This window comes from Aotus nancymaae, unplaced genomic scaffold (genome assembly GCF_030222135.1).
Source record: "Aotus nancymaae isolate 86718 unplaced genomic scaffold, 86718_ANA_hifiasm-v0.15.2.pri h1tg000025l, whole genome shotgun sequence".
In the NCBI taxonomy this organism is placed as follows: Eukaryota; Metazoa; Chordata; class Mammalia; order Primates; family Aotidae; genus Aotus; species Aotus nancymaae.
The window spans coordinates 16,430,901-16,502,989 of NW_026988438.1; the positions used below are offsets into that span (position 1 = coordinate 16,430,901).

Consider the following 72,089-nt stretch of genomic DNA (forward strand, 5'->3'; position numbering starts at 1 on the left):
AAGCTCCATCCAGTATAAGTACTAATTATCCCACTTACTCATTCACTGAACTTACAAAATGTACTCAGCCTTTTAATCTTAGCCCTGGTTTCTTACGAAAAACAAAGGCAAAATGCATCATTGATTTGGCCAGAGCCATGCTGATAGCTTGATTTGCTGGGACATTTTCAGAGAAGTCATATCTCATTCTAATACTCTCTCTCTAAACAACCTATCCATAGAATAAGGGAGAGAAATCTTCTTAGCCCCATTTCCCATTGGTAAAGGCTGATACTCACCAACTGCTGCACAAATACAAGACCCATCAGTTTCTTAGACAACTCATGCCTCAGAAGCTACAGGGAAGACTCAGGGAAGAATTAATAAAGTAAGGTTAGGACGTGAGGCAAAGCACTATCATACTGTGTCCATAAGCCATAGAATGAACTTGGAGTGACCACTCTATAATTAATCCTTCACCTGTAATGGTGGCAGGTAGCAGTAACAGCATCAGTCAGCTATTATCACAACAGTGCTGCCTAATAAGTCATCCTCAAACTCAATGGCTTATAATAATAAGCAGTTTAGTTTACACGGGTTGGGCTCAGCTGGTCAGCTTTGTTTTAGAATGCAATTCAGCTGCATTTGGCTCTAAGCTATGGGGTCATGCCTTGGCTTTAGGCTGAAGTGGTAAAGCTTTTTAGGATATGTTCTTTTCATGGGAGATCATCAGAGCACCAAAGTACCAGTCTTACCCATGAACACAATTCAGGTGTCTGCTTGCTTTGCATCTGTTAACATTCTACTGGTCAAATCAAATTACAAGTCTCAGGCTAAAATCAAATGATGAAAAGATAATGCTCCAACCACCATGAAGTCATGGCAAGGGTGTGGAATAATCATTTTTTAATAACAGAGTGGAAAATTAGGACCAATTATTCAATCTACCACAAAAAGAGACCTATCTTCATAATTATAAGAGCAAATTGTTTAGGGGGCAACTCAGACAAGCTATGAAGGCAAATGCTCAGATCTCAGTAAAATATTAAGTACTTCCAGTACTCAATAGTCCTACCTTTTCCATCTGTAAAATAGGAATAAAAATAATCCTAAACTCATAGGGTTTACTTTTAGAAATTTCCATAAAATGCCTTGCATAAATCAACTTTGAACGCAATATCTGGCACAGTGTTTAAGAAATGTTACATGCTTCCCAGACAAAACATACAGTTATCTGTATTTCAGATCTATACCACTGGGTATGAGAATGAGTAAACCACAGGATGCATGTGTTTAGTTTATATCAATTTGTTATTGTAAGAAAATAGCTCCACACTTTTATTCATCATCATGTTGGGTTAATATTATAGCACAATTTTTATGAATGCAAGATAGCATTTTTTAAATGAGGAAACATGGCAGGGAATTCCTTAGCTATTCCTTGTCACCTTCATGAGTTCTGCATTACCCTTTGATTGAGTTAATTTCAGCTAATTGAATTAATTGCATTACCCTTTGATTGAATTAATTTCAGTTGTGAAGCAAGACTACTTTTGGTATAAGCATCTGGTCTTCGCAATCTCTAAAATAGAGGGAATTTAAGTCGATCCAAAAAATTGTAAGTACTAGAGAATCATAATTTCAAATTCAGTAGTAATTAACGAAAAATAATTCTAAAATGTCAGTGTGGCAAAGTCACTTTGGATGATCAAAATGTAATCTGTGATACATCTTGGGGCGCTACTTCAGTCTTTGACAAAACACCATTCTGTAATGTCTCCAATGCACCTCTGAAGTTCAGGATATTTTCTATGACTTCTAGTTACTTTTCAGAGAAACTTGACTGTTCCATTAGAAGTGGCTTAAACTTTGGTAAAGAGGTTGCAATCACTGTCGTGTTTTCTTGTGTTTCCTTTCCCTCTAACTTGTAACATTATACTTTTATTTATTGCCTACTTTTAACCAAATTTTCCTTAGTTGTCATTACATATTAGATTTTTCTGTCACTTTTTCTAATACAAATGGCTATTAGAGTTCTAGTTTTGTATCTGACTGCCATTTGGTTTTGTATTATTCCTGCTCTTCTTTGAACAAAATCGTGATTTAACCTAATTATTCTCAGCATCATTCTGTTTCATTCCCTTCTTGTCCCTGGAAATTTTATTAAGAGAGGTATTTCTGATCAGTCACTTACATTTTAATGATCAGGTGACTCAGCATGTGCCATCTTCTAAGACATTAGACATCTAAAGCCTTAGCTCTATAAAAATAAACCTACTGAGGCAAAGTTTTGCTACGTCTGTGAATATTTTGTTTGGAACAGTAATTTTCTTAAATGCAACTAAAATTACATCCTGTAAACACTTCTCATTTTGTCCAGTTCCCTTGGTTATTGTATATAAACATCTTGTCTCCAAAACAAAATTACGCGTTCTTTAAGCTTAGGTGATTATTTGAAGATACTTCTTTGGAGCCTTCATCAAGTCCTAGAACTTAGAATGCTCTCACGTACTTATTCATGACATCAGATTCAGAAATTAATGTAATAATATACCACTATTTGGAGTTATTATATATAACTGAATAAATGTGATTTCAAAAGCAGATTAATTGTCTACATTCTATTTGTGGGGAGATCATGGTATATTGTGGAAACCAGGAAATCCTGGTCACACCACTTGTTGTTAACATCATTTGAAATTTCTGGGTAAGTTTCCAGTTCTGAGATGAGTCATTAAGAACCTCTTCATGAGCACATTTTTAAATTATCTGTCTAAATTCATATTTTAGGGTCCTACAATGTACACAATACTGTGGTAAACCTTTTCATAAATATCATGTCATTTAGCTTTCTCCCTTGTTCTGATGTGGAAATATTGGCTCTCGCTGGAAAGGAAAAATGAAGTTCTAGGGCAAGACATATTTTCAAGATAATATATATAAGAACAACATAGTACAATGAGGAAATTTATTTTAAATTCTAATAGCTGTATCTGAATTAATCAGGTACTTTTCTATTGCAAAAGACAGAAATCTAAGTCCACTAGATTAATTAAAATAATAGAATTTATTGAGTGATGTCATTGGAAAGTTCAAGAGCCTTTAGACACGGTTGGATCCAGATTTACATGATGGCATTAAGAGTCTATCTAAGTATCTTTACTCTGCTTGCTGCATTTTTGGCTTCCATCGCAGGCAAGGGTAATCACAGGAAGCCCAAGGCTTGCATTGTCCTTACAACTTGTGGTCCCATAAGAGACAGGTCACTGTGTCTGCACCAACATTCATATCAATTTCTGAGAAGAACTCTGATGAGCTCTTGCTTGGGCTACACATACACTCTTTCATGAGTGAGTTGGGGCTATGAGATTTACTGCCTCAAAAGAATCACATAGAGTGGAGGAGAGACACTTTTGAAAAGGAAAGTACTTTAGAAAACCAAGTAGAAATAGAAGTCTATTACATCACTGAAGTTTTTATATATTTAAGTTTTATGGGATTGCATAAAATCAATAATTTAGACTAATTATAAATAATATGCCTATGCTAAGAAAAATTTCTGAGTACTGAGAAGTTTCTCAGCATGTCAACTTGTAAGCCATAAAACACTGTTATAGAGAAAGCAATATTATAACAGAACCTTATAAATTAGGTACTCTTGGACTTAATGCATGGCAAAGCTGCTGTATGTTAAAATTTTTATACGCTGTACAACTTTATCTGCAATATACCAAATTTATATGTTTTGATAATGGTTTTATAATTTACTCTATTTCAGGATGAGTTCAGGATATAATAAAATATTTAATATATAACATTATCTAATTCAGTTCCAGGCAGCATATTTTTTGTGAAGGGCTAACTAGTAAATATTTTAGTTTTGAGTCATAAGGATTCTGTTGCAACTACCAACTCTGCCATTGGAGTCTAAGAGAAGTCATAGATACATAAATAAATGAATGTCACTGTGTTTCAATAAGACTTTATTTAGAAAAACAGGCAATAGACTACATATGACCTATGGCCTATAGTTTGCAAACTTAGTGAACTTGGTGAATACTCAATATTTGCCACACAGTTAGTCACAATACACATGGAGAGAATCATGACCTCCCTTGAACATCTATGTTAATCACAAACAATTCTAATTTAAAGAAAGTCAATTTATTTACCCCTCATTTGTGTCAAGTAAATTGACAGTTTTCCTACAAAGTAATTTTAACAATTACTAACATTTTTATTTTAGCTTGTAATACTCTTGTCTTAATCTGTTGCTGCTATAACAGAATAAATAAGACCAGGTAATTTATAAAGGACAGAAATTTATTTTCTCACAGTTATGAAGTCTGGGAAGTCTAAGATCAAGACATGGTGTCTTGTGAACGCTGCACTCTACTTCCAAGATGGTCCTCCCGAGGGGAGAAGCCTGTATTCTGACATGACAGATAAGAACAGAAGAAAGCAAACCCACTCACAAAAGCCCGTTTTTATGACAGCATTTATCTATCTATGAGGGCATTCTCATGGCCTAAACACCCCCCAAAAGGCTCTATCTCCCAATGCTACTGCAGTGGGGATCAAGTTCCTAACACATCATTTCTCGGGAACACATTCAGATCATAGTGACTGTTATGAGAAAATGCATTACTTCCGCAGAACAAACCTGGGTGACACTCTCTACTCTGTGTCTTTCCCAACATCTCTCCACACTTGGCAGGATGTAAAATAGACTATTCACCTTAAGGAGTTTAGTTATAATCACTCTGGGAACATCAACATGAAACAACAAAAAACATAAAGGTGAAAATTTTTCTGACCTCTTGTATTCATAAATCCTAATATATTTTCCATAAATGTAAAATTCTTCCATTTTCTTTTAAAATAGAAAAAAATTACAAAGCATCCATAGTTCCTTGACAAAGCCCATCTAATTTGTCAAGTATTCCAAAACATTAACATATTACATAAAAATACTGTAAGTATCACTGAATAATAGAAAGCATCTAAAAAGTTTAACTGCTTAATACTAATGAGTTGATTGATAGGCATTTGTGTTCAACATGCAATTATAAAGCATAGCATTGTATACACATCACTTTTTTCTTTTCTGTCACAAACAGAAAATGTATTATTAATAAAAATATGAACAAACACATAATAAATGCAAATAACACTTGGAAACATTAAATAAGCAGACAAGGCAATAGTTAATTAATGATTACTTCATATAAAAGCATTGCCTGGGTGAAGGTTGGTGATAAGAAGAGAAAATGGGAGTAACAGACTTTCTTGCTTAATGTTGGATGAATGGAGCAAGAGTGAGATGGGGAGGTGAGTGAAGTGGTAACACCCGAATGTGTTCAAATCCAACAAATTGGTGAATTATCTTTTCTTTTGGTATTAGAGTCTCTGAATATGGAAGGTTGTCAAACATTCTCTGAAGGCATAAAAAAAAGCAATGAGATTGAAAACAAATAAAAATTCAAAACAGATATATTGGGACTCTTTGCTTAAGATTATACAGCTCCTAATAATGAGACAGCATTTTTTTAATGTGATGTGACTGTTTGTGCTATAATTATTCTCTTATGCAATAGCAATTATTTGAATTCATCATCTCAAATTTATTTTAAAAACTTGGCATTAAATATTTTTGGCTACTCTTTTTTCCTGTCTAGCAAACAATAAGCGTCAAATTGAGAAATCTGCTCGTTACTGGTTTTTTGCAAAGTGGTCCTCAACTTCAATATTTTCATTATCTACTATAGAAATTCCAGTTTCCTGAGTGAGATGTAATTTGCTTTGTGTTGATTAATCCTTGCCTTGAAATCTTGAATGTCACTGTGAGACAGAGGAATACATTTGTTCCAAATTTTGTTCTTAGCCTGTTACCATATTTTTTGTTTTCAAAACTGACTGGTGAATTTGATTTCTTTATGTCAAATCTCTTACATTAATTTACCACTGAAGCAGTGTCATTGGCATCAGCCTTAGTATGAGATACATTGTCATCAATGCATATAAAATGCTTGAGATTTGCCATAAATATTTGATTGATTGGCTGCAATTAAGCAGTTTTGCAACTATCAACCAATAGAGATATTTTCTCCACAATTGATAGCACTGTGAAGTTTTCTGGCTACATTACCTGTTATTCAAAAGGCTTCATTTGTAAGGTATTTCTTCTTATTTGTATGTTCTTTGATGAATAGCAGGAAATACTTCCTTGCATAATTATTGAACATGTTCTCTATTACACATAGAAAGCCATTACACATTTGAAAGCCATACACTGTAACATTCCCTTAATCTCTCTATGGGTTGTTCAAATAATATATAATAACAAATTGAGCTTAATATCCTAATTTCTGTTAAAAATAAGCCTTCTTTGAAGATTTATGTTCTCACACTTTTTCTTGTTACCTGAGATAAAGATGAGATGGCATTTGTGTCCAACAAAATAAAAGGTCCAGTAAAATCAAGATTGAGAACTTGCTTGACTTTATAATCACTATCATTGATGACTTTCTGCAATTCAGTTTTGGAGGACTGCTGCAATACTATCGGCAAAAGCTGCTTCACACATTATACTCAAATCCTTCTCAAACTCTTTTGAAACATAGAAGAAAGTTACTACAAGAAAAGAAACTGTAGACTAACATCCCTGATGAATATTGGTGCAAAAATCTTTGACAAAATACTAGATTATTGAATGAACAGAACATTGAAAAGATTATACACTATGACCAAGTTGGACTTATTCCTGGGTTGCAAGGATGTTTCAATATACAAAAGTCAATCAATGTAATACACCACAATAACAAAATGAAAGACAAAAATCACATGAACATCTCAATGTAAAAAAGTATTTCACAAAATTCAACACTCTTTTGTGATATAAAGCCTCAGCAAATTAGGTAAAAAAGGAATGTACTTCAATGTAATAAAGGCCATATATTACAAATCCATAGTTAACATAATACTCAATGGTTGAACAGAAGTGGCAAGAATGAGCGTTCTGCCTTCCTCCTGATCTTCACCACTTCTATTCAATGTAATACTGAATGTCTCAGCTAGAGCAATTAGGCAAAAAAAAAAGAGAGAGAGAGAGAGAGAAATAAAAACCCATTTATAATAGCATCAAACAGAAAAAAAAATACTTAGGAACAAACTTATCCAAGGAGGAGGAAGATTTGTACAGTGAAAATTATAAACATTGTGGAAAGAAATTTCAAAAGTCACAAATAAATGTGAAGACATCCTTTGTTCATCGATCGGAAAGCTTAATATTGTTAAAATGTCCATACTACCCAAAGTAATATAGAGATTCAATGCAATTGCTAACAAAATCCCAGTGGCTTTTCTTTCAGAAATAGATAAACATTCTAAAATTCATATGGAATCTCAAATGATCCCAAATGGCCACAAGAAGCCTTAAAAAGAAGAAAAATATTGGAGATCTCATACTTCCTGACATCAAAATACATAGCAATCCTTCTGTAATCAAAACAATATGGTACTGTCATAAAAATAGACATAGAGACCAATGGAATAGAATAAACAGCCCAGAAGTAACCCTTGCATATATACTCAAATTATCTTTGTCAAGGGCACCAAGAGAACACAATGAGGAAAGAAAGGTCAGTCACTTCTGGAAATAGTGTTAACTAGATATCCACTTGCAAAACAATGAAAATAGAATCTTACCTTAAACTGTGTACAAAAATAAAGCCCTAAATATCAGTCCTGAAACTATAAAACTACTGGAAGAAATGATAGGGGAGTTTTATGACATTGCATTTGGTGATTGCTTACAACATCAAAATCACAAGCAATAAAATCAAAAGTACAAAAATGGGACTACATCAAACAAAAACTTCAGTGTAGCAAAGGAAGCACCCAACACACTGAAAAGGCAACCAATGGAATGAGATAAAACATTTTCAAATCATATATATGATAATATCCAGAATATATAAAGAATACCTACAACTTAGCAACAGCAAAACTATCAAATATTCCAGTTAAAAAAATGGGCAAAGGACTTGTTTGGACATTTATACAAAGAAGATATACAAATGACCAACAAACATGAAAAAATGCTCAACATCATTAATTTTCAGAGAAATGCAAATCAAAACCATATTGAAATATCACCTCATTACTATCATCAAAATAAAAAAATTACAAGTGCTGGTAAGGACGTAAAGAAACTGTAATCTTTGAACTTTGTTGGTGGAAATGTAAAATGGTACAGCCATTATTAAAAACAGTGTGGAATTTCCCCCAAAAATAGAAATAGAATTATATGATCCAGCCACCTCACTTCTGTGTATATATCCAAAAGAATTGAAAACAGAGTCTCAAAGACGTATTTGTACATCCATATTCATTGCAGCATTATTCACAATAGCTAAGAGATGGAAGCAATCTAAATGTCCATCAAGGAATAAATGGATAAAGAAAAAGTGTTACATACATACAATGGAATTTTATTCAGCTTTTAAAAGGAAGGAAATCCTGTCTTATGGTAAAACATGGATGAATCTTGAAAATATTATGCTGTGAGAAATAACTAAGTTTCAAAAATAATACTGCATTATTCTACTTCCATGAGATTTATGAAATAGTCAAACTTATAGGAAGAGAAAGTAGAATGTGGTTAACAGGGCAAGAGGTGAGGAGGAGGAAATAGGAAGTAGTTGTTCAATAAAAATGAGTTTGTTTTGAAGATGAAAAATTTCTAGAGATTTGTTGTACAACAATGCATACAGTTAACACTACTGTACTGTACACTTAAAAATGTTTAAAATGGTAAATATTATGTGTTTTTTCACCACAATAAAAATTACCACAAAATAACTGTATTGTAAAGCGGTCCCAATTCTTGTCATTTCTTTGGAGAGCTGTCATGGAGAGTGCATGAGATAGTCTGTTTGACTTTTTTTTTTTTTTTTTTTTGACACAAGGTCTTGCTCTTGTTGTCCAGCCTGGAGTGCAATGGCATGATTTCAGCTTACTGCAATCTCTGCCTCCTGGGTTCAAGCAATTCTCCTGCCTCAGTCTCCCAAGTAGCTGGGATTACAGGCACCAGCCAGCACACTCGGCTAGTTTTTGTATTTTCAGTAGAGATGGGGTTTCACCATGTTGGCCTGGCTGGTCTAGGACTCTGGATCTCAGGTGATCTGCTCACCTTGGCTTCCCAAAGTGCTGGGATTACAGGCATAAGCCACCGTGCCCAGCCTGATTTTAACAGTTATTCTACATCTTTATCTGTGTGTTGCTTACATATTTATATATGAAATGTTCATTGAGCTGTATCCATTCATGATTTGTGCACTTCACTCTTTTTTTCTCAATTAAAATGAAAACAAACCACTGAAGAAACATAAAAATATATGCCAATTAGAATCCAACAATGTATAAAAATAATTATATACTACAAATATGTGGAATTTATTACAGGTATGCAAGACTGGTTCAGTATTTGAAAATCAGCCACCAATGTTATCTACCACATCAACAGACTTAGGAATCAAAATCATATATGATCATATCAACTGATGCAGAAAAAGCATTTGACAAAATACAATAGTCATTATCGTTAAAACTCTCAGCAAACTAGAAACATGGGGTGATTTGCACAACTTGATAAACAACACTTACAAAAACTTACAGATAATATCATAGTATTATAAAACAACCTCACATAAAGGGGTGGGTCAAAAGGTGCTGACAAGTAACTGAAAAGAAGTATAGTCTGTAAGACTAAAGGCAAAAGAATCTGCACATAAGCACTATATTCTATTTAATAAACTGTCTTGCACAGAGGAGTGGGTGAACAATGCTGAAACTGTTATATACATATTTTGTAACTGAATAAGTAAATGAATGGAGAATGACAGGAGCCAAGTTTCTCACTGGGGCCGTAAGAGGTTATAAACAAGAAAGGAAGAGAAGACTAGAATAAGCCTGTGCTAATAAAGTTGGTGATGTCACTATGATTTTTGTTTAGCTTAATATAGATCCAGATGGAGATAGAAGACACATAAAATTGCATATAAACATATTAGTATACACGCATATATTTTCTTGCTCTGTCAGTTGAGAGGGTCTGAAACAAAGACACCCCAACAGCAGTAAAGACACCTAGCACCCAGATCTTTGTTTCTAACATCATTCTGCAGTAAAAGGGACAAAAACTTTTAGAGAATTGACTGATTCTAGAACAATATAGGACCACATTATAGTGCCAGAAACTGAGAAAGTACTAAACACACACAAAAAATGATGAAGGTATGTCAAAGGACATGGGAACCAACTAAAAAGTTTGCAATGGCCACCTCTAGAACAATTTGAACAATAAAATAAAGTAGTATTGGATTATAATAAAAGTATGAAATAAATATTCATGATTCCATACTAATAGAAATAAATAACCAAACAAATAAATGGGAGAAAAGAGACAAATATGCAGAAGAATTCCAAATAATTTATGTAGATACTCTGCCATCATGAAACTATAGCATAACTGTCCACTTGTTCTTTTTTTTTTTTTGAGACAGAGTTTTACTCTTATTGCCCAGGCTGGAGTGCAATGGTGCGATCTCGGCTCACCGCAACCTCTGCCTCCCAGATTCAAGTGATTCTCCTGCTTTTGCCTCCCAAGTAGCTGGGATTAGAGGTATGCACCACGACGCCCAGCTAATTTTGAAATTTTAGTAGAGATGGGGTTTCACCATGTTGGTCAGGCTGGTCTTGACCTCCCTACTGCAAGTAATTCACCTGCCTTGGCCTCCCAAAGTGCTGGGATTACAGGTGTGAGCCACTGCACCTGGCCAACTGTCCACTTCTTAAATGTCTTAAATCATGACTCCCATCTAAATATATGGAATAAAAAGAGAAACACAGGCACATTACAGTGAAGAAACCTGACAAATGCTACATCTGCCAGGTGATCAACAGTAATATCAACAGTAAGTCCTATTGACAGTGTATACCCTTGATATGATATGTCAAGAATAGCACTTCTGTGAACTTCCTCCCAATAATTCACAACCTTAGTCTGATCCTCAGAAAAAAAAAAAAATAAGATAACTCCCAATGAGAGGCATTCTAGAAAATAGCTTGCCAATACGCCTCAATAATGCCACGACCATCAAAAATAAAGAGAATCCAAGCGACCATTATGATCTAGAGGAGGCTAGGCAAACGTGGTGACTAAATGTATTGTGACAACCTACATAATACATTGGTTGGGATCCTGGAACAGAAGAAAGACATTAGGTAAAAGCTACGGAAGTGTGAATAAAGTATGGACTTTGATTAATAATAGTGTATTGTACTGGTTTATTAATTGTGACAAATGTATCATATTAATGTAACAAGTTAATCACAGTAAATACTGATGTTAAGGTTTATGGACTTTGTATTAACTTTGTAACTTTTCTATAAACCTAAAGTTATTCTAAAATCAAAAATACATTAAAATAGTGTTTAAAAATAAAAAAGCAGTTCAAACTATTTCCATTGAAAAATATCATAAAATTATAGACTTCTTAAAAATTATGGTAGATAAAAAATCAAAACAAAAATTATGTAAGAACAGAAATTCACACTAATGGCTGTATTGACTCCTTTTTTTTCTTATTTTTTCCCTTATTACTCTCATTTCTAATTTTGTAAAATTCTCTACAAAGTGTTTCCTTTACTCTTTTTTATAAAAAGTAATTTTAAATAAAAATGAACAACTGATATACACAATATTATTGATTCTTAAAAATATTTTGTTGATTTTAAAGATCCACATATATACTGGATGATTAAATTTATTTTCAGTTATACATTTAGTGTTTCAAGAGATTCACTTAATTGCCTTTTTGCCTATGTATATTATGTAGTCTATTTCCAACTGCTTTTTAAAAAATGTCATTAAAAGAATAGTTTATGTAGCGAAACATTAGTGGATGTTAATTGTCTCCCCACCTATATTTATGGGTGTTAGCACAACTGCTTTGCTAGTTGCAAAGCTGTATTAACAGAGTAAAAGTGTATTTGTAAACTGTATGGGAACTAAAAATTAGGAATAAAACCATTTTCTTATATGAAAATAAAAGAGAAAGCTTATTTGTGATTAAAACAATCACAATGGTTGAGGCCTTGGAAATCAGAAGTTGACCATAAATAGTCATAAGAAAACTTTCTGGGATGATAGAATATCTTGATAAGATTGTGGGTTACAAGTATAAGTGTATTATCAAAACTCATCAAACTATATACATAAAATTTGAACATTTCACTGTATGTAAAGTGTACCTTAATTTAAAACTGCATGTTATGATATGCCCTATTACAAAGTAAAACTTTCCAGAATTGATAACATTTTTATAGTTTATAGATATTTTCTTACTTGTAGAAAAAACATGATACTATGCATGTAGATAGGAACATGTTCATGGCCTTTGTTTATATTGTATTCACCTGTGTTAACATACTTTGTGACCTTCAACTTTTCTTGTAATTATGAGGGTTTATTTAAAAATTCCCTGAGACTCACCTGTTTCCCTCAGACTCTCCAGTTTATGAGAAGACATTTTCAGTCAGTGATATAGGGAAGGTAATAATATTAATAACCAACATTTTTAGACTATGTGAGCATAAGATATGATTTCTTTGGGAGAATAATTGAAACACAATCATATGTACTTAACATACTTGAATACATGCTGCCAGTTAACTAAACATTTCAATATAGTAGTTTGAGGTTTAGGGTGTGAATTTTGGGTGAAACATCTTTTGTAAGTTACTATAGCAAAAATGTTTTTAGTGAGAATTCAGTTATGGGTAAACACTTGTATTTTGATGGAGCATAAAATCTATACTTGATTGTACAAATGCAGGAAAGTACAGGAAGGAATATCTGAAAAATTTGTTTTGAAATTCTGATCTCATGGGCAGTCAAGTAATGCTGCTAGCTATGGTGATGACAAAGACAAACTGTTGGATAAGAAAGAGTGAAAAGAAACTGATTTTAAATCATATGGTTTTTATCTGGATTCTAGGCCTGGAACAAGGAAGGTTGATTGAAGGTAGAGAGAAATTGGTGTTTAGTTTCATTACTTTAACTTTAGCCTAATTATTCAGATTGATAAACTCCATCTTCGTGTTGGCAAGTGAAATAAGAGAAAGTAAAAAGCTTTTGAATCACGTAAATTTAGACCTTTTCTTAGCTCCAGTTTTTTATTATTAATTTTACATAAGGCAAGTGATAGCCCTTTAATCTCTAAGACCCAGTTTTCTCACCTACAAAACACTAGAATAATACCACAAAAGAGGTTTCTGTGTGTGAGGGAAGTAATGAGACAACGTAGCTCAAGTACCCAAGAGAGTATTTATAATATATGGCAATCATTATAATTCTTTCTCATTTTGGAGAACGCATTAAAAAATAAACCACTCCACAACTAGCTATAAAAAAATGAAAGCTCTCTGTGAAACATTTTAGATTGTTTTTAGCTGAGAATAAACCCTAGGTTTCTTAAGTATAAATACAAAAGCACCAATAATCTCATTCACAGAGTGATGAATATTTATTTAGTAAATATTTGTTGACAGACTTTTAGAATATGAAGTCAGTTAGATTTAATAACAATAGATTGCATAATACATCACTATCTAAAAAGTTTTCTTATGTCTAATCTCATATAATCCTTCCAATAGCCTGACTGGTAAGCAGACAAGAGGACTTGCTCTAGCCAAAGTGGTGGAGTTTGGAAATCATGTCACTGGAACTAGAACCTAGAACCACTGATATACGGTGCAATGCCTCTCATTCCACTATGCAAGCAATTGGTCTACAACCTCAAGGCAAGCAGTATATCAAAATATCATAATCTACTGTTTCATTTGGGATGTATGTAACTGAAAAAACAAACAAACATCTGACTTAACTGGGAATTTAGTGCTTATTAACAAGAGAATCATAGGTAGGGCTAGTTCTAAGTGCAGTACATCAGAACTACACCTCTGCTTTTCCTGTGGTTCTCTTGTTCTTTCCTTCTTCCTATCTTAGCTTCAACCTCAAGCTGGTAGCAGGATGGCTGCACCTAGTCTGGAAAAGACATCCAGAGGCCGAATTGGGATAATCCTTCCTAAGGCCTCTTTCTCAGGTGATCCACTCATGCCTCCTTCACAGCACTGGATCACAGAGTCACACAATTTCCTGGTAACTATAGTCACTGGGAAAAAATTTAGAATAATTGTATTCACCTACCTATTAGAGCAAGGATGGGGTCAGATTCTCTTGAAACACATGCTTCTCTTGAGGAAGGATGTATACCTGAACAAATGCAGCATTTTTACTTTTAGGCAGATGGGAAATAACTTCAGTAATCAGGGTTTATCTAACCTAATACCCAACTTCTCTTTGGATATGCTCCAATTAAATTTTATTTTTTCTACTTTGTCAATGAGGTACTAAACACAGTTGATTTCAGTTATGAAGAGCTGCTGATAAGCATTAGTAGATCAGATTTCTGAGTTAGGATGAAAAAAAAATTACGATCTGAAACCTGCTGCCAAGTAAAACACCACTTATTTGCCTATGGTTTGTAATGATTGATGGTAAGAATGAAGAAGAAAATTCCCTTTAAAAGGAAGAAATGAATAATGATGTTACATGTGGCAGGAGATGGGGCATACAACTGCTTGAATTTTTGTTTCTTTTTTCATCTGAGGCTTTCTACATGTGTTTACAATTAAAGGCTATTTTCTTGGCATGCCAGGGTAACTAATAACATTCTCTAAAAACAGTTAACAATTTTTGGAAATGTGCCTATTACTATTAATGCAGTTTGATATAGGAGGGAATAGGGAAGCTTTATTGCTTTTCCAAAGCTGAAATCAGGCAGAGAACACCCAGCCCCCTCAGTCAACAGCAGGGTCCCATACACATAGTTGTCTGTATTATTAATAGAGTCATTATCCTCAAAGTGAACAGTCTTCTCAGATGAGCCTCAAATCTCACTATCATTTGAAAGGGAGTAGCATTGCATTCAAAAATAAGTTGCTGCTAGTGGCTGTTATTTTTATAGTCCTGTGCTTAAAACCTTGTGAAACAGAAATTGTGGGTTTTTATCCAGATTTTATCATGTTTCAGCTGCAAAGATGAGCAACAAATTTCCACTATCTGACTCATGATATTGAGTAGCACACTGAAAGACAAAAACCAAAATCAAAACAAAAACACTGTTTTTACAGTTTCTATCCCAAGTTGAAGAAGGTTATTATTTTCTTAGGTTCAACGAATGATAAGACCTGTCTTTTGGTCTTATAAATCATCATTAGTTATGGCAGCATTATGACCAAAACTATGTTACTACAGCACAGAACACTGTGTTAGCTACTGACTCCAAATCTACCTTTTAAATTTCATTTATAATTTACTTCCCTCCTGGAAATTTAATTTTGGTATATACCATTCCATAGGTGTTGCTTACCATTTCAAGGATGATCCTAAACCTCTAGTTCTTTCAAGATACCAATTCCTACCCAACCATATACTCTGCATGTTCTGGATTCTTTTTAGGCTTTTATGAAAGGAAGAAGCAACCTTCTCATTTTCATGATTAACCTGGCTTCCCATGCCTTTGTCTGTATTCCTCATGTCTCCTTTTCATTCTGTCCCTTCTGTACCTTCATTCTCTTCTTCTCATTGACTCTGTGCAATCTGTATTCAGATTCACCAACTCATGCAAAGAAAGGAGTGGGGAGGGAAGCAACTCCACCTTCACTTGAAACTACTGCTCTCCCAACTAACTGTATTACCTTTCCTTTTGTAGTCGAAATTTTCCATAAATTTCTTCGCAAGCATTGTCTTTACTTCCTAAAGCCTCCTATTTTCTTATAATTTCAAATTCTGGCTTCTGCATCACTTGAAAATTCTGGAGCATGCAACAAGGCCAAAAGAATATGTCCATGCAATTTTTTTAGTAGAATTTAAAGAAGATGCACTAACAAAGAGAAATGTCTACAGGGAGTCTAAAAAGCCAAGGACCAAGAATTCAACAGCAAGATTCCAACACAATTCGTCAAGTAATCTGTCTCTGTTATTTTCCCAGATAATAGTGTAAAATTACAGGAAGATCAATCAATAGACCTTTAAACTTACCAGTGTCCTGTGAGTTTAAGTAGTATGTAATTTTCCCAAACAACTCAAAAGTGAATGACTACATTTGATTTTCTTGACCAGAAAAACCATCTTCAAAACTCTACCACCCAAAACTTTCTCCCTGCAAGTAGCCAGCCAATTTTTATTTATAAACAAAATTTCTAAATAGATATTTGGTAGTATAGCATAAAAAACATACTGTGTTTTGGATCATGTATGTCTATGTCTTAAAAGGTATAGAACTTAATCAAAACTATGTATCTCATATGAAATTGGAAATTTCACCAAATGTTAGTCTCTCAAAAGACAATGTCTTTGGGTATTCGTATAAAAGGAAACAAATAGAACAGTTGGTCCCTCCTCAAACAGGTTCTCTGGAATACAAATGTAGTGGAAATCAAGGCTTAACTGTTTATTCTAACTGCAAGATTTTCTTCCCAGACTTGAATATACTTCATTGTCTTTTGTTTGTGTTCAATCTCCACCAGCTGGTAATTGTTTTATGTGGTAGTCAAGAGGAAAAAAAAATGGAAAAGAGAAAGTGAAAACAAAATGAAAGAGAAAAGAAATATTTTATTTCCAAACATGCATACAGGTTTTCGTCCAACAAGGATTTTCTAGAATTTAAAGCAACGGCTTCCAGATTAACTGGCTCTGACTTAAGTAGTAGCTGGTTCCACAGTTTCTGCTGCAAATATTCATTTTCTAGAGAATTGGAGAGGCAGCCTGATAAAGAATAAAGTATCAAAACACCTACCAATAAGCTGTGAACCTTTATATTTCTTTGTCTCCATTTTCTATGAAGCAAGATCTGATTCGTTAACATTTCATGGTTTCTAAAGATTGCACTGAAAAGGCTGTACTTTGTATGCATGGTGTACTTGAGGCTACAGCCTTAAAACACTATGATATAGAGTAACTTTTGCAATCACATCTTGGGTCATTTGCTAGCTGCAACTACCAGAACAAGTCACTTAAACTCTCTGAACCTCACTTTCCTCATTTATAATGGGAGACTTCCACTTGTGTTAATTAGAGGTATTATAAGGATTTAATTATACCACAAATGTTATTCCAATGGACAAAATAAATGTTCTGTAAGTGCAGTTTCCTTCACCATTGTCTCACACTATATTCATTCATTCACTTATGATCTAAAAAGAGTTGATTTGGGAAGCATTTACCAGATGCCTAGTTGTATCATGCCATAGATTCTGGTTCTAAGGAAATACATAATTGACAAACTAGAAAACTAGAATTTTGGTCCTGTTTTTGTCCATAGCATTAAACAAATCAACAACAATTAGACAAATAATTCAAAATCTGAGTTTGCCTTTTCATATATAATTTATAGATGATAAGATCCTCACTAATTGTAAGTAAACTGACTATATAATTTTTCATTAAGCTGGAATACTTTTGAAAGTAAAAGTGAACCCCATTTATAGTTAGACCAGAACGTCGTGCTATCACTTTAATTGAAAGGTTATAATAGTGCCAAATGAGAGAATGTATGTTTTCTCCATCGGGTGCAAAAACTCTAGGAATAAATTCTACAATGGCTTGAAATGCAGTCAGTTCAGGAAGTGAAAAAAACATTGGCTAACATTTCTCAAAGTGTGGATTACACCTGTACCAGTCACCTGAGGAGCTTATTAAAATGCTCATTCTTCACTCTTAACCCAGAACTAGTGAATCAGTACCTTCAAGCATGGGTCCTGGGAATATGTCATTTATCAAGCTTTTTGGATAATTCTGAGGCATTCGAAAATCTGAGTCTTTAGAATGTTTAATGTAAAAACAAGCCTCAAGCAAAAATCCACTCATTTGCTTATTTAACGAATATATTCTGAGTGTCTCCTCTCTGTGTTCAACTGTGTAATTGAAGGGTCTGTGGAGATGGGATCCATGTCTCAGATGGTTCTGATAAAATTGGGGCAACTATATACAAGTAAGTTAACAAAAGAATATAGAAGAGGCTTGAGATGGTCTGATGGATGTAATTATAGTTTGGAGAGAGAGACCTGGGGACATAGTTGATTTTTCTTTTCTCATGTCTTGTGCTTGCAAAAATAATCCACATGTGGAAAGCCCTTGAATTTGGATACTATGTGCTGATGTCTGCTTTTACTTAGTGGTCTCAGTTGTACTCTAACAGTGTGATCAATGATGTAAAAACTCTTTCTTATAGTTGCAGGAATTTCAAGGCATTAATGCAAACATCCTCATTTGATTGTCTGTTTATTTGATAAAAGCTATTGAGACCTCCAACATGCAAATGTCCAGAGTCCAGAGGAAGAGACACAAGGTAAATAGATGGGTTTCCTACAATGTGTTAGAGGCATGTATACTATGTTTTAGAAGGACCAGGATGAAGTCACTAACTCTACTTAGGGATCTGGAGGTATTTTTCACACACACAAAAGATGACACTTGGATTAGAACTTAAAGGACGAGTTAGACTTTATACATAAATGGAAAGAGAAGGATGTTCATGGTAGACATAATAGCAGATACAGACCTGGAAATACAAAGCAGTATAATTTTTACTTACACTACGACGACCACCTAGCTTCTTTATTTTCTATAACAAGCTGATAACCATGACCACTGGACAATGAAAGAGTAGTCAAAAAATATTACCAATTAACATAATTAGTTTCTTCTAAATAGTTTCTAAAACTTTAAAGCATCCTCTAGTCAATAAATAATCAAAAGTTACAAGTTCAATTCCATCACTGAGCCATTTCTCTCCTCCCATCCTCCTTCTAGAGATGGTGGCTGAGTGTAGAGGAGGCTTATGAACTGAATGGCAATGGGTGAGAGGCACTTGGGTGGTCTTCATGCTGAATTCTACATCGGGGCAGGTCTGGTCCTTGCAGATTCTCATTCGTTGCTGTTACCAATTGAGGTATGGGGATCTATACCATCACTGTGCCTCCTTTGTGGTAACAGCAGTTGGTTTTATCAGGACCCAGTGGTCCTCCTTAATAACTGTTCTCACTGGCAATGTGGATATCCCTTGATTTCTGACTTTCACTGTTCTTTATTGCTGAACCAGGCAGTCTACACTAAAGCTTTCAGCAAAAAGGGTGCCATTTAGCTCCACTTCAGTGAATTCTTCTGCAAAGAGTTCTAATAGTATATCCCCCTGGAAAATTGCTTAAACTCTACATGCCTCAATTTTATTTGTTAAATGGGCATAATGATAGTACTGTCCTCACATTATAGTTACACAGATAAAATGAGTTAATAAATAGACTGCACTTAGAAGGGCGCCTGGCATATTCCAGTTAATACGCATTTGCTACTGCTATTACTTCCTCATTCTCTCTCATTGCCCCCTTTCTCATTGCCCTCTTTTTCTCCCTGGCATCCTGGGAGCGGAGCATGGCTTCAGGCTCACCTATACCTGCATCTTTCTGCTACAACTACTGTATCTACCACATCAGCATGTAATCGCCCTGAATGGTATTTTTCTGATACTTTTGACTTTCTCCTCAATGTAACAATCCCTCTTTCTTGTGATTTTGCTTTAGAGAAGAGAAGCAAAGTCACATGGAGAGCTGACTGCCTCTCCCTCTCGGTTTCTTCTTCCCATAAAACCCAGGGCCAGAATATATAATCTGTTCTTCCTTTTCATCTTGAAAAGTTATTTCCCTACACCATCACTTGAGACCTCTGCATGGCTTGGAGTAAAATATTCAAAATCTCCAGAACCAGCTCTTGATGTTAACATAAGCTTAAGTAAGTTTTTTTTAAAACAACAACAACATTTTTATCCCAAAACTTGCCTTTCAGAACCATTATCTTACCATAAACTCCCAAATTCTATTTTGAATGTCAAAAGCTGCACACTGATTACATCTCTTTATCTTCTTGAATCCCTTTTAAGACAAATAATGCCACTTGAAGAATAGTGAGAAAATCATACACAATGAAATATAAACCAAAAAAGCACAAGTATATATTTCAAAAATATGATTCCTATGTTCTGCATAAGTATTAAAGGGTTTGATGTGTTCAAAAGCAGGAAAGTGATTAATTGGGTGTTAGAAGTGTATAATTGATATGTTTGTGTGTGAGAATTGAGGAGGGGAGGTGTTAGGGTAGAAGAGAAAGTGAATAAGAAGGAGTTACTGATGAGGAGCAAAATGCCAGTTTCAGCCAAATTGAGAAGAACACTGCCGAGCTAAGAAAATTTTCTTTCAGGGGAAGCAACACTAAGTGTTAAGTAGGTTATACATTTTAAGCATATTTCATGTATTAGGAAACTAAAGCTCTTAGATATTGAGCTTTTCCCCTACATTATCACTGTAATTGTTATAGCTACGATGAAAATTCAGTTCTACTGATTCATAATCTATCTTATCATATTTTTTAAATTCAAGCTTTTCTTTAGAAAAGTTATAAACTGGCATTTTCACTTTTGAGATAAATGGGACAAATCCTATGGACAATTACTTAAATCAAAAACATCTCATTGCCTCTGAAATTCCAATGCCTCTAGCAAAGCAAACCCCCAAGACCGTGTTCAGTAAGATCCTCTGATATATTTATTGCTTGTCTGTTACTTACTGTCTTACTTGTTTTCACAGCTGGTAAAGACTCAGTAATTTTAACTATGATGATCTCAACTTGCACTTGTGTAGAGACTAGATAATTTTTTTTAACCTATATAATTTCTGAAAAGAAAAGTATACTTTTTAAGTTTCTGCTGGATTAACTGCAAATCTTTGGTGGACATCTCTATCAATATATACTTTTACACCATGGTGTCATTTAATCAAGACCTAAGAGATACAACAAGTTGCTCTAGACACATTGTTTTTTTTTTTAGACTAACATGGGTCTGTCTGAAATATTATTTAGAATCATCTTAGAGAAGTCTATTTGCTAATATTGCATTGGAGAAAATAAAGTCTTGTAATTAAATGATTATGTTTGATTCTGCAAACATCCAATACAATAATTCATGATAGAAAGTAAATACCTTATATAAATAATTCTGTCGCTGGTTTCATTGACAGTCCAAATATTTCATTAATTCAAACAGTATTTATTGAGTATCTATTGTTCTTGCCACTGGGGATGCACAGATGAATGGGGCAAACAGTTTTTGTCACCCTGGACCTTACAATTGTAACAAAAGTTAGAAGGAAAAATACAGTACTTAAGAGAACCTCTAATGATTAAATCTTAACTGATATATCAGGGAAGACTTTCACAAAAAAGTGATCTTTAAGCAAAAACTAAGTAGAATTTATCGAGGTGACTAGTTAGAGAGAGAGAGAGATTCCCATAGAGAAAGAGAGAGATATATACCCAGGAAAACAAAATAGCATATGCAAAGGTTCTGCTTGGGGATAAGAGGAATTTAGGGAATTCAAGAAATAAAAATGTTGGAATGGCAGATGCATAGTAAGAAGGAAGACAGAGCCAGATTATGCAGAGATTTATATACTAACTTAAGTATTTTGAACTTTAAGAGGAGGAGAATAAGACTGAGAATTTAAACAGAATGACATCACGGTTGAGTTTTATGTTTAGACTTCAGATTACAGCCATGCTGAATACAGCTTCAGGAAGGCACCATTCACACTCAGCATTCATAAAAGGTCATGTGTCAGATAATATGTGAAGAAAGGATCAGAGGTGATGAGAGTGAAACCAGGACTGTCATAGGAAGAGAATACATTGGTCTAAGCAAGAGATAACAATGGCTTGCATTTAGATGGTAGAGAATTAATGAAGAGAAATGGATACATTTGTAAAATATTAAGGAGGTAGACTTCATAGTACACAATATGTGGTGGGATATGGGAGATGATTTACAGAAAACAACATAGTGATTCATTGCTTCTTGGGTGGTTAGTTGTGGATGCCATTTTGGGAGAAGGAGCAAGCTGAAGGCCGGGGGCGGGGGTTGGTGGTGCGATGGGAGGATCATAACTTCTGCTTGGGGCATGGTAGTCTTGAAGTGCCCGTGAAATATATGGTGGAGATTTATAATAGAAGGCATAATATTTTGTTCTAGAGCTTGGAAGATAAATTTGAGCTAGAGATATAAAGTTGGGAATAAACACTACATAGATGGAATTAAACACATAGAAATGGTAAAAAAAATCAATAAGAACAAGCAAAGAGAGAAGAAAAGAGAGGTATGTGTGACACCATCAGGACTCCTACAGTTACAAAGCCTAACAGAGGAAAAGTAGACAGGGAGGTGGAAACAAGACTATGAGGGTGTAATGGAGTCAAGGAAATCAAATCTTTTAAAGCAAGGTGATTTTGTAGCTTGGTATAAGGCTGCTGAAGGCTAGTAAAAGTGTTCTTTACATCCTATGGTGTGGAAACCCTTTTCCACAGGTATATCCAGGGAAGCAGCCATATTGAACTGAAATGAGGAATGAACAGAGTATGAGGATGCAGGAATGACAAGAAGTTTGACTGTGAATTGAGTATACAGAAGCAAACTAGAAAGGAATATGGGGTCCAAAGATTTAAAAGTGGATGGGAACTATGTAGTACAGAGGAAGGGTTTTCAATATACATGAGTGGTACAAGAATACCCGGAAGTGAGAAATAGGAAGAAAAGAGATTCTGAGCCCACCCAGGAATTTGGTGTTATGAAGAAGAAAAAATAATTCCTCTACTGGGTTAGAAATAAGAGGAGAGAGATCCAAGATGGCTGATCACTAGCAGCTCGGGCTCGTAGTTCCCAGTGGAAGCACAGAGAACGAGAGGACGCCACACTTTTAGATGAATATTTGTTGCTCACGGACCAGGAGATTCCCAGCAGAGGAGCCCCACGTGTCGCCAGGGCGACTCTTGTGGCCGGCGCGGCGGTTTTGCTGGTGCCTTAGCGCGCCAGTTTTTGGTGCAGAGTCTGGAGATTCCTGGGCAGAAAAGCACCATCAATCTTAACACCGCTATTTTGGCCGGCGCAGTGGATTGCTCAGATTTCGGCGCTGGGAATCAACAAGTTGGACGTCTGCTCAGAGACCTAGTTAGAAAGTCGGTAATTACAAAGACAACAGACGGATAAATATATAATGAAGGGAAGAAATCAGCGTAAAAAGGCAGAGAATACTCAAAATCAGAATGCCTCTCCCTCTACAGGGGATCGTAATTCCTCATCAGTAACGGAACAAGGCTTAATAGATTACGAGTGTGTTCCAATAACAGAAGCAGGTTTCAAAACATGGGTGATAAGAAACTTCTGTGAATTAAAAGAACTTGTTCTAACCCAATGCAAAGAAACTAAGAACCTTGAAAAAAGGTTTGATGAAATGTTAAGGAGAATGGACAATTTAGAGAGGAATATAAGTGAATTGATGGAGCTGAAAAACACAACACGAGAACTTCGTGAAGCATGCACAAGTGTAAACAGTCGAATTGATCAAGTAGAAGAAAGGATATCAGAAGTCGAGAACCAGCTCACTGAAATGAAACGAGAAGACAAGATTGGAGAAAAAAGGATGAAAAGGAATGAGCAAAGTCTCCAGGAAATATGGGACTATGTGAAAAGACCTAATTTACGTTTGATAGGTGTACCTGAATGTGATGAAGAGAATGAATCCAAGTTGGAAAATACTCTTCAGGATATCATTCAGGAACACTTTCCCAACCTGGCAAGGCAGGGTAATATTCAACTCCAGGTAATACAGAGAACACCACAAAGATATTCTTCAAGAAGACCAACCCCAAGGCACATAATTGCCAGATTTATTAGGGTTGAAATGAAGGAGAAAATACTAAGGGCAGCCAGAGAGAAATGTCAGGTTACCCATAAAGGGAAGCCTATCAGACTTACAGCAGATCTCTCAGCAGAAACCCTACAAGCCAGAAAAGAGTGGGGACCAATATTTAACATCCTTAAAGAAAAGAACTTTCAACCCAGAATTTCCTATCCAGCCAAACTAAGCTTTATAATCGAAGGAAAAATTAAATCCTTTGTGAACAAACAAGTACTTAGAGAGTTCACCACCACAAGGCCTGCTTTACAAGAGCTTCTGAAAGAAGCACTATATATATAAAGGAACAACCAATATCAGCCTTTCCAAAAATATATCAAAAAGAAAAGAACATTAACACAACGAAAAATTTACACTAACTAATAGGCAAAACAGCCAGCTAGCATCAAATGCCAGTATTAAAGTTATATATATTCTAATCAGATAAAAAGCCAAAACCCATTGGTATGCTGCATCCAGACCCATCTCACATGCAACGATACACAAAGACTCAAAGAGAAGGAGGAAGATTTATTAACCAATCAGAGAGTAAAAATAAACAAATAAATAAAAAGCAGGAGATGCAATTCTCGCCTCTGATAAAGTAGACTTTAAAGCAACAAAGAGCAAAAGAGGCAAAGAAGGACATTACATAATGGCAAAAGGATCAATGTAACAAGAAGAGCTAACGATTTTATAGATCAACGAGACAGAAAATTAACAAGGACATCCAGGACTTGAACTCAGACCCGGAACAAGTAAACTCAATAAACATTTATAGAACTCTCCACTTCAAATACATAAAACATACATTACCATCTCACACCTATTCCATAAGTGACTACATAATTGGAAGTAAATCACTCCTCAGTAATCGCATAGCATTTCATAGGTTTAAATGAAATATTGGTTGGCTGCTCGTTTGTTATTTTCTTCCCTTATTCCTTCCTGTTTACATCAAGTATAATTATTGGTATAAAAGAGGTTTTCAATACCCATTACTAAAATACATTCTAGCCTGGGCAAGAAAGCAATACTCCCATTCTCTCTCTCTCTTTCTCTTCAAGTATGTTTGTGGATTTGGCCATCATAATTTGTATTGGCAGTTGGTGAGGGCCCCCATTAATGGTTTCTGCTTTCTCTGCAAAGTGTAAATTAAAGAGTTAAAGCAGAAAAAAATGGTGTCAGGGATTCAAAGAGAGCAAAGGACAGCTTTGCTTGTAATTGTTTGTAATTGCTTGTAATTTGTTTGTAATTGTGGGAAAAAAATTAATAGCATAGAGTCACTAAAAAATCACCATCTAGTAATGTGGTGAGTGACATGGCAAGTTAAGCTATATGTCACCTTACAGCTCAGAGATAACCCCTATTTTGTGAGTCAATAATTATTTTTCAAAAATGGTAGTGAAGAAGATACTGATGATAATGATGCTCCATAACTCCAAATTCATCAGAATTATTCATTCTTTCCTCTGAATTTACCCAAAGTATTAATTTTAACCTTGTTTAATATATTATTTCATCTGCCCTGTACTGTAATTGGTTATTTGTATGTCTTAGTCTTGCGCTACATTTCTTCCTGGACTTGAATGACAAGTGTGACAAATGACTGTTTCTACTTGGTTTCTAAATAATAAAACATTAAATTATTCATTAAGCAATTATTATTTATTTTCTGCTGTATGCCAGATATTATGCCACACACTGACTAAACAGTGGCGAAGCAAAACAGATACATTTCCTGTTCTCACATAACAGTCTAGTGGGGGAAATAGGTTAAACAAATAGATGCAGAACTGAATACACAATCAAAACTTTAGATGAATTACTGAGGAAAAGAACCACATGCTTTGAAAGAGAAAAAGTGAATTAATTTTATGATGACTGAAAATACTGAAGAAGTAATAAGTAAGCCAGGGTTTCTCAACCCTGGAATTAATGACATTTTGGGCTGGGCAGTTCTTTGCTATAGGCTGGTGTCCCATACGTTATAGATTGCTGAACAGTTTCCTGACCTCTACCTACTAGATCCCAGTAAGTAGCACTATCCCAGTTGTAACAACCAAAAATGTATCTTCACACTCTGCTTTTCTGAGAAGTCCATTCACATATTTTATCTATCTACCTACTGTTGACTTAAGTTTTCAAATATTGTTTCTTCCAAGCTATAGCCTGAGATCAATATAGAATCACACTTAAGAAATTTCTTCTTCTGTGCAGCATGAATAAGTAAGTGTTCTGCTCGATGTTTTGCCTACTTGGAGAATTTTCCTTTCCTGTAGTTTTTTTCAATGTAAAAAAAACATTTAATAGACTATTTTTAGAGAAGTTGTAAGTTTACAGAAAATCTAGGTAGACAGCGCAGAGAATTCCCATATATCCCTGTATTACTCAGCTAGGACTACCACACACACAAAAATACCACAGGCTGGGTGGCTTAAAAAACACAAATTTGTTTTCTGGTGAGGCCTGTTTTCCTGACATACAGATGGCTGCCTTCTCTCTCTGTCTTTTCATGGACTTGCCTCTGTACACTTGAAGGGGAGACAGCAAGCCCTGACAATATATTCCTCTACTTAGAAGGCACCAGTCCTATTGGACTAGGGCTTCATCCTTATGCCCTCTTTAACCTTAATTACCTCCCTAAAGCCTTGGAAGGCGACTTGGTGTTGGTGAGGAGCCCTCCAGAGTGTTGGCCTCCTCTCTCTCTGCTCTTTGTGGTATGAGGACACCTCCAGAGCTGCTGCTGTTCACTGAACTGCACTCACACTTGAGAGTGCAGACTCTGAAGATGGACTGAAACCTTCAGAACAGAATCTCTCATTTAGTGTGTGTTATAAGCATCCTTGAGGAAGAAGGGCACATGTACACACGGGAACTTTTATACCCATTGGGGATAGGCACAGTGAAGACCAATATTTCAATGGTCTGGCACAGGAGCTGATTTTTAAAAAATCTTTGCATTTCCACAGAGCCCCAAAACCCTGCATGTGTCTTAGTGGCTGCCCATGCTCTGGCTGAGTGGGGCAAGCCAAGCCATTTTCTATGCCAGATGCTAGGAGGAAGTCAAAGCTCCTGCAAGAAAGGGAAGATAGATAGCAAGGATCTCTGATAACACCAGGCACTGGTAGGGATTTGTCCTTCCACTGGGTATAGTGTTTCTATCAGACAACTGAAGGTCACCTGGGTTTTGTTCTTAGGGAAGGAAACCAGCAAGCAAACATTCATTCCTGACTAGATGCTAACTTAACTGATTGCACTGAATTCTCCTTTAACCCTGTATTAATCACTGTTAAACTCATTTTACAGAAGAGGAACTTGAAGCTCAGTCTGAAAAGCCTAGGTATTTTCCGGTACAAAGTAATCTAGAACTTGGAAGTCAGGCAGCCTAGACTCCAGAAGATTGGTGATTTTCACCCTACATGCAAGATATAGAAATACGAAGAAGAAAAGAGTTTGGGGGTAAACAGATGTTATTTCAAGTCCTGGCTCTATGGCCTTATCCTCTGTGTGACTTTAGGAATTGAAAGGAACTCTCTGAGATTCAGATAAAAATTGTAATACCAGAAATAGAAATAAGGTATTGATGCCTGCTTCACAGGGATTCATAAGAAATAAACGAGGGAATGCATCAAAAATTCTTACCTCTCAATTAATATGTGACAGGAAGGTATTATTAATACTTTCCATGGATTTTAATAATGAAACAGCATGAGGAAGTGTGGACTAAGTGTCATTAGGAAGGAGATGAAGAAGAAACTGGGTTGAGGATCTATTCTTATTCTAATGTTTTAGGAGAGCAGCACAGAAGGAAGGTGAATTGAAAGCGTATTTATTTATGTATTTATTTATTTAAATAACTGTAAAAGACAGGTGGGAAGAAAGATGTAGATGGGAAAACTATTGTTTCTAGAGATACTAGAGCAAAAAAACACCCCAACTTCACACTTTAGAAATGATGTTATTTAAATTTATTTTGGTTACATACTTAAAAATACCTTTACAAATTAACCTACTATGGTGGCACACACCAGTTGCTGCTGAGGCAGGGGAATCACTTGAGCCCAGGAATTCAAGGCTGCAGTGCATTATAACACTATAATCACACCCTTAAATAGCCACTGCATTCCAACCTAGGCAAAAAAAAAGCTTGCTTGTTGCTTGGTTAGCATAACAAATAGGAAGGTTGTTTGAATGTAAAGAAAACAAATACCTTGAAAAAATATGTCTGGATTGAAATTGCATTGAATGTATGTATCAGTTTAATTGCCATGTTTTAGATGTTGTGTTTTCCCTTCCATAAATATAATACATATTTCATTTTAATCATGTCTTCTTTTATGTTCTTCAACAAAAAGTTTTATAACATGTTATGTAACAAAATTGCAGTTTTTATTAGGTTTATTTCTAGTAATGCTAGTAATTTTTGTTGCTAGTGTGATTGAGATCATTTTTCTTTTCTTTTTTAAAATAATTTTAACTTTTCCTTTAGATTCGGGGGTCCATGTACAGGTTTGTTACCTTGGTGTATTGTGTGAAGCTGAGGTTTGGGTAATGAGCATAGTATTCAACAGTTTTTCAACCGTTGTTCCCAATATCTCCCCAACCCAGCCCCTTATAGCCACCATTCTACTTTCTACTTCTGAGTAGACAGGAGAAATAACTTCAGGAGATTTATTGTATAATCTGATGATTATAGTTAACAACAATGTATTATATTCTTGAAAATTAGTAACATAGTAGATTTTATGTGTTCTCACCACAAAAAAAAAGTATATGAGGTAATACATGTGTTAATTAGCTTAATTTAGCCATTCTACAATGTATACATATTTCCAAACATATTGTGCATGATAAGTATATACATTTTTTTCATAAAGTTAATTAATTATATAAAAATTAATGACATTAAAAATGAAGGAAATCAATGAAACCAAAAGCTGGTTATTTATTAAAACCTGACATGTTTATAGCTAGGGTAATTAAGTATGAAAAAAAGGAGAGAAAGACAAAAATTAACAATATAAAGAATGATAGATACAGACATTAAAAAGTAAGAATATTAAGAACAACTCTATAACTATAAATTCAAAATTGAAAACTGCATACTACCAAAATTCACTCAAGGAGAAATAGATAACCCAATAAATTATTAGTTAATAACTTTTTTTAAAAAAAGCACCAGGCCCAGATGGTTTCACTGGTAGATTTTTCCAAACATTAAAAGACAAAAGGACAACATAATACCAATTCTATGCAATCTCTTTCAAAAATACAAAAAAAAAAAAAAAAAAAAAAAGGGAAATCTTTGCCAATCAGTTTTATCAGATCAGAGTTATCCTAATATCAAAATCAGACTAAAACATTACAACAAAAGAAAACTAAAGACCAATATCACTCATGAACATAGAAGCAAAGATCTTTAACAAAATATTTGAAATAAAATCCTGTAATATACAAACAGGATAATATATCGCAGCAAAATGGGGTTCATCCTAGGAATACAAGGCTACTTCAACATTTATAAATAAATACTCTATTATCATATCAATAAACACAAGAAATTATTTGACAAGCTTCAAAACTCATTCATGAAAATAAAAAAACCCTCAGACTTGAAGTAAAGTGCAATTTTACCTTACCTACATACCTAACAAAGAGTATATATGGAAAACTAATAGCTACTATCATACTTAATGCCAAGAGACTGAATGCTTTATCTTCAAAATCAGACCACAAGGCATGAACATCTTTTCTCACTGCTCATATTCAGCATTATACCGAAGTCCTACCTAGCTCAATAATGTTAAAAAAAAAAAAAAGAATAGTTACACATACTACAAATAAATAAACTCTCTTTGTTGGCAGATGACATGATAATCTATGTTGATTTCACTAAAAAGTAGAAAGACTGGGTTATTGGTTTAAATTTGATAAACAAATAGTATGTCATAGTCTAGTGTTTCTGAATAAACCAGAAGTCAGACATATGCTATTAGTAAAAGAAAAATGTTTGCTTAGTGTGAAAAGAGTGTGTTTACAAAGAATATCTGGAAGAAAAAAATCAAATCCTCACTTCTCAGAATGGATACCAAGATCTGTGGTCTTTAAACAGGTGCTAAACTTCTTTGTACTCTGGGTTTCTCTCCAAAAATATTTTGTAGCACTTTTGATTTATGCATTGTTTAGAGCACTAATATTGTCTGCAATATGCTTGCTGAGAAACAGCTGCTCCTCCAGTAGATGACATCATCCTTAGCTATTGAATGAACATTCATTCCCAGAACATAAATAAGAATGCCTAAACAATAGCAACATCCACACAATCGGCAATAAAAATGAAGGAAAGTAGTGATCATCTTTTTCAAAAGGTAATCTTTTTTGATGAAAATTTCCAGAAAAGCCATTCCACAAGGAAAATCCCAAAACTTTAGCAGAGAAAGGTCCTTTCCAACACCTCACAAAATTGCTTTCCAAAATGTCTTTAATCAAAGCCAAGTACTAAAGTTACGCAAACACAGAGAAAGACACTGGGCTGACTTACACCTACAGTTTCTGCTTCCTCATGAAACTGGAAGTTCTTTCCCCTCTTACAATTTCTAGCTTCTCAAATGAAATGGCACAATACTTGGAGTTTGTATATTTTAGGAAATGTTAAGTGAGCCCAAATGCTAGTAAAATTTTACGAAACCAAAGAGATGGCAGTTTCTCAATTTTAGGTGCTAAGCTAAACACACTAGGGGATAAAACATATCCACATCCTTGCTGAGGAAAAAATGGTCAGAGTGGTCAGACTTACTGCATAAACTGGTCATGTGATGCCCACACAGCTTTTTGGTCTTCTTATTATTGTTACTGGTCTGCAATTGGACATAGGTCAGGAGAGAAGGGTGGGAAAAGACTTGTCTCTCTCACACACAGAACCCTGGGGAAGAGGCAATCAGATTCATATAAAAAAATAAATAGAGAAAAAGGAGAAGGGGTGTGCACTGTTAATTATGGAACCCCTATTGAGATAACTCATTAGTGCTCATCATCCACTAGCACAAAGCCTCACGGCCTTAACCGTCACATACGCACGTGGTAGTTCCTTTGCCTGCCAGGATACGCACTCTAACTCCACACTCTATTCCTTTCTCCCCATATCTAGTCATCCTTAGTGCCTCACTACTCTTGACTCTTCCATTCACTAAAATTCCCAACCTCCTCTCCTTTCCTCAGCTAGATTTGCTTTCTGGCCTAATTTTTAGAATTCTCCTCTCTCAAATGCCTGTTGCTGAGAAAGGAGATAATCTTAGTTTTGGAGGAAGGACAGGTGGAAAAAGTCACTGAAATGTTGCAGTCTCTCGGTGGCAGATTATTATTTTTCTTTCTTTCCTTTTGATAGTTACTTAAATTTTTAAAAAAATATGTATATTGTTAAGACCTTTCTTATGCTCAAATGGTTTATTTTGTTATGTTTTGTTTTTGTTCTAGTGAGGAAGTTTATTATATTGTAACATTAACTTTCGTTATATTATTCCAATTTGGGAAATAATTTGTGTTTGTTTTCCTGGCTTGTTTGTTTGCTGTAATTTGTAGGAAATGTGTCATTCTCTCACATGTCAATTAATTAAATATCCCTGTACATTTGTACATGGTAAAATAATTACTGAATAAAGCAAATGTTGAAATGTCACACCCAATGGAAATAAAGCACTAATAATATGTCATACTGATAATTCTTTTCCATACGTTCACTGGATAATTCAGTTCATGCCAACAGCATTATTTAAGACAATAATTCAACATCAGAAAATTAAAGAAAGAACCAAAGTGATGACAGTAAATGCTTGGTAATGATTAGTGACTCCTTGTCAGCACACAGATTTCCTCATCAGTATAATTCTCGTTTAGCATGGACCCTCTTTCAAGTTATTAGGATTTCTCAGTGATATTCAAATTGAGTAACAAAAGAAATTGGCCCAGTTTATCCTCTGTTTTTATCACTGCAAGCCTAGACACAGTGATTAATCCAGAAATAGCAATTATTTCCTATTTTCTCTAAAAATAACACTTAGAAGCTGGGCAACTCAGCTCCGAGACTCAGATTGTGCAATTTGACATCTGATGATTGTAATGTCTGCTGACCTCAAACTGCATTATATGAATTAAACAATAATCATGCATACAAAAGAAAGCAAAAATCATGAGGAATATTATAGTATAAAAATCATTGATGTTATTTTCTTAGTTTCCACAGAAATACCTATGTACCTTAATTCTGCTTATAATAGTTTTGCCATACAGACTCCACGTTTGGGTCCCCTTCCACGAACACTCCCTTCATGGATGCCGTCTTTCTCTCTCCTGGATTTCCCCTCTGGAGTCCCCTTCCACACTCTCTCGTGGAAGCCTGTCTTCCCCTCCTAAACTCCATCTCTCTCTATTCTCTTCCACTCAGGGTGGAAGCTGCTTTCCTTTCCTGGACTCCATCTTTCTGGATTCTCTCACTCAGTGTAAGAGTTAGCTGTTTCTTTCTCTCTCCTTCTCCGGTTTCTCTCTCCCTCTCTAAATAAATCACTTTCTATAAACAAACAAACAAAAATAATAATAGTTTTGCCATAAGTGAAATTTATTTTCATCCCATACAATACCTCAGTCTTTTCCTTTATAGCTTTCTTGTCATCACTCTTTGGAAGTTATTTTGCCCAAACACTATGTAACATTCATGCATAATTTATCTTAATTTTTTTCAGCCTCTACATTTTAATATTTAATCCAGCTATAATTTTGTTATAAAGTATGTAACTTAGTTATCTAAAACATCTTTCCCTGACAAATAATTACTCAGTTGTCTTTTGAAATGGAATGGCCAAAATTGCTATCGCCATTTTACAGATGAGTGACAGTAACTCAAGGAGCTGAAGTGATCAGCAGTGGTGTGGAAGCCTGCTCAAACTTGCTCTCAAGAGCCAATTGCAGGTAGCAGTTCTGAACTCCACCAACAAATTGGATATAACGGAAATAACCCATGAAGATCAGCAAACACTAAAAACTTTCACCTTTCCTCCCTCCCTCCTTTTCTCTCTCTCCCTCTTTATCTCTCCCTTGCTTCCCCCTTCCTTCCTTTTCTTCCTTCCTTTTTCTTTCTCTTTCTTTCTCTCTCACCCCATTTCTCCCTCTTCCTTCCTTCTCTTTCTCTTTCTTTTGGTTCCCGCCCTCCCTTTCTTTGTTCCTTCCTTCTTTCATTCCTCTCTCCTCATTTCCCTCCTCCCTTCTTTCCTGTTTCCCTCTCTCCCTTCCCTCCTTTTCCTATGTTTAAAGAGCTTTGCAAGTGCTCTTTAGTGCACCCGTGTTGACCTGATTTTGCTGTTCTCTACTACGTGGTTTGGGATGTGGTTTCAAAATCAATACCACCACAACTTATTCAGGCAGGATGATCTCTCCTGTTTCACTTGAGTAATCATTATGACTTCCTGGAGGACTGGGGAGTGCTTCTTTGGGGCCACAGGTGGCAGGTGGGTAATACTTAAGAGGAGGTATTGTCAACTGTTTGTGAGAAGAGAGACTTGCTGTCTGAAACTTAGTAAGTTGTTGCCTACAGGTCAGTAGAGCAAGGCCAGGAATATGACCTTGGATTTAAGATTTTCTGTCTTTTCAATAGAAACAATATGCTGACCATTTCTTTTACTTCCTAATCCTTTATCACATAGTCTCCCTTCAGAAGGTTATCTCAACCACAACTGAAGTTGATTGCAAAAATTTAAAAAATTCTGATCACTTTTTCTCACTGGTCTGACACTAAGGGACTCATTGTTTGGCCTCACTCAGCCTAGCTGAGCTTATATATTGATGTTTATACTCTATTAGACAAGGGAATGGATTAATAGAACAAAACAGTTCTGGTTAGTTAGTTCTGTTAACCAGTCCCCTCGTCCAATAGAATCAAATAATTCTGAATCACTGTTGGCCATTATCACCCTGGTCACTACTCCAGTATGACCAACTTTTGCAAAGCATATATATACATATGTGTGTGTGTGTGTGTGCATGTGTGTATTTATATGTAAATATATATTTAAAAGAATATATATATATATATATGTATGAATGTATTTGAGACAGCGTCTTTCTCAGTTGCCTAGGAGTTTTTTTCGGTTGCCCAGGAGTATACTGGTGTTATCACAGCTCACTGCAGCCTGGACCTCCAGGCTTAAGCAATCCTCCCACCTCAGCCTCCCTCCTGGGTAGCTGGGATTACAGATGTGTGCCATCACACCCTGGCTAATTTGTAGTAAAAACAGTCTATGTTGGTCAGGCTGGTCATGAAGTTCTGAGCTCCAGCAATATTCCCACCTTGATCTCCCAAATGCTAGGATTACAGCCCTGAGCCACCACGCCTGGCCAAAAAGCAATCTATAATTGTTACAGCTTACCCTGTGAAGTATAAAGTTGAGTTGGAGGTGAGGAAGAAGCATCTCTGACAATACATCACATTTTCCTTTGTGTAAACCCACAGCTTCTTGCATAAGAGCTTGCATATAGCAGGAGTTCAAGAAATATTTGTGGATTGGATGAATGTACAAATGAATGACAGTAACAAGACTACATTTGACAAAGGAGGAGAAGACTGGGCAATGAGGATCCAGGGGACACTAGTAGGGAGGTACAGATAAATCTTTGAGATGGGAGAAAGGAAAGGCTAAGAGTTATGAGAATATAGGAAGCCAGGTGTGGGCAGAGGACAGAATCCAAAGAGTTGCACATAATGAAGGTGTGTAAATGCATACATTTCACAGGGCTGACCTCTTTAAAGTGGTATTTTTTGAGGTTTTCCCTTGTTTCTTTTCAGTACCAACAAAGCTGAGTGTAACGATTAATTCCTGAAGATGTCTAAGCCAGGAATGGGAAAAGAAAGTATTCATAACCATCAAAAAATGAATAATTGACATTTATTTGACAGTTCTTGAACATTAAAATTGAGCTAAGCGCTACATTATAAGAAGAAGTAGCTATAATAGGGATATAATATGTTTCCAAAGGCTATATGCCATTACTATGATGTGAAAATAATACCAAAGATTAGTACTTTCAACACTTGAATCACTTTGCGGTTGCAGTGCAGCAATGTCAATTCTGATTTTGTCTTAGTTTTTAACAGTGTAAGATGGTATAAAAATCATCCATGATATCTGTAGTATTATCCAACTCTGTGTCTCACCAGCTGTGTAACTTCAGGTTAGTCCTCATTACCTTTCTGGGTTTCACTTTCCTAATCTTAAATGAGGTCCAAGCTGGAAAATCCATCAAGTTTCTTCCTGGTCTAGCATTGATTGATTCTAGGATGAACGCTTATGCCACGTAAATATGGACAAGACTTTCCTTTTCATTCCTCTTTTTCTGTGAAGACAGTTTCCTTCTCTCTTCATAAACCATGGAATTATTCTAGGTCAAGGCTTCCTGGACCACAGAAGCCCCCTTGTGGCCACCTGGAGAACTCTATTACTAGAGGTTACCTTCTGTGGTTCCTAAAAATTAAGGGGATTTTTGATACCCTACAAAGCTTCCTATCTTTTGAACTCTAACACCTACAATTGGGTTGATACTACTTGAGTAATCTTTTTCCATATATGCATGAAACTTTCCTTTTCTCTTACAACACTTACACCAAGAAAATATTTTTATTTCCCCTTTACTCTTTAATTTCCCTGTTTCATTTCTCAGATAAACTTGGGTCACTCTTTTTTTTATTATTTAAATGATTTCATTTCTAAAAAATGTAATATATTCTTTTCTGAATATACAAGCAGATACATGTTTTTTGTGGAAAATTTGAGAAATACTAAGAAAATAAATTAGACACAATATAGGCATACCTCAGAGGTATTGTGCGTTGGTTCCAGACCACTGCAACAAAGTGAATATTGCAATCAAGCAAATTTCATGAGGTTTTTGGTTTCCCAGTGCATTAAAAGGTTATATTTATACTTTAGTCTCTTAAGTGTGAAAGAGCATTATGTCTAAAAATACATATACTTTAATTTAAAAATACTTTGCTGCTAAAAAAAAAATACTGATGATCATCTGAGCATTCAGTGAGTCATAACATTTTGGCTGATGGAAGGTCTTGCCTCAATGTTGATGGCTGCTGACTGATGAGGCTGGTGGGTGCTGAAGGTTGGGATGGCTGTAGAAATTACTTAAAATAAGACAACAATGAAGTTTGCGGCATCAACTGATGCTTCCTTTAATGAAAGATTTCATTACGTCACGTGATATTGTTTCATAGCATTTTACCCACAGTACTTCTTTCAAACTGGAGTTAAACTTCTCAAACCCTGCTGCTGCTTTATCAACTAAGCTTGTGTAATATTTTAAATCCTTTGTTGTCATTTCAGTGATGTTCAATATCTTCACCAGAAGTAGATTCCCTCTCAAAAAAAGAAAAAGAAAAAGAAAAACACTTTCTTTGCTCATCTGTATAAAGCAATTTGTTATTCACTGAAGTTTTATCATGAGATTACAGCAATTTCTTTACATTTTCAGGCTCCACTTCTAATTCTAGTTCTCTTGCTATTTCCACCACATCTTCAGTGATACATCCATTGAAGACTTGAGCCTCTCAAAGTTATATACGAAGGTTGAAATCTTCTTCCAAATTCCTGATAATGTTGATATTTCAACTTCTTCTCATGAATCATGAACGTTCTTAATGGCTTCTAGAATGGTGAATCCTTTCCTAAAGACTTTAAATTTATTTTGCCCAGGTCCATCAGAGGAATCACTATCTATGGCAGCTATAGCCTTACACAGTGTATTACTTAATTAATAAGAGTTGAAAGTCAAAATTACTTCTTGATCCATAGGCTGCAAAAGGGATATTGTGTTAGCAGGCATGAAAACAGAAATAATCTTCTTGTACACCACTATCAGAGTTCTTGGTTGACTGGGGACATTTGTAAATGAGCAATAATATTTTGAAAGGAATCTTTTCTTCTGAGCAGTAAGTGTCAACAGTGGGTTAAAAATATTCAGCAAATCAGGCTATAAACAGATGTGCTGTCATCTAAGCTTTGTTGTTCCATTTATAGAGCACAAGCAGAGTAGATTTAGTACAATTTTTAAGAGCCTATGAGTTTTGGAATGATTAGTGAGCATGGGCTTCAATGTAAAGTTGCCAGTTGCACTGGCCCCTAACAAGAGAATCAGCTTGTTGTCCTCTGGAGCTTTGAAGCCAGGCATTGACTACTCCTCTTTAACTATGAAAGTCCTAGATGGCATCTTCTTCCAATACTATATAAAGCTGTTTCATATACATTGAATATCTATTATTTAGTGTAGCCACACTTCTCCATGATCTTAGCAAGATTTTCTGGATAACGTGCTACAGCATCTACACCAACACTTGCTGCTTTAGTTGGCACTTTTATGGTATGAATACTTTTTATTTCCCCTTTAACATGATAAACCAACATCTGCTAGCTTCAAACTTCTCTTCTACAGTTTCTTCACCTCTCTGAGCCTTCAGGGAATTCAGGAGACTTAGAACTTTGCTCTGGATTAGATTTTGGCTCAAGTAAATATTGTTGCTGGTCTAATCTATCCAGAGAATTTAAGCTTTCTCCATATCTGCAATAAGGCTGTTTCACTTTCGTATTATTCATGTGTTCACTGGAGCAGCACTTTTAATTTCCTTCAAGAATTTTTCCTTTGCATTCACAACTTGGCTGCTGTTTGATACAAGAGGTCCTTCAGCCTATCTTCAGCTTTTGATGTGCCTTTTTCACTAAGCTCAATCATTTCTAACTTTTTTATTTAAAGTTAGAGATGTGCCATTCTTCCTTTCACTTGAACACTTAGAGGGTATTGTAGGGTTACTAATTGGCTTAATTTCAACATTGTTTCTCACGGAATAAGCAGGTCTGAGAAGGAGAGAGATGGAGGAATGGCTGGTCAGTGGAACAGTCAGAACACACACTACATTTATAGATTATTTGCCATCATTATGGACATAGTTTGTGCTGTCCCAAAACAATTACAAGAGTAACATCAAAGATCATTAATCATAGATCATCATAGCAGATATAATAATAATAAAGTTTGAAATGTGTGAGGATTAACAAACATGACACAGAGACACAAAGTGAGCACATGCTGTTGAAAAAATGGCACCTATGGGCTTGCTTGACACAGTGTTGCCACAAACCTTCAAGTTGTGAAAAATGCAGTATCTACAAAGTGCAATAAAGCAAAGGGCAACGAGAGAAGGTGTGCCTATATTTTTCTCTAAAGCTATCCACTGGAAATATTTCAGGATATTTTCTTTTGGACTTCTTTTTATTTATGTATGATATTTTTCAATGTATAATTTGAATTATGCTACATTTTTTTTTTGTTTTTTTAACCAGAAAAATTTCACCTAACACTTTACACTTTAAATTCTAAGTATTTTTTAATGTTAGCATTGCTTTAAGTTATGCTTTGAACAACGCTTTCATGCTTTAATGTTAGCACTGCTTTAATGCTTTAATATTAGCATTGCTTTATTTAATACCTTTAGGCTATTCAGTGTTTTTACTAAACAAGATGACATTATTTATTATTTACATCTCTAATGTGTTCCAACAGGACTTTAGTAGATTTTATCAACTCATAAATTATAAAATCTTCAATATGTAGATGAAGAAAATAGGGCAAGAGGAGAAAACAAAACATAAGCTATAATTATAAGTGAACTCAATACACAAAATATACTCCAACTGCTTCTGTACACTTAGCGGAGGGACCCACAAATCTGTGTGTAAGCATTGGCAAATATCATAGAGAGGGAGCTCAACAATTTCCCTAAGATTTTTTAAAGTATCTGAAGTGAGAGAGCGATTTCTCTCATAGCAGGACAGAAGAGGTCCCTGAGTTGTAATGAACAGCATCTTCAAAGACATCTTTAGCGCACTTTTGCACAATATTTGATTGGTTATTGACTGTAGTGGAAACAATTCTAAAGCCTCACTAAGGCTTAATAAAAAGAGGTCTGAGATCACTTAATGATAACCAGGTCAGGGGTGAGTAGGTGAGCCATTAATTTACCTGATAGGAGAAATAAATTTATGTAGTTTTTTTTTTTTAAAAAAAACTCTTCCATATAAATTATTTTATAAAATATACAAATCTACAGACTCAAGAAGCTAGGCAAACTCCAGAAAAGATAATAGAAAGAAAATCGAATGTACACAGTTCACAATCAAAATAAGACCAAAAAATATATATATTAAAAGTAGCCATGGAGGAAGTGTTGGAAGAAAGAAAGTGACATTCTCAGATGCAGAAAATTAGAAGAATTTGTCTCCATGATTCTTCCCGAAAAGAAATTCCAAATAAAAATTTTCAGGTGAAGAAAATAATACCAGAGGAAAACATGGAACTTCAGGTATGAAGAAGGAGCAATATAAATGGTACACATTTTGGAAAATGTAATAGATTATATTTTTCCTCAAGTTTTAAAAAATATATTTCATGATTGTAATAAAAAATTATAACATTGTCTAGGGAGACAGTTTCATCTATATATATAACACACGTGGGAATGACAGGACAAAAGAGAAGTAAAGAGGCCATGAGGTTGGAAGGCCTCTATGTTTTAGATGAAGTGATAAGATATCAGTCTAAGAAGACTATAAAAGCTTAGGCGTGTATATTTTAAATCTTAGAGAAACCATTAAAAAGCAATACAAAGTTATATTAGCCAAAAATCAATAAGTAAAATGTAATGCTTCTAAAAATTCAAATACCCTAAAGAAAAGTGGGAAAGGGAGAACAGAGAAGTAAAAATCCTAGAAACAAAAATGGAAAAGTAATAAAATGGTTGACTTAACCTGACAATAAAACAATTACATTAATGTAAATGGTCTAAACATACCAATTACAATACAGATTGTCGAAATGAACATAAGCTACCTATAAAAAGACATTAAATAAAATGACATAAATTGATTAAAAGTAAAAAGAAAAGATATAACATTTATATGGACAATTAAAGGAACTAGAATAGTCAATAATTGGAAAAGAAAGACAAATTTAGAGGATTCACAGTACCTGATTTAAATTTCACTATTAAATTACAGTAATGAAGAGAGTGTGGCGTTAGCAAAAGAATGGGCACAAAAATCAATGGAACAGACTAGAGTCAAGTTATAGACCTATACACAAAGTGCAACTGATTTTTGAGAAAATTGCAAAACCAATTCAATGGAGAAAGAATCATCTTTTCCACAAATGGTACTGGGTCATTTACTCTTCCATATTCAAAAGATTAAACTTAGTAACATGCACAGTATACTTTATACAAAAATTCACTCAAATGGACCACAGACCTAAATGTGAAATGTAAAACTAATGCAAAGTGATTGGACAAAATATTTGAGATCTTGGATTAGGCAATGACTGCTTAGACATAATACTACATGCATAATGCATAAAAGAAAAACAGGATTAAATGGCTTGAAAATTAAAAATATTTAGTCTGTGAAAAAATGTTAAGAAAATAAAAAGCCACAAACTTAGAGAAAATGTTTGCAAATTATCTATCTGACAAAGGACTTGTATCCAGAATATATGAAGAAGTCTTAAAACTTAATAAGAAAACTCAATAAAAACAAAAAAAATTTGAATAAACACCCCACCATAGGACAGATGGGAAATACACACATAAAAATATGCTTAACATCATTAGTAATTAAGGAAATACAAAATAAAAGCAGAATAATATTCCACTACCCATCTTTAGAATGATGAAAACACACACAACAACAAAAATATACGTGATAATACCAAGTGTTGACAATGATGCAGAAGAACAACTAGGACTGTCCCATATGATGAGTGTAAGCGGTATAGCCACTAAGAAAAATGTATTGACAGTTTCCTATATGGTTAAACATACAATTACTTTCTACCCAGAAATGTCACTTATATTTATTTAAGTGAAATAAAAACATATGTTCACAGAATAACCTTTTGACAAATGTTTATATAGCTTCACTTGCCAAAATTAGAAGCAATCCAAACATTCCTCATCTGTGGAATAAATGATCAAATTGTGTCGAATTTTTTAAAAAATCTTATTTTAGGTTCAGGGATACATATGCAGGATGTGCAGGTTTGCTGCATAGGTAAACGTATGTCATAGTGATTTGCTGCACCTATCAACTTACCACCTAGGTATTAAGTCCCGCATGCATTAGCTATTTATCCTGATGCTCTCCCTTCCCCCAGCACCTCCATACAGGCCTCAGAGTGTGTTGTTCTTCTCCCTGTGTCCATGTGTTCTCATTATTCAGCTCTCACTTATACGTGAGAACATGCAGTGTTTGGTTTTCTGTTCCTATGTTAGTTTGCTGAGGATAATGGCATCCAGCTCCATTCATGTCCCTACAAAGGACATGATCTCATTCCTTTTTATGGCTGCATAGTATTCCATGGTGTATTTGTGTATTTTCTTTATCCAGTCTATCATTGATAGGCATTTGGATTGATTCCATCTCTTTGCGATTGTGAATAGTGCTCCAATGAACATACATATGCATTTTTCTTTATAAGAATCATTTGTATTCCTTTAGATATATACCCAGTAATGGGATTGCTGGGTCAAATGATATTGCTGCTTCTAGATGTTTGAGGAATCACCACACTCTCTTCTACAATGGTCAAACTAATTTACATTCCCAAAACAGTGTAAAAGCATTCCAAAAAGGTATGAACTGCTTATGCCCACCACAGCATGCATGTATTTCAAATACATTATGCTGGCTGAAAGAAGTCAGACTCAAAAGTTTACATGTGTGTGATCTCCTTTGTTTGATATTCTAGAAAAGGCAACACTATATAAATAGAAAACACTTCAGTGATACCAAGGGTTAAGGAAGTTGTTCTGACAATTAAGTGGCAGCCATGGACAACTTTTTGAAGGGGATGAGATTTGACGAAACTGTTCTGTACCTTGCTTATAGTAGTCATTACATGACTCTGAATATTTGTCAAATCTCACAGAACTACACAACAAAAAGACTGAATTTTACTGTATATAACTTAAAAATGTATTTTTAACATTTAAAATATCTCCCAAACTTTCTGAGTAAGAAAACTGAAGCCAGATTAATATGTAGTGCTTTTTTCTTAAAAGAGAATGAATAATTCACCATCTTTAGCTCTCTTCATTACCCTAACATTTCATCTTAGCAAAGAAAAGGAATCGAATTCTTGCCTTCCTATAATAAGGACATCAATATACTCAGTAGTGTTGCTAAAATGCTGTGTCAAAGAGATGGGAGGTAAAAAGGAAGAGAAAATATGCTCTTTGATAAATCACTGCTCTTACATGTGTGGTTGTTCCATAAGCAAGGGAGTTGCTATCTTGGTAGTTTTCTAAATAGAATTGTCTAACAGCAAGAATCAATGAAGCCAGTGGCTGATTAATGAGCATGAAAACACAGAAGGCTGCTGTCTTTGTTAATAGTGAAAAACAGACTTTATGAATAATTGAGCAAAAGACATATATTGTGTGACTCATTTTCTCTATCCCCACTTTATTGTTCTCAAGAACTGCATAGTGATGAAAATTAAACTTTCATAAATAATATATAAATTTTTGTGTTTGTTTTTGTTTATTTGTTTTGGTGGTAAATATGGATGAGTGTTGTGGGATCAGCTTGATTCAATCCTATAAACAATATCTAAGGTAGTTAATGTCAGTCTTTAACTTCTCAGTATTTCTTTTCCTAAACTGTCATTATCTATCTTACTCCATATCTGCCTCTCTTTATTCTGTGCAGTAGAAGAAAATAAAATGCTTTTTACTTTAGGTGTGTTATGGATTTTACCAATTCATCCTTAAGGCTTTCAGTCTTAATGGAACTGGAAACTCCATCAGGTCTTAAACACCTTGGCAGCTGTTTCTGAAACTAGCTGGTCAAATGGAAAAAAATATCCAAGTAGATATATAGAAATTACATGTAACTATTTTCTTACAATTAATTTTCTGCTCTTAATCCTTCCCCCATGCACAGGTTACATTGTTGTAGTGGTCATGGAAATAGTAGAGATCAAGAGAATTGATAGAACAATAATTAAAACATAGACCTTATATATGAATATAAGTACAGATGCATAATTATTTTACTCTGTATCGGATCATTCTGATAATTTGAAATTTCTCCATTCAAACAGAAGTACACTAAAGACAAAAGACAAAATTTAATTTAATTTGAATAATTTTCTGAATGTCTAAGTGTTGATCTCTAAATTAACTGTTGATGAATAAATAAGAGGATTTATTAAAAGTTAAACAACATACCGATTTCTTCCTCTGCCCAATTTACTGAGGTGTGCCCCAAATATATTAAAAACCCATGTTTACAATGAGTGTCAGTGTTTAGGATCCAGAGGTCAGGAATGAAAGGTGTGTGAACAACACAGGATGGAAATATAAGAGGTAATGATCGCAGAATGGGAAAATAGGTCGATCCATGAGACCTTCAGAAAAAAATAAATGGGGAGATTGAGTGGTCAGTGTTTCCTTCGGTGTCACCCTAGTAGGAAACTCAAGTAAGCGACTCCTTTGTCTCTACTTCTGGAATTTTCCCAGCCTCCTTCTTATTCCATAGTCACCATCTCCTTCCCTCATGTCTCATAATCTTGTCCCCATCCCCTCTCAAGTTCAATTTTCCTGTATCAGATCATTATCAGTAACTTAGATCTCAAGGAGTCTCTGCTTTAACTACTCAGAAGGTGGTACGTTAATGGAAAGGAGTCTAATCTTTCTCTAATAGAATAAAATGTCTCTTTGAAATACAACTAGAAATATATGTCTCCCAGACAAACAGTATGTGTAGTTACATTAATACAATACTATACCTCAGGTGTATTTGGACTTAATGGAATCACCATGAGACACAAGTATCATATATATTATTTTCTCCCCCCAAAATATGTCTTCCAACTTCTGAACAACTGATTCTTAATCAAACTTTTGGAACAAATACCAATGGGTAGCAATTTCAGATAGATATATTTGTATCTGCTTTGCCTCCTTCATTAATAAAACTTTCTGGATACTAGAGACAAGACTAACCCTTTTGCTAGATTAGTAAGGAAGTTAGAGCATCTACTTTGTTCCATAAGCCAGACTCTAGATAAAAGGAAATTAATCACCATCAATGTGTCTTTTATATAGAAATGTGGGTGTGCTCCATGCTTGGCCATTTCAAAAGAAACTAAACAGATCACTTTCTTCCCTCTGGGATCTTAAAATCAAATATAGGCCATTTTAATGAAGCCATAGAGATCCAGGAAACACATAAATGAAATAAGAAGTATTTATCAGTCAAGAAATAAATTGACTTAAATGAGAGCTAATCCTCTTAAAAGGATAATCTGCAAAGCTCTCTGAACGACTACAATGTATCCCTTTGCAACAGAGTGATGGGTTGCATTGGTGTTGGTCTCCCTGAAGCCCTTGCTTTCCCATCTCTGAAACTATGGAGGCCTTTTCCCTGCATCCAGGACATCACAATTACCAAGGATCCTCTCTCAGACTTAACACTGCACCTGTAGGAGATTTTAAACACTAATCGGACTCTCTTGAGTTTCTCTAGTCATTCCAGACCTGAAGCTTTATCTTCCTTTTTGAAAATAATGAATTCCTTTGTTGTGATATGCTGATTTAGTTAAAGAACATTAAGAAAATCTGGCCTCATATAAATTGGAAAATAGAGGAGTGTTTTAATAACCTTTTTAAGATAATGTGATACTATACTAGAACCTGACAAATGGTAGTTTCTTATAGGTTATTTGCAATATGAAATCTGAAATCAATAAACACTTTATATACTCTCACATTAAGTTGATTTGTCTATTTTCAATTTTGAAGAAAACCTTTATGAAGATCTGGAAACATCACGCATTTGTCATTTGGAAAATATTGGATCACTGAGTTATGCAGAGCTTCTAAATGTTGATACATTTTATTATACAATATAAAAATTACACTTGTTAATATATCTAGCAATATTTTTAGAAAAGTCTTTATGTATTAGGAAGCTGACAGGCTCATGTTTGTGGATACAGATTTTCTAACTTTCTAATTTTTACTTGTGCTTTCTAGTGGCATGCAGTGGCTCATGCCTGTAATACTAGCACTTTGGGAGGCTGAAACAGGAGGATCAGTGGAGCCCAGGAGTTCAAGGCTGCATTAGCAAGATCATACCACTGCACTCCAAGCTGGGTGACAGAGTGAGACCCTATTTCAAAGAAAAAAAAAAGATTTCTAATTACAGTATTTTCAGAAGTGTGCTATGGTTGATTTGCAATGACTTATGAGACCTGATTATCTTTTCCCTGCTCTGTGTTTAATGACACCAAGTTGATGATAGCTTGAAATTAGTCATGCCGGGAGTATTTACACCACAAAAATTGGCTACAAATATACAAATTAAGCTTTCTTTTTGCCCCCCGAAAGCTAGTTGTTAAACATTTTCAGCATAAAGCTGTTTGTTTCCTTGAAGCAACAGGCTTATATTTTATTGAAAAGATACTTTCTACCAAATATCCTATATTTGAATAAATATGTTTGTCTGAAAGTTGTCTTTAAAAAATAAAAATATTTTATGAAAAAGTAGAGAATTAATATTGCAATTCAAACTATTGGACAGGTACTTCTCCTCAGGAAAATCAATATACTTTTTAGTGTACAATATGCTTTATGCATATTTCCCTTTCCTTGAAATAGAATAAGAAAGGCATGTATTCAAATGTCAAAATGTAATAAAATTCATAATTTTTTACTGTTTCATCAAAACATTCCTAAAGAGCTTGAAGTTTTATCCACCATTTCTTCTCAAAACTAGCATAAATGTCAACATGGTGGAAAATGCAAATGGCATCTTAGCATATATATGGAAATATCTTTTATGAATCCTCTGAAAGTATCTCAAGATCTCCATGGTCCTGTAGTCTATACTGTGAGAATCACTGTTTCAGACAACAAAAGCCTAAGAAAAAATGCTACCACAATACTTTCACTTAAAGAGTCGAAAAAAATTGCCTAAATAAGGAAAATGTTATCAGCAGGAGAATTTGAGATGCAATTCAAGAAAGAATAATCAAAAAGTAAAGTAAACATGAATTAAATAAAAATTAATATGAAATAATTAGTATGAAATAATAATGTATATATTGCGGTATTAAATAAGCAAGAGGGAACTAAAATAGTAAGCAATAAAAGCTTTTAATTCAGGAGATAAGACAATTGAAAATAAGATATTTGAAATTCTTGATTTGTGTCAGATGAAAGATAAGATACTAACTTTAAACTATGGTAAGTCTGATATGAATGCTAAAACTTTCCATGGAACTCCTAAAATACTTTAAAAAGTGTATATATCCTACATTATCTTATGTGTAGGCAGAAGAAAAATAAAAAGAAGAGAGTAGAGGGAAAAAAGACTGAAAAAGGTCAAAATGGCGTTCCTAAATATATATGTAATTAAAACTAGCAAAAGATCAATTAACTTACTTCATTAAAAGGGAAAGATTGAGGATTTTCACCTTTGCGTATGATACAGTAGTTTGTAAAAGACCAACCATCCATTGAGAGTAATTGCTGGTTGTACAAAAATGAATCAACAACCACCTGAACACATCAAAGAGCAGCAGAAGCACACAGAGCTTGAGAAGCCTAGATTCCTGAGAGAATGAAAAATGTAGTGAGGTGTCCATGACATTCTCTGCCTCTTTCTTCCTTGAAGCATTTGCTAATAACTTTATCAACCTAGAGATAAAGCAGAAAACAGCAGTATTGATACTTCACATTCTCAGAACACTGGGGGAACAAATATCAGAGTTAAAAGCTATCAAGAGAGCAAGAGCTGGAGGGACCAAGATCCACAGAGAAAAAGCTTGATGGTCTGAATTGCTTTTTCTCTTGACATATTTTCTAAGTCATATGTTGGGTAAGATAAGAGACTTAAAAGCTGAGAAACAGTTCTCTTGTGAAATTTTATACTTTGACATAGATTTTCTTGACCATATGAAGCACAATTATCTTAATGTCCACATATGATGCTTCCAAAATCTAGTTCATCTGTGGACCTGTTTCTATTTGCTTTCTGCTTTATTTGCTTTTGATCATTTTTGTCATGTGGTTGGTCTCCTACATTTTTATTTGAATACTTAAAATAATGTGTGTGATGTAGTAGATTATCTGTTTGTTGCCATCTTTGCCAAGAGGGAATTTAATTTTCTTCTGTCAGTCAGTTAGAATAGGGCAGTACCTTACTTGTGTGATATGAACATTTGCATATTGATAAAATTTTTAATCAAAAGAAAATCTAATAATTCTAAACTTAGTTACTATTAATGACATAGTTTAAAAATATATCAAGCAGAAAATAAGCAGAACAACAAAGAAATAAAAATTTCCACCATTTAACACATCTTTCTCAGTGATCTATAAATCCAAAACACAATCCCCAATAAAGGCATATATTGAACAAAAGGATGGATAAATTTGAACTAATAAAATCTGAACACTACATTAAGAATTAAATTATTTATATTTTTAAGTTAACCTAGAACATTTACTAAAATTGGCCAGGCATTAAGCCATTAATCAAGGCAATAAATTTTAATCCAACAGCTTATTTTCTCTGACCAAAATGTAATTTAAATAGAAATCAATCACAAAATGTATCTTTAAAAACCATATACAACCCCATGAAAAAGTGGGCAAAGAATATGAACAGATACTTTTCAAAAGAAGACATTTATGCAGCCAAAAAACATATGTAAAAAAGCTCATCATCACTGGTCATTAGAGAAATGCATATCAAAACCACAATGAGATACCATCTCACACCAGTTAGAATGGTGATCATTAAAAAGTCAGGAAATAACAGATGCTGGAGAGGATGTGGAGAAATATGAACAGTTTTACACTGTTGGTGGAAGTATAAATTATTTCAACAATTGTGGAAGACAGTATGGCAACTCCTCAAGGATCTAGAATTAGAAATACCATTTGACCCAGCAATTCCATTACTGGGAACATACCCAAAGGATTATAAATCATTCTTCTATAAAGACACATGCACATGTACGTTTATTGTAGCACTGTTCACAACAACAAAGACTTGGAACCAACCCAAATGCCCATCAATGATAGACTGGATAAAGAAAATGTGGTACATATACAGCATGGAATACTACATGGCCATAAAAAAGGATGAGTTCATGTCCTTTGCAGATACATGGATAAAGCTGGAAACCATCGTTCTCAGCAAACTAACACAGGAACAGAAAACCAAACACCGCATGTTCTCACTCATAAGTGGGAGTTAAAGAATGAGAACACATGGACACACAGAGGGGAACATCGCACACCAGGGCCTGTTGGGGGATGAGGGGGTAGGAGACGGATAGCATTAGGAGAAATATCTAATATAGATGACGGGTTAATGGGTGCAGCAAACCACCATGGCATGTGTATAATAACTATGTAACAAACCTGCACATTCTGCACATGTATCTCAAAACTTAAAGTATATTTAAAAATATACAAATATTTGGCTATTTAAACAGTCTCATAAATAATTCATAGACAAAATATTATAACAAAAATTAGAAAATATCCAGAACTAAATAATAAGGAAACTAGAGCATCTCAAAATGTTTAGGATGTATCTAAAAAAAATAAGGAAATTTTATACACTTAAATACCATGTTTAGAAAATCAAAGACCAGAAGTGAATGAACTAAGCTTCCAATTTAAGTTCAGAAAAGTCTAGCAGAGTAAATTTAAAGAAAGTAGAAGAAATAAATATAAATCATCTAAGCAACCACTACACACCTATTAAAATGATTAAAGCTGAGAACACTAAGTGCTGGAAAAGATATGAAGCGACAGGAACTCTCATTCATTGTGGTATATTGGAGGTGCTAGAAATCTCAAAAGTATAGGAAGAGGGCAGGCATGGATAAGACATAGAACAAAAGCAAAACTAAATTATTTACAGTTTATATGAGTTGCCTACATATAAAATCTGAAAGAATACACAAACAAATGTCATGATTAATAAAAGAAGTCAGCAGGGTCACTGGATATAAGGTCGATATGTGAAAATCAATTACACTCCTATGCATGAGTAACAAGGAGTTAGAACATGTAATTAAAACAAAAGCTATCATGTTCAATAGCAACAACAGCTACAAGATGTCTCAAGTACATAGTAGTAAACCTAACAATTATATTATAAAACAATTCTGGAAGACATTCAAAAAGATCTATGTAAATGAATAGCCATCATAAAGAAGGAGCTGACAAAAGATGAGGCTGGAAATGTAGTCATGGTCAGTTCACGATGGGTCTTTGAGGTCCTATTAAATGGTTAGAAATACCTCTGAGTGCAATGAGTAACTATTGACGGGTTTGAGTAGAATATAAATATGAGCTATATGAGATTGTGATCATTCTGCCAATGGTATGGTGAATAGATTAAAGAGGGGCAACACTGGTGATAAGGTAACAAACTAGGAGGTTACTTGAATTTTCCTGGTGTGATTGAAGGTAAGCTAAACTACAGTGGATGCCCAAAATGTTCTTTGTGGTCTGATCCCTGTCTACCTCTCCAGCCCCATCCTTTGTCAACTCCCATCTTATACTCTATGCCCTGGGTATTCTTGTAATTCAATGAAATCTACATGGTTTCTCATACCTACAGACCTGTTGTGTAACTGCCTGCTGGGACATCTCCAGGCTCCTCTTCCCTGATTTTGATCTGGATAATAGTCATCTTTCATATCTAAGCTCTACTGTTGCATTCATTTGGAAAACTCTTACTGTTCTTTCAAAGATGACGCAGTTTGTTCCCATAATATTCTTTTCATACGTCTATGGTAAAACCTAAAACATTGTATTGAAATGCTCTCTTTTTCTGCCTTCCCTACTGACTGAAATTGTCTCTCCATCATGAAGCTGGGTCTTATGAACTCTTGTATTCCTAAAGATCTCAAAGTTTTACCCACTATTTCTTTTCAAAACTAGCATAAATGTCAACATGGTGGAAAATGCAAAAAACATCTAGTATCTATATGAAAATCATTTTTATAAATCCTCTGAAAGTACCTCAGGATCCCCAAGGTTCCATAGTCTATCTGTACTTTAAGAATCACTGCTTTAGACAACAAAAACATTAAAAAAAACCTGCCTTTATACTCTCACTTAAAGAGTCCAAAAAAAATTGCCTGTAGAAGGAAGATGTTATCAGAAGAATTTGAGATGCAATTCAAGAAAGAATAATGAAAAAGTAAACATGAATTAAATGACAATTCATACAAAATAATTAGGATAATTAGTATAATGTTTTAAAATCCCAAGTATATACTTGGGATTTAAAAATATTGGTTGAAGGAAGAAATAGAGGGGAGTGGGGAGGGGAGGGAAGATAATTCTGCCCATTGTTTAATATTTCAAAGCATTTTTCAGATCCTAAACCGAAGACCAATGATCACTTGTTTAGTGCCATTGTGAAGCTTAAGTCTGTCTGGAAAATGTAGCTCATGTAAGATTTCTACTTGCATAACCTTAACCTTGGGTGGAGGAAGTGGTAATCGTTGGCCTGAATAAGGGTATAAAGCAGGAGTTGGTAAGCTGTGGCCTGTAGACATATCTGCTCTTTGATTCTGTTTTGTAAGTATATACTGGAACACAATAGCATTTATTCATTACATACTATCTATGATTGCTATTATCCTACAACAAGAGAGCTAAATAGTTGTGATGTAGGTGATATGACTCATAATGTCAAAAATATTGACTATCTGGCCTTTTATCAAAAAACTTTGACAACTCATAGTATAAAGAGCCAGCACTCACATGATCAGCTGGGAGTACAATTAAGGTTGTCTCCTGATGACAGAATAATGCAATAGAACCTCTGTTTATTCCTTTGTGTAGTAGATTGGGTTAGGCAAGAAAACAAGGCACCTTGGGGCAATAGAATCATTGTACACACACACACACACACACACACACACACACACCAATTAAAGTGACAAACCAAAAGAGAGGAGAGGGAGAGACAGCCACTGACAAGAATTAATGGTTGAATAGTGTCAGACATAATCATCATACCAAGCCTAGGTTTTTCCCTTTTTATTTTAAAAATAAATCTCTAAAAGATATATGGCTGATAGTCTTGGAGGCTACTTTGTTTTTATTTTAGGAAAATAGCCCATCTGAGACTATGAAGCTCTTATTATCAAAGTGTTTCCTTTTACAAAGATGCAAGTTAAAGCCACTATGAAATATTACCTCATATCTGTCAGAATGGCTACTATGAAAAAGATAAAAGATAATAAGTATTGGTGAGGGTGTAGAGAAAAGGGAACCCTTGGACACGGTTGGGAATGTTAATTTAGTCATTGTCGAAAACAATATGAAGCTTCCTCAAAATATTAAAATGAGAACTACCATATGATCTAGCAATCTCACTGCTGGAGATTTATCCAAAGGAAAGGAAACCAGTATGTTGAAGAGAAATTTGTACTCACAGGTTTATTGCAATATTATTCACAATTGAGAAGATCTGAAATCAAAGAATTTTTACCTTTTGGGGCAATGACATATTTGTATCAACTACAGTTATTTCCCCAGGAAGGCCTTTTTTGTTGCTGTTGGTTTTGTTTAAAGACCAGGTCTTGGGGCCGGGCGCAGTGGCTCATGCCTGTAATCCCAGAACTTTGGGAGGCCGAGGCGGGCGGATCACGAGGTCAAGAGATCGAGGCCATCCTGGCCATGGTGAAACCCCGTCTCTACTAAAAATACAAAAATTAGCCGGGCGTGGTAGCACATGCCTGTGGTCCCAGCTACTTGGGAGGCTGAGGCAGAAGAATTGCTTGAACCTAGGAGGTGGAGGTTGCAGTGAGCTGAGACTGTGCCACTGCACTCCAGCCTGGCAACAGAGCAAGACTCCGTCTCAAAAAAAAAAAAAGACCAGGTCTCACTTTGTCACCCAGGCTGAAATGCTGTGGCGCAATCAAAGTTTACTACAGCCTCGAACTCCGGGGAGCAAGTAATCCACCTCCGGATTCAGACTCCTGATTATCTAGGACTACAGGTATGCATCACCATGCCTGGCAAATTATTATTTTTTAATTTTTATAGAGAGGTGTGGTCTCACTGTGTTGCCCAAGCTCATCCAGGGAAGCTTTATTATATAGATTATTTTTAGAGATCTTGATTTAATCTAAATAAAGGGTACACTGATAATTTACATAATTTATTATGGCTATGTTATCACTTTCAAGAATTCATCTAAAAGACCAAGATCATTTTAATATTGGGAAAAAATCATATTTAGTATCCATTTATCAAAAATGAAAAGTGATAACTCTGAAAATATCATACTGATTAGTTTTACTTGGATGCTTCAAAGAATAATTAAACAAACCATCAATTAATCATTTTGCAATTACATAAAAAATAACTCCCTCAGACAAATGTTAATATAGTTTTGTGACAAGCTATTTTTTTTTATCTGTCCTTTTAGGGTAGCAAAATTATGTGTTTCAGTATTTCAAGCAAAATATTGGTACATTTGTTCTTTATCGAGCAGTATTTATTTCATTACACATTTATCTTTTTATATGCCTTAAGATCGTCTTAAAAAGGTGTGTGTTAGGCTTTGCAGACGCCACTGCCAGGAGCCCTGCACTATCACCCGTGGTCAAACCCACCGTGCTCTTCTACATTGCTGTCAATGGCAAGCCCTTGGGCAGTTGTCTCCTTCGAGCTGTTTGCAGACAAGTTTCCAAAGACAGCAGAAAACTTTCGTGTTCTGAGCACTGGAGAGAAGGGATTTGGTTATAAGGGTTCCTGCTCTCACAGAATTATTTCAGGGTTTATGTGTCAAGGTGGTGACTTCACATGCCATAATGGCACTGGTGGAAAGTCCATCTACAGGGAGAAATTCGATGGTGAGAACTTCATCCTAAAGCACACAGGTCCTGGCATCTTGTCCGTGGCAAATGCTGGACCCAACACAAACGGTTCCTAGTTTCTCATCTGCACTGCCAAGACTGAGTGGTTGGATGATAAACATGTGGTCTTTCACAAGGTGAAAGAAGGCATGAATATTGTGAACGTCATGGAGCACTTTGGGTCCAGGAATGGCAAGACCAGCAAGGAGATCACCATCGCTGACTATGGACAACTCAAATAAATTGGTCTCGTGATTTATTTTAACCACCAGACCATTCCTTCTGTAGCTCAGGAGAGCACCCTTCCAACCCCATTTGCTCCCAGTATCCTAGAATCTTTGTGCTCTCACTGCAGTTCCCTTTGGGTTCCATGTTTTCCTTCATCCTTTCCATGCCTAGCTGGATTACAGAGTTAACTTCACTATTATGAAATGAAAACTAAATAACAAAAAAGGTGTGTGTTAACATAAGTCCTAGTAACAAGTGTCAAGAACAAGTGTATTTTTTAAAAGTCCAAATCCTGATAAAACTCTAGCCCTTTAATTGTATTTTCTTCTGTAAGTTAATTAATCTCTCAAAATTTTAGTTTTTGATCTAAAAAATGAAGATAATGACAGTACTTATCTCGTAGGGTTATTGTGAGGATTAAATGAGTTAATAAATGTAAAGCTATATCACATGTTCTGGCATACAGTAAGTGCTCAAAAAATACTAGTTATTATTTTTATGCTATGGACACTGGAGAAGCTAATTATGGGTTTTACCACCTATAAGAGCTTTTTGGTGAAATCAGTTGTTATACAAATAAGCTTTCTTCTAATTGACTGGGTTTTAGTTTTTGTGTTTGTATTTGAGGGTTTTGTCTGTTTTGTTTTCTTGTTTTTAGTAAGTTGGTTTTTCTTCAATGTATTTTTTTAAAGTAGTCTAGCTTTATCCGGTTTCCTTGGAAAATTGAAATTTGGACCACAATTACCTGGCAATATATTTTAATAAACATGGCAAACATATAGCACACATGCTACCACCTCCCTCTCCCACTTTAGGAAAAACATCATTAATCAATGACAGCACTTCTCTTCCAACTGAGTTCTAATGCAGGCTCAGAATCCTTCTCAATATATCACTTCTGGAAGGCAAGAGCAGCAGATCAAAGATAATACATGAGCTGAAATCCAGTTGGCATTCCTGATTTAGGACATAGTGCCTGTTAAATTCTCATTCTCTAATATTTTCTCTTTCAGTACCTTCCATTCCTTTTGGTTCTTCTATTTAACACACACCCTTTTATCTGCCTGAGTTTATCAATGATTTTTATCTACCAGTGATTGCCACCCACCCATCATATCTAAGATCCACTGCTAATACAGATACTGAGATGTTCATTATTAAATTTCTATACTGTAAGGAGCTATTCTTATGGAGTTTACAGTCTAGTAGATTATATGCACATTAACATAGGGTCACACTTACACTTTTAAATTATAGTTAAATTAAATGCTGTGAAAGGGTCCTGATTAAATCTAGTGAATCAGAAAAGTCTTCCTTAAAGTAGTGGTGATTTTGCTGAAATGTAAAACATGAATAGGACTCAAATATATGCAGGAGTTGGGTAAGAATTAATCCAGGCAGAAAGGTCAGTCTGACTGAAGGCTGAGAGATAAAAGGGGTTCAGTATGAGCAGGCCAGTGGTAGGAACTTAGATTTGAGGGTAGTAAGACATGTGCCTAGACAGGCGGACAAGGGCCAAATCAGCTAAAGGCATTGTCTACACATTAAATATTTGTGACTTCATCATAGGAACAAGTTGAAACCATTAAAAGGATTAAGCAAGAGAGTGAAATGATCAGATTTGTGTTTTTAAAGATTATTCTGGGCACCATATGATAGGCTGATTAAAGAGGAATAAGAATGTATGCAAGAAATCTAAATGGGAAGTTATCAGAGTAGTCAAGTAAGAAATAATAGTAACAGATAATGGAGAGAAATAGAGACAGTAAAGTTATTTAAGAGATAAAATCAACAAAGCATTATGATGCATTGCACATGATAGGTGAGAAAAAAGGAGGTCATGAATGATTTCTGGATTATAAAATTGGGGGCATGTGATGCCACTCACTAAGTTAAGAAATGTATAAGAATCATGCTTGAGTGGAAGAGCATATGCTCAGTGTTAGGCAATCTTGGGTGGCTATGTATTTGAAATATCCAAACAGTGACAAGTATGCAGTTAAACAAATAGCTCTGAAACTCAAAGGAGAGCTCTTAGACACATAAATTTGGTATTCATTGATGTATAGTGATCATTTAAGTTAAGTATGTGGATAATAGTATACAAAGAGATAGTTAAAATAGTGATGAGAAATGGCCCTATAAATCAAATTTGAGATCCCTGACACTTACATGTCAGGTAGGTAAAAAACAAAAACAGAAACAAAACAAAACCCTACAGAAGAGAAGAACTTAAGGAATGGAAAGATAAATAGAAAAGAAAGCAGAAAAAAGTTCATATAGTATCATGGAAACCAAGAAGATAAAGTATTTAAGAAAAGAGGGCAAAGTTAAGAGCATCAAGCGTTGCTGAAGTTAGTCAAGATGAGGTTTACATTTCAACACAGAAGTCACTGGGAGATCCTACATGGGAGCTAATGGTGGTGTTTGAAACTAGATTAGAACTAACCGAAGACTGATACGAGAAGACATGGCAACTGGGAGCATAATAAACAGGAGAATCACTGGGAGGAAGAAGATACCAGGGAGGCTTGGTTTGTTGTTTTAGACGGGAAAGATTTGAGCAATTCATACTCATTAAATAGACCCTGTGTAAAAGGAACATTGAAAAGAAGAGGTATTCGATAGCTTAAGGTTCCTGGGAAGGAAAAGGTGATGTGGAAGTCAGAGCACAAGTGATGGTGTTAGTTATAGGAACCTCTGCTCACATGAGGGGAGGAGCAGAGACTAGGGCAGGTGGAGGTAGGTGTGGGAGCCACATTCTGAGAGAGTTACTCAAAAGTCAGAGAGCATACACATGTGGGATTTTCCTCACATGAACAGCTTGAGGCTTATGTGAAATAAGTGTAAATTTTTGCTCTAGAGATTATTAATATCCAACACTCCTCCCCTGATCTCTATGTCTTTTTAAATAATCAGGAGACTCTTTCTTATGTGCTCTTAGGAAATTAGAAGAAAGCAGGAGTCAGAGAGTTCTAACATGTTCTGGTCACTTCAAAACATCCACAAGGCACTCTTTTAAAATCATAAAGAAATGGGCAGAAACAAGAAGAGTGTTGCTGTAACTGCCTTACCCTGTCAATGGGCACACTTGGCCTCAAAGGTTTTCTTTTTACAGTAGGTAGCTAGTCAGGCATGAGCAGAGCAGGAGAGGTCTCTGGACCTCACTCCCACCAGGAATGTCAGGCAATCATCAGGTGATAGGCAGTTATTAAGCTCTGTAAAATAATAATAGTCACAATAAAATAATAATAATCACAGCTGGCTCCAGGGAAAGGTGGTCTCCCAACAGATAGAAGCACCTGAAACTGGTGATCAGCATCTTCCCAATTAGATCTCAGGAGTCGAGTGAGCTGCATGTGTACTCAAGGACAATGGCAGAGTCAGGCGGGTGGATCACTTGAGGCCAGGAGTTTGAGCTCAGCCTGATCAATATGGCTAGAAATACTAAAATGTCTCTGCTAAAAATACAAAAAATTAGCCAGGAGTGTGGGTGCATGCCTGTAATCCCAGCTACCTGGGAGGCTGAGATGTGAGAATTGCTTGGCAGCTATTGCAGTGAGCTGAGATCATGCCATTGCACTTTGGCCTAAGCGACAGAGGGAGACTCCATCTCAAAAAAAGTAATGTAAAGAAACTAAGTCATAACACCACTCCTAAGTTGTTGTGCCAATGCAGGACTGGCCTTGATGAGAAGCTTCTGCACTGACTGGAATTTCACCAGCTCCTTCATGTCCTGTTTCCTACCCCATCTCAAAATAACGACCACAGTGACTTTCAACTAGAAACGTCTTCGCTGATCTCACTACCAACTCATTTTCTGTAATAAAAAAAGCCAGAAATTGTGTAAAAGAACAATAGGTGTTAAATGTGGGCAAATAGTTCAATATCTTATCTGGGTCAAACAGATGCATGAATTTGGATTCACAAGTTTCTGCTTTGTCACCTCTGGTCATCATGTTTTTGAAGAGCCACTTCTGACACTGTGGGTGGCTGAGGCTTGGTGGTATTAAGGAAAAAGCCATACTGGTGCAATTATATTTCTGAGAGCTGCAACTAAGCACAGAGATAACTAGATGGGTTTCAATTTGTCCTGCACATGGTAGCCATGGAAAAGTATCCATTGGGCATTATAGGTTCAAACTTCAACAGGGACTCTGCATGGTTGCAATATGAAGCATGTGAGTAAACTGGTCAGTCTTTCTGTCTTTGATTTACCTGGTCTGGGAAAGAGCTCTGATAACTCCTTCACTCACTGCTTTTAGTGCCCTGAATTATCCTGTCATGTTTTTGGGAAACTGAGGAGGATAGTTATCTTCAAGAGGGTAAAACCAGTCTACTACTAAGATGGGATTTAAAAAAATTTTTTGAAACTAAGTATGACTGCATTTATACCCAAATTAGTGAAAATAAATTAATAGTAAAAACCAAATTACTGTCACCAGATTACTGTCAAACTCATAAATTCAGGGGCTTTTGTTAGCTATATGTTGTGCAAGTCAGGACCTTTCAGAACATCACTATGATGTTAGAACCCATGTGAAGCTCTGCTTTTATCACGTGTTAATGTTTAAAACGAATTCCTCAATATTTTGCAACTCAGGTAAGAGATATGCTTTAGTAAATAAGGGAGAATTTACAAAACTAAGGTCACATACATACTTCAATCACCCATTGTCATCCTACAGAAGGGTAAATGGGAGTCTGAGTGATCTGCTGGAACTCCAGATGAATCCACGTTAGAGCAGAGAAGAAATGTCGCCTAGGCATCTCTCTCATTTCTTGCAGGGCAAGCATGAGAACAACCTTCCCAGCCAGTTGAGATCACAGTGCGACATATTTATAGCAGCCATATAGGAATAGTATCTGCCCAGCGTTTTTATAAGACTGCACAAATCTCCACTGCAGGACAAAGAAACCCAATGTCCCAGCTAGCTCATTTTCAGGAAACTCAGACTGAGAGCCTGGGGTCATTTTTGGACATCATGCTCCTTGCATCACACCAGAGAAGTGTCACCTCCCTTCACTATAATCGGCCTCCTGAAAGCAAATACATATATCCTATAGAAATATGCAGATGTTGGGCACTTTATGCATCCAAATCTCACAATAAGAGATGAGAAGTACCGAGGTAATTAAAATACACATGCAATCTCAAAACTCCACCTATCGTTTACAAACTTTTCTTTTTACTAGACCTGCTAAAAGATACATAGTTTGTTTGATCAAAGTTTTAGGTATTTTACCTCCATGTATCTGCTTTGGAAGTGGCAATGTGTCATGGGCTGGTTCAAGTGCAGAGAGAGCCCAGATAGTGCCTGACTAACTAATGGACTTACCATCTGGAGGGAGCACCCAGCATGCCTTTCCAAGCAAATACTTAAGACCTTAAAAGAGAAGTGGGGATATTCCTTTAGCAAAAGTGTATGGACCTTTCTTTTTTTTAACATAGAAATTATCATGAGTTAAACTTAGAAAATTCAAAGATAATTTCTGAATTTATGTCTCTGTCCTGTGATGATACTGGAGTAGGCTCTGTACAAGGTTCTTATGTGACTTAAGCACACTCCTGTCCTGAGCCTGCTTTCTGGAACTATTGAGCTCTGGACCAATTCATCAGAAGGTATGTTCTTCAGCTCCACAAACATCTCTCTGCAGCTTCCTGCCCCAGTCTTAAGACCTCAAGAGGATGTGATAATTCATTTAGCCATCTCCCAGGACCAATAACTTTTCACATAAAATTGGAAGAACCCAATGTTGATTCTCTTTATATTACAGTGCATCACAATGATGGTGATAAGCTAAGTAAATGTGCAGATTTCTGTATTTTACCACTGTTTCTTTCAAGCTGTCTAATTTTTCTTAGGTTCATGTTACCAGTCAGGGATGCAGGAGAAAACAAATGGCATAGTGGAATTATACTAATTTAGGATAACCTGATGAGTTTAATAAAAGGCCTTTTTCATACAAAATTTAGGAAACTTCATATCCTAAATTTTATACTAATTTAGGATAACCTGATGAGTTTAATAAAAGGCCTTTCAAACTTATGAAAAAAGTTTCAGAAGGTATAGTCCAAGACCTTGGGGCTAGAAAGGGGGAGGAACATTTGCCACCCTAAATCTGAAATGGGATGGAGAGAAAACACTCCTCAGAATTGGACGGAACTAAGAATGATAGCCACCTGTCAGAAGCTGAGGCTTTAGATGGAAGGCCTCACCCAGCCCTCACAAACCTCATAGGTAAGAGCTAAGGGGCACTGACAGTCAAATCAAAACTGTCAAGCCAGAAGAAACCACATGTGACCCACCCGTCCTTTCTCCATAGAAAAGCCTCCCGAAGACAGATTTTCCTTTTGCTTTTGCCAAATGACTCTTTTAATTGATATTGGATACTGATATTATCTGAACCTGATTAATCATCACACATTGGTGACATGTGTTGGATGTACTTGGCATTGAGAGAAATACTCAAAGGAAGCTGTTTTCCTCACATTGATGACAAAAATAAATAAATAAATAAGTCAGGTTGACAGCCATGACGGTCAACTGTATGTGACTTCATGACTATGGGTAGTCACATATATTCTAACTTACTTGTTTCTTTCATTTATCATTCCATTGCTTATGATTACTAATAAGTTTCACAACTTTACTCTTTTATGAATACTCAATTATCCAATTTTGAGGATGCTGGTTATTTTCAAAATGTTTTCTCTTTCCTTTATACTTTATCTCCTATCTCTCTGGGGTAAACGTAAAAAACGTTCCCTCAATTTCTCTCTTCAGATAAAATAGTGCAGGCCAGGGCTGCCTGACCTTGGAAATTCTGAGAGTATTTTTTCGATCTCATAATACTCTCTTACCTAACCTCTCAGAGTTCTTAAAGAATAAAATAACTTAATATATGAATCATTTTTAAAAATATTCTGTTTTACCCTTGTGCTTCTTTTTGTAGGTTTCTGCATTTTCTCACTATTTCTTCAGAGAACTGACTAATTCCTATTTGATTCATATCTATATGTAAATAACTAATTTCTTGTGTTATCTTGTCTATTTTCATTGTTATAAAACACCCACACACATAAGCATGTGTGTGCTAACATAGCTGCAGACATACATTCCCAGCTAGATACATAATTATATACACAGCTAAATTCCCAGCTATATATATATACATAGCCATATTCCCATATATATGTAGCTATATTCCCAGCTATATACATATACATAGCTATATTCCCATATATATAGCTATATTCCCAGCTATATATATACACTCCCAACTGTATACATAGCTGCAGACATAGCTGCATATATACATTCCCAGAGAAAAATATGCAGTCTTTTCTATTGTTTCTTGATGTTCAGGCTTGAATTTCATTGCAAACCAATCTAATGAATTCACACCTAGAAACAATGTTGAGAAATAGGGCCAATACTACATTTAAGAAAAAAAAATGTAGCTTGGTAGTAAGTTCACCTTAGGAAAGTGGTGCTTTCCCTGCATTATTTCATTAATGTTATCTTCATGATGAGTCTAAGAGTGCTTTTGTAAATTTTGCTTTCCTCCCTACTATAAAAAGTATAGCTATTTAGAGAATTTGAAAATTAATTATCTACAATCCCATTTAAAAATATAAGTAGCTTTTAAATAAGTCATTTCACTGTGTATGTTATTTGTGTAGTAATGGGGGGTAATATACATTTAGTTCACATTAGTGATTGTGAACTATACTACTGTCATGTCATTCATCCAGACAAATTAACATTTATTAAGTAATGACATTTACACTTTTTATGACTAGTATGAGCACCTATGCCTAATTTTACCTACAGTGGTAGAATTTGTCTACCAAATTCAGAAATTTAGCTATATAATAATATTTGGAGAGGCTTTTTACCTGGAATTCTTATAGTCTATATCACTGAACCCACACTCTGAAAAAAGAATCATATTTACTTTTCTCTACATTTTGCACAACTATATTTTGTATTTAAATGATATTTTGATATAAACTTTCAATTCCTTCTTACCAGGGAATGGTAAAACCCTTGTCTTTTAAAAGCATAGTAACTTTTCTGAACAATTAAGAATTCTTGTTCATGTAGGCACTACTGATCGCCCCAGCCATTTTCTCTGCTGAGTTTTCTCTTAGAATATTGTCTTTTTATATCTGATACCAATAACATCTGAATTAAGTTTTTAATCTTTGCTTAGGTACTTCCCCAAAGCCCTCTTTCAGTATAGGACTTCACAACTTAACTATTAAGGAGGTATTACTTTCTTCCATTACATTCAAAACTTAAGCTTCTTATCACCTATTACCCTGGGAGTGACTGCTGTCTTTGTGATGCAACAGTGCTGCTTCTCTCTTTTTCTCTTTGAACACTTTGCATCCTCTTTTTCTCTTTGAAAATTCAAATATGGCCAGGCACAGTGGCACACACCTGTAATCCCAGCACTTTGAGAGGCTGAGGCAGGCAGATCTTTTGAGGCCAGGAGTTTGAGACCAGCCTGGCCAACATGGTGAAACTCCATCTCTACTAAAAATACAAAAAATTTGCTGGGCATGGTGGCATACACATGTAGTCCAAGCTACTGGGAAGGACACGTGTAATCCAAGCTACTGGGGAAGCTGAGGCACAAGAATCACTTGAACCTGGGAAGCAGAGGTTGCAGTGAGCCAAGATTGCACCACTGCACTCCAGCATGGGCGATAGAGTGAGATTCTGTTTAAAATATAAAAATAAATAAATAAAATCAAATATTCTATTGTATAATTAGAAATTGATCTTCACCTCACCTTTATCCTTTTGCAATTGGTCAGAACTGTGGCTATGTCCAGCATTTGACACACAAGCTCTTGCTATAGTATTTCTGAAAGGTATTAGAGTTTAAAATGTATACATCTAATATTAAATAAGTGAAATTTTAAAAATACATGAAATAACTGTCTTTATTTTCTCTTCTGTATCCAAGGCACACATTTCAAATTGACCATAGCATTTTTTCCTGTTGGCCTCAAATGTCAACTGATCAGAGCTAATGTGAGATGAAACCCACCTGTCTCCCACATGTAATGGATACACTATATGCCATAAGAATATCATATATGTTGCAAAGTATAAAACAGAAAGATAATCCATGTTACTGAAAATAGTATCATAAAGAAAATAATTTGAAATAAAAATATTGGGAAGGATAATGGAGGAAAAAGATTTACTTCTATCATCCCAATACATCTGATACTGAAAGAGACTTCCTTCAGGCTAAAAGTATTATTGTAATTCAACTTGATGGGTCACTTGTTTTGGTCTAAAAATTGTTTTACTATAAAGTGCCTAAAGAAATCTTATAACTCACAACTCTTTATGTCTAGCACACAGCATAGTACCTTACAGAGTACATTTGTCAGCCATTATCATTATTTATGAAGTGACTGTCTTCCCACTTTCCTGATTATCTCATGTTGTAAACTGTAATCCTCTCCTATCTCAAGCCTCTTCTGATTAAACCATGACTTCTCCTGGAATTTAGAAACACATTAAAAATCCAGGATTTAGAGGTTGGCCCAGAGACCTGCTGTGTCACAATTTTTTCTTCAGGAGGTTTTAGAGGACAAGGTAGAAAAAGTGTACTTTTCATTTCAAAATGTTTTATTTATAGCATCTTTAAATTAAGAATATATAAATCCTATTTTATTTATTTGTTTGTTTTGGCACCATTTAAGCTACTTAAATAAAGTAGTTTGTGGTTAGCAGAGCACTAACTATCAGAAACAGCTAGAAGAGAAGATAAAATACAAAAATTATCCATGTGAAGCTATGAGTAACCTGAGAGGACTGAAGGAATATAGATCCAGGGTAGAAAAAAATTTTAAACATAAACTGATATCTTAAGAACTACTTTTCTACTTGATCTTAAAAAGCAAGACCCAAATGATCAAACAGTTAACTTTACCCCAGAAAACAATTTTAATAATATTTATAGGAATATAAAAATTATCTAGCATTCATGATGGTAATTCAAATTATCTGGCATTCAACCAAATGAAAATGATAAACCCATGGATTCAAGTAGTTCAACAAACCCAAAGCCCAAGAAACATAGAGAAAATTAAACGAAAATACATCATAAACAAATTTCTCAAATCTGGTGGTAAAAAAAAAAGAAGCTATAAAAATGAGGGTAAATGGATACCGCATTTACCCTGATGTGATTATTACACACTGTATGCCTGTATCAAAATATTGCATGTCTCCATAAATGTATATATACCTACTATGTGCCCATAAAAATTAAAAATAAAATCTGTAAATGAAAAAAAAGAAAAAAGATATGTTTAATAAAGAGGAGTAAAGATAAAAATAGCAGATTTCTCAATGATAGAAATGCAAACACGGAGTCAGTGGAACAATGTTGATACAATTGAAAGTAAAATAAAATACTGCCAATCTAGACTTGTATACCTGTTTGGCACATTTTTCAAATATAAAGGCAGAATTAAACACCTTTTTAGACAACGGAAGTTTAAAGAATGTATCATCAGTAGAACTACACTACAAGAAATATTAAAGGTAATTCTTCAGGGAGAAAAAAAAGATATCAGATGAGAAAAAAAGAAAAAGAGCACCAGAGATGTCATATTCATAAGTAAATATAAAACATTTTTAATTGTATTTATTTATTTTTAGACAGAATCTTGCTCTTTCGCCCAGGTTGGAGTGCAGTGGCACGATCTTGGCTCACTGCCACCTCTGCCTCCAAGGCTCAAACAATCCTCTTTCCTTAGCCTCTTGAGTAGCTGGGACTATAGGAGTGTGTCACCATGTCCTGCTAATTTTTTGTATTTCATAGTTGCAATGGGCATATTTTGTGGTATGTAAATTACATCTCATCAAAATTGTTTTTTGAAAAAAAAACAATAAGATCAGGACTGAGAGTTTGGATGAAACAAACTTGGCACTGTATTTATAATTGTTAATGCTGGGTGATTGGTAACGTGTGTCTATTATAGTACTCCTTTTAATTTTCTGTGTGTTTTAAAGTTCTCAGAATAAAAAGTAAAAACAAAAAGACAATAAAAGATTCATATTTTGATCTAGTGTGTAAATTATTTCACACAGGCTGCCTGGTGCACTATTAGCAAATGTTATTCATGCCCCCAAGCACCCACATTCATTTCTAACTAATAATTATGTTGACTTAAACTTCCTAATATTTTTTATCTCAGTCATTTATCATTCTTAATAAGTCTAGAGAACCACTTTCAATTTAAATTCTCTCTTCAATTATGAATGAACCAAATGTCTGCTTTTCATGTATCTCCACATTTCAGCAATCTCATTCAATACACTATGAGATTACCGAGGTGCTCTGTGCCAATGAGGGACTGGAAGGCAGGAAACCACTTCTAATAATGCTTTGGTGTCCTCTTACTCTTATTTTAGCCATTGATTAATAGCTCCCTATGAAATTGTCATGTGCTTTAAATTATTTTATAAGTTTTTCCCAGAAGGACAGTATGAATGCTTGAAGCGAATGCCATTTTCCCAGCTGCTACATTGGGAATTTCTGTGAAAAAGTGGCTGGTTTCTTTCTCAGTTCTGCCAATACCGTGAGCACCTTAAACAAGCAGCAATTGAACTTCTCTTTATCTGAGTTATCTCTAAAATTAGGACCACGGTTCTTCTACTTTACTTTTCTTGCCTTAGGGATGGAATCCCAATCAATTTTTCTGTAGATCTGACATGTATATTCGCGCTAAATGTCACCTCCCTTTTGAAGCCCTGTTTTTTCTCCTGCTATTGGAATTAATTTTTTTCTGAGTTTTAATGTTACTTTGATTATTATGCACCCTCAACATTTATCACAGTGTAACTTGTATTATTGGAAGAAGATTTCATGCCTGTCTCTCCACAAAGGATGTGAACTCTTTGAAATATGTGACTTTGGATAAACTATATTCAATTAATCTTTGTATCACAGTGGTTAGTGCAATTATCTCTCAAAATGTTTATCGATTTGAATTGAATTAGAGGTTGTCTTGTCCTATGTCTACATTTTATAGGTAAAGAAACTCAAGCCTAGATTGATCAATGTCTCCTCACCTTTTTCACTTCATGGCACACACAGGAAATATTAACATTTGTAGAGTACATTAAAGCAATCGGATGAGACTGCTCCAAGGGACATGCTACTTCCCCTGAAGCTCCAGCAGGCCAAATCATGTCCCCTCCCTGTCCTTCCCTGACCAACTAAAAGGCTACGTGGATCATTATCTCAGCTTAGCTATCACTAGGTATTCCACGAGAGACAGGTATTCCTTGACATAAAAATAAACCATGAGGGAGGAAAGCTCTGGCAGTGCGTCTGTCTCAGCGTCATCCAGCTTTCTGGCCTAAATTCTTTCCATGTACAATTGCAATTAAATTTATATAGCAAAAAACTTATTACTGATAAAACACTCTCTCCTTCAGTTCCACAAATGGTAGCCAACTCCTCCTGGCTTATTTTTATACAACAGTCGATAAACAAAATTATCTTAAACCTATGCTCTCACAATGCAATGGGATATTTTGAATGAATATTGGTTTTGTTTTCTGCATTTACAGATGCAATGGTTCTAACTATCCTAGTTTCCAGAGCCCCATAATGACTTTATGAACCCTAAACAATTTTGCCTTCATAGGCCCTTTCCTTCCTTAAAAAAACAAAGAAAATTTATGTTTTCTGGCTCTGTTCCTTTAAAGATGAATAGAATCCAAAGCTAGATTCATGATTACATATTATTATTATATGTGTTTTCTCATTTAAAAAATTATTAATATTTTCTTGGGCCCTGGACACTGTGCCTATTGAAAAATTGACTCTCCCTAGTCCATTATTGACTTCTGGCTTTGAAGTTTACTCACATAGGACCCCTTAGTTAACCTTCCATGGACTAAATTTCTGGATGTCTTCAGTGACAGAACAACTGGTCTTAGTAATGGTTGCACAGAAAGGTAGCAAGAGTCTGATGTATAAGCAAGGACTGAAAACAATATATTCTAATCCCTACTCTAGAGCACATTAATAAGTGACCTTGGGCAAGTCCACTGAACTGAGCTTAATTAACTTTGTTGCAACACTTAAAAATAGTTCATGAGGGTTGGCAGTTATCAGATATCAAAAATATCTCATATATGTCCTATAATAGAGAAGTATTAAGACAGTGACAGCTTATAGTTAACACTAGATAAATTCAGATTATTTCTTTATTTGGGTTTACTACGTTTTTTCTACCTCATGGTTTCTACAGGGATAGGTACTATTCTCTGTTTCCTGCTATTTCATTCTTAATATTACCTAATCTCCTGAATTCTTTTCATGTCAAAACTCATCTTTCTCCAACACTATTTTCTCATATTTCTCCCAGATTTTCCTCCAAAGAGACAAAACATTCACTTTTAAAATTAAATAGATGAAAAATAAACTTTCAAAATGCAGAGACGGGATATTGTATTAGTTTACTATGGCTGCTATAACAAATTACCACAAATTTGGTGGCTTAAAACATCACTGATTTATTCTCTACAATTTTGAAGTCTAGAAAACTAAAATCAGATTCACCAGCTTAAAGTAAAGGTGTCAATAGGGTTGTGCTCTTATGTTAGCTCTAGGGGAGAATTTCTTTACTTGTCTTTCACAAGGATGTCATTTCGATCCTTGCTTATGGTCTCTTCCTCTATGGTCAAAGTTCATCACTCCAACCTCTACTTCCAATGTCCCATTGCCTTCTCTCTGACTCTGATTTATCCTTCACCCTTCTTTTTATGATAGTCTCATGATCCTTACTTATATCAGCAAATTTCCACTTTCAAATAAGATAATATTTACAGGTATCAGAAATTAGGATATGGGCATATTTGGGGGTCATTATTCAGCCTACCACAGGTATTTTGAGCCCTAGTGAATTCACAAATACACTCCAAGCTTATATTTCTGGGTGGCACATTCTATGCTGCCACCATACATTTCTTCACTTCTCAGTCCACTCTCAGACCTTGATTGTATATGCAAAAATCAATCACCTACTTAAAAGTGGTTATTACTGTTAAAGTTTCCCAATGTGAACATTTGACAACATTTTCCCCATTAATAAAAATGTTCATGAACATTTTTTCAAAAATGCAGTTGGGTAATTCTGGCTTATTGACATTTAACTTATTTAAAACTTTCACTTGGGAAAGTGCTCAGGCTTACACAAAACTGAAGATGTTTCTCCCTCATTTCATGAAAAAAAAAATTCCTCATTGACGAGTAGCTAAATGTAAAATTAGAGCAAAAGTCAATCTCACTAGAAACAGAACACTGGGAACTGTATGTTTCTCTATGGTTCTCAACTTAATAAATACCATCTTTACTTTTTACCATTTCCATCCTTAGTGTAATTTCACTATAGCTATCTATATCCTAGAAAACTGTCAACACCACATTAAAATTCTGTAAAAGAGATTATGAGCCCTCTGTTTTCATACAAGTCTTATCAGTTCTATTGCCACCCCTAAATCCCACAAATCCTGTTGATAGGGTGATTTCTCCATCATTAATTTTACTGGTCAGGTAAAAATAATGATCATATATGTCTTTCATTTTTCTAGTTTCTTAATTTTAGTTTTAACATAGATTTTTTAATTTATTAACTTTAAGATGTTTATTCAAACATACAGCTAAGGCTTCTTTCTCTTATGGAGAGAAAAATCTCATCCCATTCAATTCTCCCCTTAAGCAAATATCTTTATGTTATTAATATGAATATTAAAATATGCTAAGATATAAGACTAGTTAATGTAATAATGAGAGAAACTCATGTTCAGAGAATCAAATATACATAATGCAGGAAATTACATTTCTTAGATTTAGTTTTTCATATATAGCATGGGAATGATATCTAACTTGTGGAATTGCTTTGAAGATGAGATAAAATATATTTAATTTCTTATTACAGTGCCTGGGACAGAGCCAATCCCTCAAATATGATAGTTCTGATTATTAGTAGTAGCTGCATTAACAAAATCGTTGTTATTTCACAGTCCTTAGGTAAATGAGTAAAATGAATCCTAAAAAAGATTGAAATGTGTTATCTTCAAGTCTTTAGAGAATAATTCTGATTTGCAATAAAATGTCTTGAAGTCAAGAATCTATATAACTACATGTACCATTGCTCCTTACTCCTGTAAAAAATCAGATATTTTCCTCCAAATGCTGGGTACAATGGACTCAGGGCCCTAAATACACTAGTGTCTAAATAATTAAAGTGAACACTATCTCTTATGATACCTTTTGGTCTTCTACTAAGGAAACTGCAAGCCAATGTCTTGCAGTGCCTGTTTTGTCTCCTTTGTTTTGTATGGAGTACCTGGAAAAGGGTACTTTCAATTTTAATCACTTATAATTCTACAGTAATTACTGACACATTTATAGAAACATGTCCCAGGAACTGAAATACAACAAGTGTGATTGAAGAAAGCAAGTAAGGTCACATTAGGACTCTTGGTTATGAGTGACAGAAACTTAAATTGAACAAGCTCTTTAAAAAAAAAAAAAAAAAAAAAAAAAAAAAGATAATTTATTGGCTCTCTTAACTGGAAAATTTAACAACTGAGTTTTGGAGTTGAGGTTGTTATGGAAGAGAGAAAATTCTTATGAGGATTAAAAATGAGTATGAGAGCATTAATATTGAAAAATAATTATAAGCTAGTGGAAGTTTCTGCTAAAGCAACTAGGGTGCTCAAATTTGTAGGATTTTTTTTCACTAAGGAAACAGTGTATTTATTCAACAAATTTTTATTATGCACATGCCTGGACGTTATCTGCTTGTCTGTCCAGACAGACCTTCTTGTACTTCAAGACTGACTGATGAACTGGGCTCCCTTGTCCTCTCTTCCAGCTTCTGATTTCTTCAGACAAGTTTAGGCACTGTCTGAAAGCTTATGGGCAGGATGAAAGAGTTCAGGGTACTTAATCTTTCTGTTCCTGTTTGCTGTGCCTTGGGTTGGCTAAGGCTGTGTTCTACTCCCAAAACTACAGCTTCTTTCGGATGAGTCTCCCATGTAACCAAAAATTTTCCAGTTAATACTGTCCTTGTCCTTCCAAGCCTACAGATGATGGCAGCTTTCTGGTTTTGCCAGCTGTTTGGGTGTTTTGCCATTTATTGTGTATCCTGAAACCTGGCCACAGCGTTGTAATAACTTATTTCGTGAAAACTGTTTTCAAAACTGCTTTATAATTTTGCTATCTTTGTCTTGCTGATTTCCTGTCTGATGCAGTAATTTATACTAGGTCTGGCCCCTGAAAAAGACCTTCAAAATGTAATTCTGTAATTGGGTTCCTCTCATATTGGATGGGTATGCTAATCTTTTTACAGGGTGGGAAAATGTAACACTGTTATCCTATGGCTTCCAGTGGCATCCTAATTACTCCAGTGAATACCAAGGAGGCATGGGATGAAATCCTGATGAAGTGCAAAGCAATGAGAAATCAAGTGGTTATTGCATTTAAACACTACAGTGATGATGGTGCTTACAAAGATTTTGGCATGGGGTGGCTTGCTTCTGCTGGCCTCTGAAATCTTCTACAAAGATCTCTGGTATATTGCAAGAATTCATCCCTTTTTAGTATTCATGCCATTTCAATGTGACTTAGTAGCACTTCCACCATAGAGGTGATCTATTACTCCTCCACTTAATTCTGGGCTTGTCTTGTGGCTTTCTCTGGCCAATAGAATGCAGTAGATGTAATGTTATGGCATTTCTAAGCCCAGTCTTTATAGACTCTGCACATATCATTCACATCATTCTTGTTCTCATAACCCAGTCAGTCTTCAAGTGATTTGGCCTGAGCCAGCCTAAATATTGAAAAGGAAACCTCTTTCTCTCATACTAGCTAACAGCCAATCAGTTGCCAAACATATGAATAAATTCACTCCACTTGTCAACTGGCTACAAAAAGCAACCACCATAAGAGTGATCAATAAATTTAACTCCACTAAAATTAAAAATGTCTAGCTCTCAAGTATTATAAAAGGAAAACAAGTAATTTTAGGAAAAAATATAAGAAATATAATAGACAATGGCTTTTATTCGGAAATACATGAAAACTTTTACATATTTGACAATATTTTGAGTGAGTAATGATATCCTATTATTATTATTTTGTACATTTTTAACTCTAAAGAGATTAAGCACATTTTTATGTGTGTGTGATTCAGGTACATTTCTTTTTATAAAGTGCCTATTGAAGTAATCAGCCTATTTTTCTATTAAGCCACCTATATTTTTAAACATTTTTTAATATATAAAAGTTAGAAAATACCAAGTATGTTAAATTGAATGATTGGTTTCAATTCTTCATCTCCTGGTAAAATAATTATGCAGCCATACCCCTGCTGCCATGGACCCAAGGCAGGCACAGTGAACTCCTTCACCCCTTTATGAAAGTACGCTTCAAAGCACAGGCCAATCACTGCTGGAACCGCAGTGGTTTTGTGATTACATGTTTATAATTTTAGATCAGAGTTAGTAGCATCACAGATCCTGCCTACCCCCTCAACTTCAGTAAGGCTTTAATCTCTATGAGACCCTAATAGAGTAATTACTTTTAGCTATCAACTTCACAAATAAGAAATAAAGAATTAAATGACTGCCTTTGCTCTTTGAGGAGAGTACTAAATACTCAAAGCAAGAAGAAATTTTTCAGTAACCAATTTTACGAAAAAACTGAGTAAATTGTTTCAGTTAGCAAGTGTCTGATGAAATATTTTTACACTTTTCTGGTACTGAGAAGACAGTGATGTGAAGTAGGGGAAAAGACCTAAATCAAGTATAATGTCAACTTTCTTATAGTCTTCGCCTTAACATTTAGTATAATTTCTACCGGGAAAATCACTTACTCTGCCTCATATCAGTTTATATTTTTAAACTGAGAGTTTAAAGGACCTAGTGTTTCCTTCCACATTTCACATTTTAAATCTCTAAGATAATTTTTAATCTTTTTGAAATGTCTGTCTTCTCAGTGGATGAGGTCTTCCTGACCTCAGCAACTTGGTGAAGTCAATCAGAACTTTAAACACAGTGTTCCAAGTAGGAAATGGAATATAAACACCAGCTGAGTATCTCAGTGACCTTTGAATTAGTGGCACCATGCTGGTTACAAAGTGATATCATATCACAGCACTGACAAAACAATAAACAAGACATTTAAACTAAATACCAACAAATACAAAAAGAAGAAGAAGAGAAAGCATACCAATGAATAATCTCCTGAATTGCATTCCATTCAGAATCTAAATAGAAATTTTTGTTAATTCCAACCTTCTCGCAAGCAATTTCAATCTCATGCACAGAGGAAGTATAAACAATGTTTTGGTAGGATCAGAGAAAAGTGAAACATTTTCTCCAGCATTCAAGTAGCTCCCAATATCATTGGGAAATCGCTCTGGGCTAAGAGAGACAGGGCTGCAAAAACACAGGAAAGGCTAACAGAATTACAGTCAGGAAGGGGTACTGACCTTCATTTGCAACGGGATGTGCCAACCTCCCTTTATCAATGGGATGGTTTGGTTAGGGCAAGTGTGTTGACCACCTGGGAAGGTGTTTTCTTCCCAAAAGTAAAAATGCATGGAGCTGAGCTACCAAAAGGACTATAATGGCAATGGAAACTTGAAATTAACATTGGGTGTCAAAATACAGGCAAAAATGGGGGCCAGAGAATCAGGAAACGAGGAATGAGAAATACTAGGCAAAAATGGAGGAAAGAGCAGGAAATGTGAACAGACTCTGGTGCTAGAAGGCCATTTTTTTTTTCCCTGGAACTTTTAGACACTGCCGGCATACACATACAGAACTCAGGGGTGAAGGAAAGCAAAAAGCAATAAAGATCATACATCTTCACTGTTCAGGTTCTGAAGTAATTGAGAAATAAAC

The 72,089-nt window shown here is 35.1% G+C and overlaps 1 pseudogene; it reads left to right on the plus strand.

Moving 5' to 3' along the window:
• The first annotated feature begins 18,962 nt into the window (after window positions 1-18,962).
• Window positions 18,963-53,135, plus strand: LOC105716275 (peptidyl-prolyl cis-trans isomerase A-like; annotated as a pseudogene).
• The last annotated feature ends 18,954 nt before the right edge of the window (window positions 53,136-72,089 follow it).